This window comes from Vigna umbellata, chromosome 5 (assembly GCF_029865625.1).
Source record: "Vigna umbellata cultivar VRB3 chromosome 5, Vumbellata_1.0, whole genome shotgun sequence".
Lineage (NCBI taxonomy): Eukaryota > Viridiplantae > Streptophyta > Magnoliopsida > Fabales > Fabaceae > Vigna > Vigna umbellata.
This window is the reverse complement of record NC_142169.1, coordinates 61036779-61092908: the sequence shown is the minus strand read 5'-3', so window position 1 is coordinate 61092908 and position 56130 is coordinate 61036779. Positions and strand designations below refer to the sequence as shown.

At 31.9% G+C, this 56130-nt stretch overlaps 3 protein-coding genes across 3 annotated transcripts; 1 reads left to right on the top strand and 2 right to left on the bottom strand.

Moving 5' to 3' along the window:
* Positions 1-276: 276 nt before the first annotated feature.
* LOC124842363 (GDSL esterase/lipase At5g33370-like) lies at positions 277-2711 on the bottom strand. The gene is made up of 5 exons (XM_047318826.2): positions 2391-2711; positions 2112-2239; positions 1721-1963; positions 986-1238; positions 277-726 (listed from the first exon to the last, which is right to left on the bottom strand). Exons 1-5 carry the CDS (start codon positions 2629-2631, stop codon positions 494-496), a joined length of 1098 nt encoding a protein of 365 aa, XP_047174782.1. The 5' UTR covers positions 2632-2711; the 3' UTR covers positions 277-493.
* Positions 2712-7216: 4505 nt separating this feature from the next.
* Positions 7217-13416, bottom strand: LOC124842364 (GDSL esterase/lipase LTL1-like). Its single transcript, XM_047318827.2, has 5 exons — positions 13118-13416; positions 12848-12975; positions 12462-12704; positions 9963-10215; positions 7217-7783 (listed from the first exon to the last, which is right to left on the bottom strand). The coding sequence occupies exons 1-5, from the start codon at positions 13368-13370 to the stop codon at positions 7551-7553; spliced, it is 1110 nt and encodes a 369-aa protein (XP_047174783.1). The 5' UTR covers positions 13371-13416; the 3' UTR covers positions 7217-7550.
* A 9498-nt stretch (positions 13417-22914) lies between these two features.
* On the top strand, positions 22915-54044 carry ILA (putative protein kinase regulator ILITHYIA). The gene is made up of 60 exons (XM_088092182.1): positions 22915-23271; positions 23503-23879; positions 24157-24288; positions 24381-24762; positions 24907-25053; positions 25730-25914; positions 26006-26132; positions 26251-26324; positions 26400-26476; positions 26567-26603; positions 26679-26845; positions 27448-27631; positions 31605-31682; positions 34795-34914; positions 35036-35095; positions 35233-35358; positions 35437-35542; positions 35635-35804; positions 36321-36623; positions 36708-36824; positions 36907-37008; positions 37090-37239; positions 39236-39400; positions 39470-39646; positions 39937-40059; positions 40206-40286; positions 40374-40490; positions 41226-41398; positions 41553-41630; positions 41723-41870; positions 42609-42731; positions 42820-42876; positions 42965-43075; positions 43154-43345; positions 43428-43601; positions 44437-44547; positions 44626-44695; positions 44794-44872; positions 44980-45082; positions 45157-45327; positions 45430-45552; positions 45633-45746; positions 45870-45976; positions 46055-46106; positions 46199-46305; positions 46414-46473; positions 46559-46673; positions 46784-46894; positions 46994-47131; positions 47205-47327; positions 47434-47505; positions 48654-48766; positions 49358-49516; positions 50665-50761; positions 50871-51053; positions 51325-51519; positions 51889-52068; positions 52161-52293; positions 53037-53115; positions 53738-54044. Exons 1-60 carry the CDS (start codon positions 23151-23153, stop codon positions 53778-53780), a joined length of 7899 nt encoding a protein of 2632 aa, XP_087948308.1. The 5' UTR covers positions 22915-23150; the 3' UTR covers positions 53781-54044.
* Positions 54045-56130: the final 2086 nt, after the last annotated feature.

Sequence of the window (56130 nt, the reverse complement as noted above, 5' to 3'; positions counted from 1 at the left end):
TTAATAATGCGGTCTTGTACTCAATAACCGTTTAAACTTCGAAAGTCCATAAAATGTGACCACAAAATTCACAGTCATTTTCAGTTAGCTTATTGTATTTCAAAGCCTTACAAAAACATTCACTTTATCAAATACAAATACAAGGGGACCGATGGAGGAAACAATCAAATTTATTAATTAATAATTTTAATAATAATACTAATAATTCATTTTTTTTCAATCATTTAAAATAAATTCTATTTTATATGTAATCCATAAATAATGCAGAGAAAGGAATGATAGAGAAGAACGTAAATTTATTTGTGGTGAGAGACCAAAATTACTTCCAACAGAATAACAATCGGAGGAAGAAAGGAGCAGAAGATAAAATAAGTATGCAGCAGAAAGCACACTGGCTAGGGAATGATGATAAGAAGATCAAACAAACTTAGGTGGCACACATAGATATAACATCCTTTGACTTTTTCAGACATGGAAATCGAAAAACGATGATTCAGGTCATGGAATCGAGGTCCATGATGGTGGTGAGATTCATCGGGTGCATGTATTCGGTGGTGCCTCTCAGAATCTGTTGGACTATGATTCTGTTTGCTTTCTCTGATGGATGGAACGGATCCCAGAACGCGTAAAGGTCTCTGTTCGGACACAAGTTTGAGGCTGGTGTACACAGTCCAATCCCATTGTATGGCCCTTGCCCACAACAAGCTATCTTCGACGTCACAAATCCTGCAGGCCCAAAAACATTTTAACGGGCTTATTGGGCTTCCATGTCAGATTCAATATAATCTAATCTTCATTTTTTAATTTCCTTTTAAGAAAGTGATAATTTAAAATAAAAAATAATAACAACGAAGACAACTTTTAAAAGCTATGTTAGCATTTAAAGGAACCTAAACAATGTCTTTTCCACATGCTGACACTGGTGTATCTTTTCCAGGAACATGTAATTTAATTTGAAAGTTAAAAGGTGGTGCATGCATGGTACCATAAGCTCGAGGGTTGGAAACGAAATCCATGTGCATGCGATAAGCATTAGCAGCAATAAAAACTTGGGAACCAACTTCTTCGTTCAGTGCGTTCAACATTTCAACCAGCTGGGGATTGAATAATGCAGCAGCTCTCTGAAGTTCCACGTCGCAATCACCCGTTCTGCTTCTCATGGCTAATTCCGCAGGAACACACCCCATCGGTCCAGTACCCGTTACAAGAACTCTTCGAGTACCCAAATCATAAAGCCGCTGCATGTTTTCAACATACATTGTTATCTGTGTTCATTAAATAATCATGTAGGTTACAGAGAAATATCTAATATTTCGTGTCATTGATTGCTTGTGTGGATTGAATTATATGATGCTCGAAAGAGAAAAAACATATTTAGTAAATTAGTATCCCTCTCACCAACCAAAAGATGCCCACATGTCTTTTGTTTAATGCACATTCTTTCACATGGACCGTAAGACTGGTGGTTAACTTACGTACAACAACACTGCAGGAGAACATTTTCGGAAACACGAATGACCCTTATTCTACGGTTCCCAAATTTATGATGTATTTTTGTCGTATGCACGATGATTTCCAGTGCCGTGTTCGTAAAATATAGCCAATATCATTTATTTTTTATATTAGATTTCCATGTTTATGAAGTTCCAAAACAGCAACGCAAAATGATCGATCATATTCAAAGACTGTGAGTGTTGTGTTTGGTGATGCATATACATACCCTGAGAACTTTGCGGTACTCAGAAATGAGATAGCGAACGTAGTCTGGGAGAGAAAATTGGCGAGATCTTGCTGAGTAGGGGACCAAGTAGTAATTGTTGACAAAGTCATTGCCTCCGAGAGTGATGAGAACGAGTGCTCTGTTTACTAGGTTTCTGGCTCCCTCCGGACCAATGTGTGCACTTAACCTTAGCTGATACTCCTGGAATAGCTTGAGTTGCTTGTAGATGTGGATAATGTTCAACTGCCAAAACAACCATGTACCAACCATACTATATATATCAACTTTTGGAATACACAGTCACGTGAATGACTTTATACAAGTCACCCATTTATGCACTCTAAAAACACACCATGTTCCTCAATAATTGACAATTAATGTTGAAGCTTACAAATTGAATTCCCGTATCATTGAGAATGCCAATCCCAGCTGATGCAAAATTGGCACCGTTCAGTAGCTGCTCTCCAACCAGTAAGGGGCTCAAATACGGCAGTGTAGGCTCTAGACCAAGTTCCAAACCTGCATGCAGTTAACAAGAACTCGTATATGAAAAAAGTAACACAATGGTCATGCATGCAAACGATATATGTACATATATAGAAACGTTAAGCACGGATGAACAAGTATATAACACTGTTGATTTGATTTTGTCAGATTAATTGATTCATACTGATAAGGTCAGGGATGTTTAAGCCATTGGAGAAACGTCCAGTGGGTCTGTGTGATGGGAAGTCAATGCCATAGGGTGGAGCGTCTGCTCTGGCAGTGGTTGCCAAGAAATCATTGTTGCCACTGTCCACCAGTGAATCACCAAAAACGAAGAAAGCCCTTGTTGATTGAGCAGAAATAGAACACGGTGCCACAATCAAGCTTATGATAGCACAGAAACCAAGCACCAAAGCATTGGTCATGGCTACAAAACAGGAGTGGAGTAACTTGTTTGTGTAGTGTATGTATGATTCTTAGTTTGCTGAGTCGTGTTTTTCATCAAGCAATTGGAAGAGCTATATATATATATGCAAAGGTTGAGAGGCTGATTTATCTCAGCAAACCACATTCATAAATGTTTTGTTCTACCACCTCTTTAGATTTAAAGCAAACCGCCGAATCAAGAAGAAGCAAGTACATCAAGTAATTGCTCTAGTGAGTGGTTTTAGCAGAAGCCAAACCCTTCCTTCAATTTCAACATCCAAAACCAGCATAAATAATTTCAAGCCGCGTATGTGGACAGAGTTTAAAATATTGGCATTGTTTCCTCCCCAATCACAAGCAAAAACTGAGGTTAAATATTTTCACCTCTGTTTTCTGGGTTGATTAACTACGCAATTTATGTTATATGACATCCCTCGGTGTAAGTTCAACTTCCAAGAAGAAACTATCAAGTACGATGCATGTAATTTATCAAAGTTGGCAGTTAACAAATTAATAGACCAACATGTTGGATCAGTAGAACTACGTTAATCAGCATATAGGAAACTTCATTCTGGAACGGCTCATATGTTACTGTTTCTCTTAAACTCTAGGTCTGCGTTCCAGTAAGTGTCAGTAAAAATAATTTCAAGTAAAAACTTAAAACTTATGTGATTATATTTAGATACTACCCAGTAAATATTGCAGGTAGCAACAGTTATTCCATAAAATCAAATGGATTGAGTCCCAATTTACTCGTAATGCTTAAACTCCTATAGTTGTTTTATGAACTGTGCATGACTTTTAGCTTAGTCATAAGTACTTGATCCAACAGTTAATAGTAAGTAAATCAGGGTGTAAAAGTTTTGATTCATAGAGAAAGCAACCTAAATCAATTCTTTACAACCAATCTTGAATTGTGTTTCAACACAATTCTATGTCATATAATGTGAATCCAGTTTTTAGGATTTTGACCTTTTTCTTGAGAAAAATGAGAAAAAGAGTGGAATGAAACCCTGTCCACTTAATCTCACCCTGTTTGAGAAAATGTATTGGCAGTAAGAGAGAGATGTAACTTTCTTGACTCTTTCATTAGTGGGTGGCTTCTTACGGAGAAAGGGAATAGAAATGTGGAACATTTATTAATGTTAGGATGAGAAAGTAGATAGTTAATACAGGGTAGATCCAAAAGCCAGCTAAGATAAAAAAAAAATTGTTTAAAACAAGAATTGCAAAAAAAACTTATCACCAGTATTTATATTCTTTATAATTCACAAGAACCATGTTAACATTTTTTTTTTAACAATTTTTTTATAATAGATTATCTGTCAACATTTTTTTTAACAATTTTTTATAATAGATTATGCGTTACTATTTCATTGGTTCGTATATTTAAAACAGACCAATTACAAGCTACCACATATGTTGTTGTAAAAAAGTTGTAAAAAAAATGGTTAAAAAGACATTTTCCAATTCACAATGTATAAAAAGTATTGTGATAAGAGTAATTAAGATAACATTTTTTTTTATGATGGTGGTAATTATAACTAGTATATAAAATAGATGCGGTGACATTTTCGTAATAAAGAATAAGATTTTGTATATCAATTCTAGTTATAATTGATATAAAAAGTAGACCGGATGATATTTTTGTAATAAATAATAAAAGTTTCTATACCGTTTTTTAATTATAATTTGTATAAAAAACGGATATTATGACATTTTTGTAATAAATAAGAAAACTTTTTATATAGGTTTATAGCTAATATAGAAAATAGTTTTATATTTTTTATTTTTAAAGGGTTTCAAAATCCTTAATCTTCATTCTCCTATTTTCCCTTTCTTGCTCTTGTCTCCTTCGCCTTTGTCATCTCGCACATTGTGAATCAAATTTGAATAGAAACATTGTCACTCGCATGGAGGTGTTACCTTCTCCGACGAGGGTTGTTGGCGCGTTGCAAATTTGGTGAAGTCATTTTTTGTAATGATTCACAAGGCGATTTAGTTTCGTGTGTGAAAAATACCTTGTTGGTATGAATCTTCTCCTCTTGAATTATTTTCTTTCTCTAGTAATTAATTTGTAATCGTTTTCCACCTCAACTATTTCTGAAGTTCCTTTTGCCTTTTTGATGATAGGTATGAGACTATCCGAACTCAACAACATCTTATCAATTTCAATAACATCTCACCGAGCTTAATGTCGTCTTTGTCGAGCTTAATGTCATTTTTTTCGAGCTCATCAATTCATCCCCTAATCATGATGGACCTCTCACTGCATTGTTATAAAAAGTTTAAGTTATGATAAGGTTGATTTAATCAGAAAATGTGTGAACTATGATTTTGATGAATTTTTTTATATTGGTTGTACCTTTAACTTCTATAAAAGTGATACTTTCTATATCAATTCTGAAACCAATATAACATGTCAATACTTTATTACCTCGACTTATATATTAAAAATGTTTTTTTACACTAGTGATTGAATACTAGAGTTGTGTTATACCAATTTTGTTGTCTAGCTAAGTCGGTATGAAACTAAGACTAATAATCATAAGCTAAAATTAAACAAAAATGATGATTAACAAATAAACTTTAAATCTAATTTAATATTAAGGTGATCTTTGCATTTAGTTATATAGTGTACATCTAACAAACAACAAATCTTTCGATAACAAATGATATAATAGATCCAACAAACAACAAATCTTTTTATAATAAACAACACAATAAGTTAAAATAAACAATAGATTTTACTAAAATAAACTTAAAATTATGATTTAAATACTATGTTAAAAAATAAACTTTAAATTTAATTCAACTTTACATAATTTATTTATAAAATAAGATTTTCACCTACTGTAAATTTATTTTATTTCTAATAGTAAGTGACTTTGAACATAGAATCAAGTATCGACCATGTCGCTTTAGCTGCATTATTGCAGTGCAGTCTAACGACAATCTCGTCAGAAGAACTTAAAGGAAATCATGAGTTGTTTTAAGCACCGCAAACTTAGGAAGACTATGCGAAATGTACGTATATAAAGGACAGAAAGAAGTTGTAACCCGAGAAATAAACAGGTTTTTTTAGTATGGGCAAGATCTCATTCATGAATAATCAATGAAGCTTTTCTGTTAAACTTTATTATCAGTCGTATCTTTGTTGATTTAGAACTAAATCATCAAATGATCAAATGATACTATTTATGTGTGCGCTTTTGAGCTAAACAAAGTATAAAGAAAAAAAGGTGGTGTTTTTCCTAAACAAGGATTGGATTATGGGTGAGGACCAAAAACAAAAACATGTAAACGTGATTCACATAAATAGGCTGGAGTTTTGGTCCCAGCTATCCTCATCCACCACATCAGTTTTAGATTATTTCCTAATCTTAAGAATGTTTTATATTATATGATAAATTACGAATTTTAATTTTACGAATTTTAATCTTAAGAATACAATCGTGGTTCTTGGTGATATTGTGATTTTGGGATTTTAGAATTTTGGTTTAAAATTGGAGGTTTTGATTTAGGAGCTTGTGTCTTGTTTTTTCTCTACAGATTATTAATGTGATTTGGGGGTTAGAGTTTTCGAATTGAAGTTTTATTTTCTAATTTCACGTTTTTGGATTATCTGTAATTGTATTCTACTCTTGCACTTTTGGAGTTTTTGAAATTTGTGATCTTGCGTCTTGGGATTTTGTTTCTGAAATAAAGTTTTGATGGTGAATTGCATTTAACTTAATTGTAATTTCCTTTAACCTTAATCTTAACTTTTCCATGTCAATAACTTTTAACATTTACACGTTAATTGCCCTGAATTTGTCATATAATGAATAACTCGGCAGGTCATTTACTATTGGTTAAGATGGACATTATACCGTTAACTTTTTAACACCGTCAGCTAGAATGATCAATTTGAACTATTTTTACAAAATATTAGACCAATCTGAACAACTCAAAAATAGAAAAACCACTTTAAACACAACTAAAAAAACTAGGAACCAAAATTGGTATTAAGCCTAAAATATTTATATTTCTTAATTTTTGGAAAGAATTTTAAGCCAAACATATTACTACACATCAATTAATATCATATATTAAGATCACGTATCCATGATATATACATGCATATCATCACCTCGATCACCTTTGTGACCCTAGGCCCAATAATTATGTTTTAAATGTATTTTTAAACTTTGAAGTTTAATATACAATAGTAGAATGCTAAAAAGGATTAAGCCACGTGGGCCAGCCTATCATCCCAGGTAAAAAAAATAGATCCAAACAGCATCTTCAACTTCAGCTTGACAGTCAGACTTCAATAAAAAAAAATATTTGAATTTGTATTGCGATACTTTATATTAATACACTCCGACGACTTAATTAAGGTATGATACAGATATGAGAAAGTCTCTGCATAAACTCGCATTTAAACGTGTCCTTCTCCATACAAATTCTCTGTGGACAAACTAATTCAAACGGTTTCCAAAAAAAACTTAAACGGATGACATTTAGAAATCTATCTGTATATATAAAAGGTATCAGGCAATTATTTTTCTGGATGTTTGCAAATAAAGCCTTGCAATGGAATTAAGTTAAAGTTTGCATGGAATAGTTTTGTGAAGTGGTAATACATTACAGATACCTAAGTTTATTACACTATAAGTTTGAAGCCCGTATATGTTTTGGGCTTACCTCTAACCACAAATTATCTCAACCCAAAACCATAAACGGGCAACAAGATACAAACCCTTCTCCTATTTCTCCTCTCAAATCAGGCCTTGCAGAGAGAAAACGTACCAATCCCATGGCATCAAATAATTTGTAACAATACAGCTTAAACAATCAAATATATATATATAAGCACAAAATGTAATGCAGAATGTGTGTGACAATCCTAGGAAGAAGAAGAAGACGATGATAATCAGGTCCTTGAATCCAACTGCATAATGGTACTGAGATTCATTGGGTTCATGTATTTGGAGTCTCCGATCATGAATGTTTCCACGATTAATCTGTTTGCTCTCTCGCTTGGATGGAAGGGATCCCAAAATGCATACACATTCCTGTTTGGACACAGGTTAGACACTGGTGTACACAGTCCAATCCCATTGAAACGTCCTTGCCCACAGCATGCAACTTTTGAGGTGATAAAACCTGCATTTCAACATTCATGCTTTTAAGTTATTATGTCAAAATGAAACAATGATTTTACGTTTTATAATTGCTGTCTGAGTTACTTCTTCGTGGACCGTACTCCTTTAAGTTTTTGCATGGTGCTATGATCAGAAAAATAGCACACTCCTTTAATATTATTGTTATTATTATTAAGTAATTTTATTCGATCAATCACATGTTATCACATAAACATTTTGTTAAAAAGTTGTTAATATCATGGTCCTTTCCTAAAACAAATGGCTGGTTTGCTTTTCTCCAAAGAGTCAGGGGTCAGAGCACTTCAAGAGTCATCTAATTTGGGTCCCAACGAATAACTGCATGGTATGCAGTTTTTGATCCAATGGTTTATGGTTATAAATAAATACCTTTTCATTTCGTATAAGACTTATTTGATTAATGTTTTCATTTAAACTTAAGTATTAACTACTAACGAAAATATTTCTAATATCTATTTTTTTTTCTCTCTCGGGAGCTATATATTTTCTCATTTGTCAATTATTTTATATTTTACTTTTACATTTTTTGAAAGGAAACTTAAATTCGAATTTAAAACTTAAATATTGGGATAAGAATATCTCTAATGTAGAGTCATACATAAAATCATAAAATTATCCTCAATATCTTATAAGATCGCTTTATTGAAATACACTGACATGAAATATTAAATTATAAGAATAAAAAGTTAATCTATCAAATAAAACATTAAGTAGAAGTTGAATGGAAAGGCCTTAAAAGTGGTTTACAGGAATAAAAAAAGTAAACTAAAATATTAAAAAACAATTCTTGCAACCGTGATGGTCTAACACAAAAGACTAGTGTGTCTTTATTATTATTATTATTCTCAATTTTAAAGTTTTAACGAATTTGTTCTAAAACAAGAGACTTCATGTGGGTCTCATCTATTAGCGACCCAGTTGATAATCAATATCGAAATAGCTTCTCACACCCCAGCCACTACTCAGCATCAGCGACATTTTCTAGTTATATATATAAGTAATTTTATAATTGTTTAAAAACAACAATAGTAATGTATTAATATGGTAAATTTTTTTAAGTTTTGAAATATTAGTATAGTCATAATATTAAAATGGATTAAAAGTTATGAGTCCGGTTAATTACGATTCAAGATTGTATTTAAAATTTTTTGGTATGAATTAAAATTTAATTTAGATAATCTAAATTAAATTCGTAATAAGTAAGGTTAGTTGACTAACTCATTTATAAATTTTAAATTATATTAAAAAAAATGAAAATCATAACTTTAAACATATATATATATATATATATATATATATATATATATATATATATATATATGGATAAATGACAAATTATTTGATATTAATATTAGACAGTAATTTGCTGTGTATTTTTTTCTTTTAGATTGCATTTATTTTACATTATTTTGGATTGTACTTTTTTTATTTTAAATTGTATATGAAGTATAACATTGTTTTGATTGTATTTACATTCAATTTTATTTAGATTTTAAATAGAAATTATTTTTTTATTGAAGAAAAAAGAATTAAAATTAAGTGAATTAATCTATTAAACTCAAATTCATAACAAAGATTCAATTTTTTTGAACACGTTAATAAGTGCATTAGGTCACATTGACTTACTGAGGCCTTGTTCACTTGAAGGGATTTGGGAGAGAGTAATTGAAGGGATTTGAGAGGATTTAAAGATAAATTTTTTTGTTGTTTATTTGAGTGAATTTGGAGGTAAATTAGAGTATATTTGGAAGTAAAATTTATGAGAATTAGTGTAGGATTTTATTGACGTGATAGATTAAAAAAAATTACTTCCAAATCCACTCTCATTTACCTCTAAATTCACTCAAATAAACAATAAAAAACTTTATCTTCAAATCCTCTCAATTACTCTCCCACAAATCCATTCAAGTGAACAAGGCCTAAGTGAGCAAATCAGGTCAGTAAATGGTTTTGATAGCACTGTTAAACTAACCATTAGACGTAAAAAGTAAATTTTAGAAAAATGAATAATATTTTTAAAAAGAAAAGAAAATCAGTTTGGCTACTAAATCATACATAAATTAAATCGTAAATGATTTGGTATCGAATTTCTGACTCATATCTAAAATAGCACAAATATATATATAATTGATGAGATAGAAAGAGTAAGTGTTTGTACGTACCGTAGGCCTGTGGGTTACTGATAAAATCCATATTGGATTGGAAGGCATTAGCCGAAATGAAGATAGCCGAACCAATTTCAGAGTTAAGTTGATTCACCAACTGTACGAGTTGCGGGTTGAACAATGCAGAAGCTTGTTGCAGATCTGCTGCACACTCCCCATTTCTGCTATGCTGTGCTAATTCTGCAGGTACGCACCCTAATGGCCCCGTTCCTGTCACCAAAACTCGTCTTGCTCCCAATTCATAAAGCCTCTACATCATGCATCACACAAACACTCTTTATTATGCTAACCATCAATGTTTGAAAGTCTCACATAAATCACAAACGGCGTTACTTAATAAGAGAGAAAAATAATTAACGCCGTTTGTACGGATTTAACGGAAGGGATTTCATTGATGTAAATTTTATTAAGTGAGGACGTAAATGACGCATTTTTTAAAAAATGAACTAATTTAACATTTTCGAGCGAAACTATATGGCCTACTTCAAAAACACTAGGTGCACAGATTCACGAGTTATGACACATTAACTCTACATTTATAGTACGCTACCCCACATGCTTCTTACATCAATGTTTATAAATCGGTAGAATGATTCAATGGTCAATGGCTTCGGTAACCCCTCATACCATATCATAACTCTAACTTATTGTTTCACACAACCCAACATGCATCATCAAATTATTCATTTCATACTATTAAGTTCCCACCAAACAGATGACACAATATAGATCTAAGAAACAATAAATTCTTGATATGATACTTCAAACATAATAAATCTCGATGAGATAAACTCAATTCATGATTTTGATACTAAATCTTATAAAATTAACTTTTAAAATGAAGTTTGTATAATGTGAATTAATCTTTTTTTCTAATTGATATATGAAACTTCTAACACATTAATTACTGAGTAAGGTTTACCAGAAGTTAAGTCTATTATATATATATATATATATATATATATATATATATATATATATATATATATATATATATATATATATATCATTTACTATACTTTGACATTATGCATCTTTGACAGAAGGTGTTGTCCTTGTCCAATTTATGTCTGTATTATTGTTTTTCTGAGACACAATTAATTAACATGTATTGTATTTACCCAAGAGCAACAGACGTTATCATACTAGTACTACAAATGAATGCTAACAGATATCTTTTAGGTGTGATGGTTTTAAAGCATAGTAAACTTTTACACTTTCAAACACTGTATTCTGAAAAAGCATTTTCATTAAAATTTAAATAATATAACTAAAGAGATGTGCTAATTAAGTATTGGAAATGAGAGATTATTGTCACTTTTATCAGAAGATGGGAATCCTTCCTATATATTATTATCATAAAGTAACAATCACTCTCACTGAATTAATGAATAAAAATAAAATAAAACCTGAAAATGTCACTTTCTCAAAAATCAACGATGGCCACGATTTTTTTAAAAAAAAATACTCTATAAACCTTACTTTTTAAATTACTTTATTATCTAAAAAATTAAAACAAAACGCTTCCTTAAGATGAACATATAAATAAATGAAAAATCCTTAAGAAGACGATATAAGAGAGAAAGGAGAGAAAACACATCAAAGTGCTCGCAAATGAAAAGAAAAACTACTACAAAGACTATATAAGGGTTTAACGTTGTTCAAATTCAATTAACATATCTGTAAGAAAATTATGTTCTTGTTATTTTTTATAGCCGTTTATAGTCATAAAAACACAATTGAAAATGAATTATTTTATTTGCAAATACTAAAACTAAGATAATACAATTTTTCTTTATAATTATTAGGAAAAAAACTAAAGAAAAAAATAAAGAAAACACACTCTAACTTGTGCTCTCTTCTTCTGAGAGAAAATTATAAGATTTAAAGCGGGAAAACATTTTGAACAGGTGACATTCATGATGTAATCATAATATAATATAGAATAATGATACTTTGACAACATTTTAACATCATCTACATTACTTCCCAATCAATAATAAATATTCATAAACACTAATATGGACCAATTCCAGAATGACACATAGAAAGTGTTAAAATGTTGTCAAAAAAATGTTGTCAAAGTATTATTATCTTATAATATATAAATGAAAGTGTAAATTTCATTTTTCAAACTAGAGGTTGAAAAAAAAATATTTAGTTTTATGTTTAAAATGTTAAATTGTAGGTGTGGGAATATATATCGAGTGCAAACCTAAAAGGCAACTTCTTGAAGATGGTATATTAAATAGCAAATAGTTGGAAAAATAATAATTATATGAAAAATGAGCATGACTTGTCCCCATCAAAGTATTCCTTGCCTAAAGTGGTGAACTATTGGATCCTAGGTTCATCGAAGTTGTGTATATGATGATAATACGCAAGTCAAACATAACTTTGACAGGTGTTAATCAGTGAGCGAAATTATAAAGGGATAATAGTATAATAATAATATAATATAATACTAAAAGAAGAGCAACAGAAGAGAATATATACCACAAGAATTTTGCGATATTCGGAAATAAGGTAGACGACATAGTCTGGGAGTGCAAATTGACGTGATCTTGCAGAAAATGGCACGAGGAAATAGTTGTTAACAAAATCATTGCCTCCTAATGTTATGAGGACCAGTGCCTGGTTCACAAGTCTTTGAGCCTGTTCTACTCCAATTAGTGCACTCACCCTCTGTTGATACTGTTCAAAGTACTGTAATTGTCTGCTGATTCGGATTATGTTTATCTGCAACAGGAAAGTAAATGTTTGTACACACTTTTATGGATAATAAAAAGGATGATTCATTAATGATTATTAACATATATAGATTCAACGTAGTAAAAAATCGGTTGAAATGAACGAGAGAAAAAGCAAAAATGTTGGCTTACAAACTGGATTCCAGTGTCGTTGAGAATTCCTATTCCAGCAGAAGCAAAATTTGCCCCGACGAGTAGCCTCTCTCCATCCAGCGCAGGATTCAGATACGGCAACGTGGGTTCTGACCCAATTTGCTCACCTGTTTGCATCACACACTTCTCATCATTAGCATATTAATTAAGCAGTAATTAAGAGTTTTAGAACATAACAGAACAAAAAAACATGGAGTTGAAAGCTACTGAAAGAATTAATCAGAACAGCGACATGATTAGGGACCCAACTGATAATGTCCGGGATATTGAGGCCGTTGGAGAATCGACCGGTTGCCCTGTGAGTTGGATAGTCAATGCCATAAGGGTATGCGTCGGCACGAGCAGTGGTGAGTAGGTAGTTATTGTTGCCATTATCAACCAACGAATCTCCAAAAACAAAAAACGCTCGAGCCTCGGCTTGTGGAACAAGAACAACGTTGTTACATGTGATTAACACAAGCAAACATAGAAACATAGAAGAATCAAAAACCCTTTGGTCCATTTGTAATGGTAAATAACAACACTGAACTCGGTATGAAGAAGGTAATAAGTTGAGGGGTAGGTTTATATAGAGGTCAGTGGCTGTGATATTTGATGTGGTGAATTAAATAGCTTCTGCTACCACAAGCGGATGGAGATAACGCTCGTAATAAAGAGAGGCCTATCAATTCTATTTTGAATTCAATTCTATGTACCATAGTTCATGTGCGTTAAATGCATGATAACCGGCTTACAGCTAGACCTGTCTTTTCTACCCTCTTTTTCTTTTTTCATCTTCCTACTTTTCTTACATCAAAATCCTGGAGAATATTTCACATTTATTGCCTTTTACCTAAGTCTTGTGTTTTTTCCAATTATTTCAAAGGGGTGTCAATTAATTTTATTGGTAGTATGAGTATGTTAGAAGAAGAGATGAAAGTCCACTGTTGCCATTATGGATATGTATGAGAAAAAGAAGAGAAATGGTACTTACTAATATCATGTGAGTTAAAAGAAAAATACTTGAATCTACCACACTGAAGCCTCTTCAATATTTGGTCTCTCTTGTTCCCAGTTTCCCCTACCCTGTATGGATGGATCCTGCACATAATAGGGTTTAATAAATAACACTCCATGTGCACCATACTCCTTCTTTCTCACCAACACCTTCAAAAATTCATACAGCTACGACCAGCTTCGCAATTAATGCCTCTGTGCTAAAACCATCAACTTTTTTTACTGCTACTACTGCAAGTATCAGCAATTTCTACAATAAGGTTTAACCAACCTGAACTACACTTTCTTCGTACAAGTATGACCAAACTTATAGAGTTTCCAACAAAACTACACTTTCTTAATTGTTAAAACATGGATTACATCATAGGATAAACTACTTTCAAATATAAATCAATTATTATATTACTTATTTGGACAATTCAGAATAGTTGCTGTTTTTTTTTTTAATTTAACGGTTAAATTTAATTGCTTGTCAGAATCTGTATTAGGAATGTTTTATATTTTAAATTGTTTTTAGAGAAATTGGTCACTTCATTATTATTACTGTTATCAAGGTTTTGGTAATCTGTGTACAAATGCGTATTATCAGTTCTTAAAAATACTGGTTTAAAAGGAATCAAAATTTTGAAAAATAATAAATATTTATATGATTTTCTGTTATAATAAGTCTTGATTTAAATTTGGCGATCTCCACATATTATTTCCAGATTATTATTACTATTATTTTTTGTTAACTTTTTAGTTTTTTCATGACTGACTTTCTTCTTTTCTTTTCATGCTAATACTATATATACAAATATAGGCATGCAATATATTTTTATAGCAAACTAAAACTTAAATTCTAATATGACCCCCTATTTGTATCACATCTATAACCTAGATGGTCATAGTTCCCATTTATATTTCATTAATGACATAAAAGCTATATATCCAGACTATTATTAGTTAGCACTTAATTTACCTTTTCTTATCATAATTCACTCATCATAATATATATTTATTAAAATGATGTGCAATACAAGAAAATATAAATCATTTTTATTATATAACTTGTAGATGGAATTGATGGGTGACGTTTATTTTATTTTTTTATGTATTAGTGTGTAGATTTGTTGTTGTTAATAATGTTACAAAGTTGCAAAGTTACAGTAGGAAAAACATATTTCTTGTCATGTTGAAGATCCTTGTCACTTTATATAATTATATTCAAAGTTTTATATGAAATTATCATACGGAATGGAAAAGTAAAAGAGTATAATAAACTACAAGGAACACTTTAACTCCTAATGAAAAAAAAAATGAAAATGTGAAGAGTTTAATATATATATATATATATATATATATATATATATATATATATATATATATATATATATATATATATATATCTTTTGACTAGTATAATTTTAAAGTCTAAACAAAAATGTATATATCCAAAACAATATAATTACCCATTAAACTGCCAAACCGGTGCCTAACATATTATTATATTTTACCAAAATGAAGCAAACAACTTTGCTGCAATTTAAAAACTAGCAATAAATATTTTACTTTATTATGTAATCAATTAAAAAACATATTATTTTCTAATATAAATGCTAATTAAATACTTAATGGTGCTACGTTTTAATTTTGACAACCTCAAAGTATGCAATTAATTATTGAAATAAATAAAACTTCAATTAAGAATATGTGAATTGTTTGTTTAATATACAAATAAATATTTTATACATAATGGATATGCTAGCGATTTAGCTCATTGATTGGTTTCGAATAATTTACTCTATTATAAAAGTGTCAATAATTTTATGTAATTGTAAATCATAACGTTAATATTTATTCATTGTTATTTTTCTAAAATATGATTTATATTAAATTAAATGACTATGTTAATGAAATATATAAAGTTATATATTGAAAAACTGTCAACTAATTTCTTGAAAAATAATATTTTTTAATATTATTAAAAAACACTAATTGTATTATTTTATTTAGTTAGTTCAACATTTGCATATTAATTAAATGCAAAGTATGAATTAATATAATTATATTTTTGTCAATGCATAGCTCAATTAAGAAAGCGTTTACTATTTTAATGTATTACATATAGTTTTTCTAAAATTCGTATGTATTACTAATGGTAATATTATATAGCTTTTCAAATTAATAAATTAACTTTTATCTATAATTTATTGAGACACTTATAATTTACTTTTATGTATTTTACCTTTAAAATAATTAATTTAGTCTTATTGTAACCTATAATCTAATATTCACACCACAAACAGTCATTTGGTCTTAAATAAACAAAAAAAAAAAGATATATTAAAAAAATTAAGTGTCAGTTATATAACTTTTAAAATATATACAATGTCTAAGGTAAAAATAGTTTATTGAAAATATTAAAAAAAAAATAAAACTATTGCCATCATATGTTACGAATTAAAAAAAAATTATTGTAGTCTCCCTGCTTTTATAAAATGATGAATATATTACATCAATATATTATTACTTAAAATTAATTGAATCATATTCATTTAAAATATATTTTTCTTATATTAATTATATAATTAATAGTTAACATGCATTTAGTCAGTTAAATATTTTAAGTCGTTAATATATTAATTATTTTAAAATGCTTCGCATCAAAAGTGAACTTTTTCTTTTTCATATACATTGTAAATAAATGCATGTAGTTAATGTTTGGCATTTCATGGGACGTGACTAAAATAAATAAGATGGAGGAATATTATGCATTCACGAGGCATGACCGCCATAAGCTAACCTTGCAATTTGAGGAAGTAAATTACAACCATGTCCTTAGTTTTTCTATTTAGAGTTATGTTTGTTCACGTTTTGTACAAAACTCGATTTAAATTATTTTTTAATATTACATTGCTCTTGTTTAAAAGAGAGAAAAATAGCCAAACAATATGTATATTTATTATGCTGAAAGGTTCTTGGATACTTAATACAATATTATATATTAAGGAGATTAATATATACCGGTAATATTATACAAAGTAAAAACATGTTAATATATATATATATATATATATATATATATATATATATATATATATATATATAAAATTCCAATTTTAAATTTGTTGAATGATAATGTTAGAGTCAATTATACATTTTAAATGTTATTTGTTGAAATATGTCATTTTTCATCTTTAGAGGTGTCTCGTATAATCAAAAGAAGAAGAATATTTAAACTTTATTGCCTTATACTTTGACACATAAGTAATGTGAAACTTTAGATATGTTAGAAACATACATTACAAGAAAAATTGCATTTACCGACAAACTTTTATCAATGAATGTCTATTTGTCAGTAATGCTCATTTATCGATAAATTGTGGTAAGTAATTTATCGACAAATATTAGTTGATAATGTTCATTTACAGACGAATATATCCATTAGTAATACTTATTTATCGATAAATTTACCAATAAATTACAACACATAATTTATCTGCGAATATATCTGTCGGTAAACTATACGGGTTATTACCGGCAGGTAAAAGTCGTCGATAATTGCATTACTAAATTTGATTACAAAGTTTTGTTGGTCATTTTTCCCTCTATGAGCGAAGACCTTCTGTGCGGGCCTTCCTACGAGCCTCTTTGCATTCGTGAACCTCCTTACATTTGGGAGCCTTCATGTGTGTCTCCTTGCTATGTTCGCGAGCCTCCTTACTTTATGCACGAAGCAACCTTGTATCACCATCTCCATCCTTATTGCCATCCAACGTGTGGTCATGGGTGTGATTTTTCGTTGACTCTGTTTTGCTTGATTGTCTTTTCCAAGCCATTGATGTGTGTGTGTGTGTGTGTGTGTGTATATATATATATATATATATATATATAACTCCATATTTTCTTACACACTCGACAATTTAAACGAGTTATGCATGTTGATGAGGTGTTTCAACAAACTCATCTTCGAAATGGATCTGACCAATTTGTTTATGAGAGAGGTATTAGAGAACACATGCAAGTAAACTCCTTTACAAACTTCTACTATTTTGTTTCTTTTATTGACAAATTGCATATTCTTTAACATGAAAAATTTTCAACTAAACTCTAATAGGTCATATCGGAGTAAAGGTCATGTCCTGATGCATCAGAAGCAAATACTAATGATAATGACATCATTAGGACACCAAATATTGAATAAGTCAATACTATGTAAAATCGTTTTTTATAAGAGTTCCATTATTTGACAATAGTAGAAATATTTGTTTATTTTTATTATATTAAACATGTGAAAGATTATTGTACTTTTGATGGCAAACCCTTAGTTAATAAGTCAACGAAAAAAGTTATGGCCAAACACATACAATAATAGTGGGTTTCATTTGTGTAAGATGGATCCATGTTCTTTTATTGGACCAATGATCTATGTTCTTGATAGAGTGAGTTTCTTTTTGGGCCTTATATTACGGGACAAGTAGTATAAAATTTTCTTTTAGGCCTTGTACAACGAGTCAAGTAGTTTAGGGTTTTCTTTGGGCCTATGGTAGTAGTGTAGGATTTCAAGCCTATGATTGTGGGCTAAAGGAGGTTCCTTTAGGGTTAACTTATAGTCAACCACACCGAGGCGACACACGCACCATCACCAACAGTCATATTTTTAAAGGAGCAATCGAGCAGCAACCAACCGTTTTCGCTTATGGTCTTTAACCACACTTAAGACTTGGGGTGGGGGGAGCAGAGGGGCATGTACGATATGTATTAGTCTGTACATGTCGACCACAATATTGCGTTAACCGCTAAAGGCATGGAAAAAGCCAACTAGTCATGATTAAAATCAGCTAAACATTTAATTAGTGTAAACAAGTCAATAATAATATTTAAAAGAAATTGAACTGTAATTAGGCCAACCCTGATCAAAAGTTTATTGAGAAAACTTAAATATAGGTCAAAGGTATAATTGTTGGGACATTAATTGTGTTTTTATTATAACATTAATTATTTTAATCAATCGAACCTAAAGTGACTTTTAGCAAGTATTCCCAATAGATTGATGAACAAATTTCCTTAATAAAGAGAGGACAATATTGAAGTGTTGTTTTAAGTCAACATTTGACCCTACACTCGAAAAAAAAGTTCTTGACATTTCCCTAAAAAAAATGTATAACCAAGTTTTCTTTGTGTTTGATTACAAATATACAACAAAAACTAAGTTGGATTTATATAATCTAATAATTAATAGTTTGTTGATTGGACTTTTGACTATGGTTTGCCACCCAATCCCAGTTATTTCCTTTTTTATTTTCAACTTTAAACAATGGTTCTCCATTCAACCATAATTTTTTTTACTTTAAGAACTTGTAACTAGGGTTGGACAAAGAACCATCATTATTTCCATTGATTTTTTACTTCCCCATAATAATAATTGAAAACTTTGTTTTATTTACTAATTGTCACCATATCTTTTTTTTTTTTTACAATGATGACTTTTAACTTGTCATTAATTTGCATTGTTAATAAATCTTTTTAGACTTGTGAAAACCATTTCAATATAGTTAAAGAACACTAAGTACTCAATCTTACTCTAAAGTAATGTAAAACATATAACATATGTCAATAGAAAACATGTACCTACTAATATTTACCACTTAACCACTTATATACACATATATACAAAAAAATAATTATAAAGAAGGTTTAAATCAAAGTTTTTATTTATTTACTAAATGTTACTCCTACACATGTATCAATATTTTTTAGTATAATTATAATAGTTCATCACATAAATATCACATACAAAAATAAGTTAATGAAAACAAAATGATAACATAAGATATATTAAATATGCTTTACCGTATATTCATGTTTGATTCAATTCAATTGGAATTTACTCACAAACCCAACAATGATGAATCAAAGTAAGTTCCTTACGATCCATGTTGCATATTAACACATATTGCATTATGTAAAAACTCTCTCCTTAGTTTTTGACCACCAATATTTTAGCTTATGTGATTTAGATTATTAGTGAAAAATGATATATTTGTTACAATATATTTTTCAATACTTCATAATAACATTAATGATTAATACATCATCCCATATGTATAATTCCAACATAATTCATACTATTTCCATTAATCTAAGTAAACATTGGCCTACAAACATAAGTTGTTTAAACTAAAACTACAAAATAAGCCAAATATAAAAACTATCATTTTGTATTTATAAAACATACACACAATAAGTCAATCAAAGAAACTAAAAGAATGATTTTTTCTTTTTAGTTTTAGCAAAAAGGAGTTTGTTTAAGTGAAAATTTCTAATTTAAGAGTTAATTTACAATGTTATTTTCACTTGAGTGAAATATTTTTTAATATATAACTTATTTTTTTTAGACTGAAAATATTTCGTTTGAATAAAAATATAAGAAAAATTAGTTTCAAAATGAAACCATTTTTTTTCAAAAGCATTGTAATCATACAAATTTTAAATAATTCAAAATAATCAATCAAAATCAGATTGATTAAAACACCATCTTTACCTCATTCAACCATACAAATCTCATCTCAAACATTAAAAATAACTTCAAACAACATATAATTATGCACAAAAACTCAATACAAAATGAACATGTTACTTTTACATTTAAATAATTGGCTTAATAGCTTATTTTGTCCCTAGATTTGCTGAATTTTGCCAATTAGACCATTCCTTTTAAAAGTGTGTCAAATTAGATCTAACTTAGTAAATTTTGCGTCAACGTCGTCTCTTCCGTTAAATACGTACAAACGACGTTAACTTGTTTTTCTCCTTCCTCTGCTCTTCTACAATGCAGGAGACATTTCTTTTTCTTTTGCGAGTGCTATCTTTTCATAATAATAAAGTGAACCTAAATTTTATAAAATTAATATCAACATTAAGTACAACTGAAACATCATTCAAATATTTTCCAATTCAAAATTCCGATTCAGTAAAAGCAGGTGTTTAAGATATCTATGCACCTTATCATAGGTTAATAATACGCTTTTTCTAATTATAACTTTTATCCTTTGTATCTATTGTTTAATATTTTCATGTAAAAATAAAGAATATATTGTATATCAACTAGAATAATTAAAAATATTTTGATAAAAATATAAACATTTAAAAAGAGTACCTTTTATTGTAAGAAAATAATTATAAAATTATATTTTAGTTTTTAATGTTTGCATTATAATTAATATACATAAATTAATTTTAAACTATGTAAAAAAAGCAAGATATAATTTTAAAACGAGCAAATAATAGATAAAGCTACTCAGTCAAGTTTTCTAAAAATAAATTTGTTACCGGCTAAGTACGTGAATGACACTACTAATGAAAAATAAAAATATTTCGTAATAAACTAACTGTAGAAAAACAATTGAGAGGGTAGCTGTTAACTTTTTATATTTTAAATTTATTATGAAATCTATTAAAGTGATAAATGTTTTTATAAATTATTCATTTATTTGTTAACGATGTACATCACATTCATAAATGACAATAAAAACAAGATTAGGTTTAATAATGCAATTAAATATGAAAATAGAAATAATTCAATCCTGTAAGAATGATTAGAAATCAAAATTAAATTTGTGATATTATTTATTAAAATTAATAAACTTAAATATTTCTATATTTAAATAAATTAACTATTTTTTTTTTACTTACGCAGAAAGCACAATTTAGCTAAGTCATAAAATAAATTTCATTATTTTTAGTAATCTTTGAACAATACACCGTGAAAAAGAAAGAATTATGCAACATATATGAGTCTGTTGATTTCTTTTATTAAGGTTAATGAGATTTAGCCAAATAAATAGATATTTATGATCTCTTTTAAAGCCAAAAGGTTTTTATCAAGTTAAAAATTAACTTGACAAAGTGTTAAAACATATATTGTATACCTATGCTTGTGCACTGAAAAAAGTTTTTGATATAAATTAAAAAGTAACTTCATTTTCTATTTTGAAAAGACAAAACTGACAAAAGAAAGAAATGTCTGTTGTGTCATTTGTGCGTATTTAACACATGGAACGACGTTAATGTAAAATTTATTAAATAAAGATTAATTTGACACATTTTAAACAGAAAACTTAATTGAAAAAATTAAGCTAGAGACAAAATAATTATTAAGCCTAAATAATTTAACTTAAGATTTTATTAAAAAAATAAGCACTTTCCTTTAAATTCAATGATATAAGCATTAAAGTTACTTAAAATTCAGGAATTTAAAACAAATTATTTGTAGATAACATAATCTTATAGTATGTGATTAAATAAATTGAGACAACGTATATTTAAAGTTGACTTACTAAAATTATAAAAAAAATCATAAAATAAATAGACGATGGTAGGTGGATTTTGAGTATTGTAAGAATTATAGAGAAATGTTAGAATAAGAGAAATGAAAGATAAAAGGTCGAGAGAAACCAAAAATGAGAAAAGGAGGTGAGTAATTTTGAAAATGAAAATTATTCAAATATATCCTTTACTTTAAAACTTAAAATCCATAATATATAAAAGTATTTTTATTAACTAAAATTTGATACACTATGTATCAACTAAAAACACACTAGAACAAACTCATATATATATATATATATATATATATATATATATATAGTTTTATTTTGTCATATTATAAAATGATAAAAACAACTACCTCTTATAATAAATTAAATTTTTATGATTATTTATTTTTAGTTAATATTGTTTTATTTATTTAACTTTATTTTATGATTATTTTTTAGTTAATACTGTTTTATTTATTTAATTTTATACATAAGTAAGTAAAGTAACAGAGAAGATAGAAGTATGAATATTTAGTTATCTAGTTGGTTGGTACAAAAATGAGTAGAACAAGTATTAATTGTATATCATTCGGTGTTTGCCTGGTATTAGCTGTTTGGAGGGAAGGGACAGTGAAAAGGGCGGGGCTAGAATGTCTTTTTAGTTGTTTTGGGGTTTAAACAGTAAGCCAGGGTGTGAATAATATTACCCATGTTTGTGACCAAAAAATTATAATTGTCAAGATCCAAAAATAAAGAAGAGAGAAGCGAGAGAATAGAAAATAGAAAAAGAAAAAAATTGGCGTTGATTTGTTTTTCCTTTCAACGAAAGTCCGAACCGAACACGACAGGTTCAAGCTATAGCAGTACCCAAAACCCTAGCTAATCTCAGTAGTGAGTAAGTGAAACGCACTGTGTTTGTAGGACTTGAAGCGTGGCTGCATTAAGTTATCCGATTCCAAGCTTACAATTTCTTTCGGATCTTTGCAATGGCGGAATCATTGCAATCTCTCGTTTCCCTCTCGGAATTGGTTTCCACTTCCTCCACTAACCAACGTGTTTGGATATTCCGTCGCGAAATTCCCGCGTTCTTGAGTTCCTACGCCTCAGGTCAGCACCGAAACCATCACGCCAATGCGCCATTTCCATTTCACACTCTCCAAACTCAATTCACCATTTCCATTTCCTCTAAACGGCGATCGTTTTATCGCGAACGCTGCTTTCTTTCTTTCTCTGTTCTTGCTGCTTTCTTTCTTTCTATGTTCTTGCTTAATCAGTCATGAAGGTCTGAATGCGCGATTTGTTTGTTGTTCGACTTAATCAGTTTGGTCTATTTTGCAGAAATGTCAACCGAGCTCGCTTCGCTACTTACCGATATAGTGTTCCGAACGGTTGCGATTTACGATGATCTCAGATCGAGGAAAGCGGTTGATGAAGTGATTGTGAGAGCGTTAGGGGAAGAGGTGTTCATGAAGACCTTCGCAGGAGCTCTAGTTCAGAATATGGAAAAGCAATCCAAGTCTCAATCTCATGTTGGATGCTATAGACTTCTCAGTTGGTCGTGTTTACTTCTGAGCAAGAGCCAGTTCGCCGCGCTTTCCAAGAATGCTTTGTGTAGAGTGGCTGCGGCGCAAGCTTCTTTGCTTAGTCTAGTCTTGCAAAGGTCTTTTCGTGAGGGAAGGGCTTGCAGGAAAAAATTTTTCCATTTGTTTTCCCAGGTTCAGCCCAACTGTCGTTTCTTTTATTTTATTAATAATAATAATAGCAATATCCTCAATTTTATCCTCAATATGTTTTACAACAAGATTGTACGATAATGAGAGAGAGAAGATATAGAAGTGATGAGGGACACTACTGTCAGTGAAAAAAAATATTATTGTATAAATTGATGTACGACTCGCTATAAATAACAACTTATAGAATTTTGACTTCCTCCTTTGCAGTTTCAATGCATATAAGAAATTATATTGTAATTTATATGTTTATGCTTTTCAGTCACTTAATATCTATAAAGTCTACATGGAAGAGCTGAGAAATGGACGAATTCCTTTCAAGGATTGTCCTGAATTATTAATGTTCTTGCTGGAGTTCTCATTTCAATCTCCCTCTTTAGTTGTGGAATTCAAGGTGAGTGGGTGTATGTAATTTTTCTTGTTTATACTTTGCATTGGGTTGATCTTAACCTTATAGGGTCTGATGTAGTTTCTTGCTCCTTACAGCCAACGTTTCTTGATATATATGTTAGTGCGATACTGAGTGCAAAAGAAAAGCCTGGAAAGAGTCTTACTGAGGCATTTCGTGTTCTTTATTTGCAAATGTCACATGAAGATTTTCAAAATATTGTTGTACCATCTTCTGTTAAAATGCTAAAACGCAATCCGGAGATTGTGTTGGAGTCTGTTGGCATTCTTTTGAAGTCTGTTAACCTTGATCTGAGTAAATACGCAGCTGAAATTCTTTCAGTAGTATTAGCACAAGTCCGGCATGCTGATGAAGGGAGGAGGGATGGGGCACTGTCTATAGTCAGGAGTCTGAGCCAAAAATCTAGTAATCCAGATGCATTGGACACAATGTTCAATGCTATCAAAGCTGTTATTAAAGGTATTAAATTGCCTTATGTTGGTATATTTGGCTGGTTATGATGTCAGTTAGACCATTTGGTAATGTGGGGGTTATCTTGATTTTTGGTTGACAATGTAAATGGTGCTTTTGTAATATATTTGACCACAAATTTCATTCGAACAGGCTCAGAAGGAAGGCTTACTTTTCCATACCAGAGAGTAGGGATGGTAAATGCAATACAAGAATTGTCTAATGCACCAGATGGAAAATACCTTATCAGTCTGTCTCGTACAGTATGCGATTTTCTTCTATCATACTACAAGGATGATGGTAAAGTTCTAATATTCCTTTGAATTTTGAATCTGTTTATGTATATTTTTCTTTACTAAGTGGGTGTTATACTTTTTTATTCAATGATAAAATAAAATATTATTAGAGAGGAAAGAGATAAAGTACATATTGAGGAAGGGGATCAGATATCCTCGTAATGAAATATTGGGGATCAGATAAAGTACATATTAGGGAAGGGAATAGAAATGTGAAGTGCTGTTTAATCTCTTTGTTCCTTTTTAAATGCTGATACTTCAGAAAAATATTCCTTCCTATTTATATGATTAACGTTAATTATATCTTCCTACCCAAATTTTAATGAACTTCAGCATTTATCATGGAAGTGTAAATAGAGAACAACTAATTTGTATTTATTATGAATTAGAAATGATAAAAGGGTCAATAGGGAACTTCATAACTTTATGAGGAACTGCAAAGGATATTATTTTTTTGGTTCCTGAACAAAAGCCTTAAAAGTCACTTAAAATAGTAATAGAAGAAGTAATATTTACTTAAAACTGTTTTTTGCAATTTGTTTTTAACAGCTTACTTTATTACTTTAGAAAATTTCTGAGTTCTCTTTTAATTTGGAAGATCTTTTTTACGTGAAAAAATCCCTAGCAAAAGGGTCATATGATTATTTATTGCAGACTCATACTCCACATTTAATTGACAGGAAATGAGGAGGTGAAAATTGTGATTTTGTCAGCCATAGCTTCTTGGGCAGTTAGATCTACAGATGCCATTCAAGAGAGTTTGGTTTCCTTTTTTGTTTCTGGCCTCAAAGAGAAGGAAACGTTAAGAAAATGTTTTCTGCGCAGTCTACATACTATTTCCAAAAATGAAGATGCTATCTTAAAGGTGACCTGTTACTTTGATTTGTTATAATTGCTTCTCAATTTATCTTGTGGATGAACTTGACTCACTCATGTTTCAATTAAGTATATTTCAGATGTTACCGTTGTTTGGTGCTCTTGTCCAACTTGTTAAAACTGGCTATACTAAGGCAGTGCAACGTTTAGATGGCATGTACGCATTGTTACTAGTTGCAAAGATAGCTGCTGTTGACATTAAAGCTGGTTTGTATTAGTAGAAATCTTTATATTTTTAAAGTTGAAGTACTGGTGTTCTGTTTTTTCTTTTTATTTTTATTTTGCCAAAATTTTTCATTTGTTCTGTTGTGTTCTACTTGCCTAGAGGAAACATTGGTAAAAGAAAAGATATGGGCTCTGATATCACAAAATGAATCTTCGGTTGTGCCAATTTCTATGGTGATTACTCAACTAAAAATGGTTTTATAGCATTACACAGGATTTATTCTACATATCTAAAAATTTGCTCTGCAGGCTTCAAAGCTATCAATTGAGGATAGCATGGCATGTGTCGATCTTCTTGAAGTGCTTCTTGTGGAACATTTACAGCGGTAAATTTTATTATAATGCCAAAAGGTTGTCTATAGTTTACGTCTTTATTGTTGTATGCTTTATTGTGTTTTGTTTTCTTCATCCTGCAGTACACTATCCAACTTCTCTGTCAGATTGTTGTTACAGGTAAAACATTTTGCATTTTATCAGATTTCTATATTAGTATTTTAAGTTGACTCATTTATTGTTAACTAAATGCAGTTACTGGTTTTTTTTATATGCCATCCGAGGTGGGATATTCGAAGAATGACATATAATGTTACTAGGAAGATTATCACGTCTGCTCCTAAGTTATCTGAAGATCTATTCTTGGAATTTTCAAAGTACCTTTCTTTGGTTGGAGAAAAACATTTAGCCTTAAAAATAAGGTAAATAGCTTATTGTACACTGATATGCATATTTATCAGTTAAATTAGTCAACTGGACTAAGACGTGCTTATTTCAGAAAGGTATCTCTTCATACGAATAGTTGCATATTTTGCTATTAGATTTGGTCTTACAATAAGCTCTTACAATTTCTCTTATCCAGAAGTCATAAATTATCTGGAAAGTTCCTCTTCAAATTCCCCTTTGGGATGTTTGCTGCTTGTCTAAATTTTTCGTAGTCACACTACTAAATAATGCTGTTTTATAAGATTGGTAACAGTTGTTAGTATCTTTAGTTTTCCTTCTGAAAAAACTGGTGCCTAATGTGGTTGGAGTAATTTTTTCCACAATCTAGTAAATAATGCCTGTGCCTATCTTGTCGGTCTTATTGGCCAAGAGGCTTACAACAATCTATTTTGGAGTTCAATTTTTGTTATTAAGTGTTCTTTTCCAGACCAATTGTCAATTCTGACTAACTATTATAGAAGATACCAAACATGGTCCTAGTGTTGTATAGCATTTCAATCATAGTCTTGTATTTCTGCCCTCGTCAATCTCAATCTTTGCCACTTTTCTTTTAAACTCTTAATATTTGAATTTGCAGTGATACTGATATTTCTTTGGAACCTCAAGTTTCGTCTGTTCCATCTGTTGAGGTGTTGGTTAAGGCTCTGCTTATGATGTCACCAGCAGCTCTGAAACATGCTCCAGATTCCTTTGTCAGAATATTACTTTGCTCACATCATCCATGTGTAGTTGGTAGTGCAAAAAGAGATGTGGTGTGGAAGGTAACTTTTCTTCATTCTTGTGTGTTGTCCTATATAATTTGCACTTAATTATTTAATTTCTAATAAAGACCAACTAGTATAAACTTGGCAGTCTAGAAACCTGGCAACTTGCACATGTGATCAGTTAATAACCTAATTTATCCGACCTGTGCTGCAGTACAATTGAAATTGTATTGATTATGGCAGGATCTATTTGGAAAATTATGACAGGTTCCATGCATGTGGACACTGGTCAATTAGTTTACTTTTTGGCAATTGGTCTATCTCTCTTTCAAATTATTGTTAATCCATTATTACTTGAATTTTAATAATCAAATAAAAGGGAGAAGTGCATGTATATGTATTGTTGTTATAATTATAGAAAAAAGAAGCTGAACCTATATATTAGGAACATTTTTATTTCTTCCCATATCATATCTTTGTCATTAGATAATATGAAATCTCCTTTATTTATTTTATTGATTCCTTTTCTGTTAATATAAATAAAGCACCTGTGTTTTCTAAAATGCACACTGTTTCAACTTAATGTTTATCTTTTTCATAGAGTTTAACATGATATCTTGACCCTCTTTTAAAACTGTGTCGGCTAGATGTTGGGAACATTTCATCTAAATTATATAATAAAGAAATCTATATTATATATGTATTATTAGAAACAGTTTTATTTATTCCTGTATCGTATCTTTTTGTTAGTATTGGATATAAAATCTCCTTTATATATTGTATTGATTCCTTTTTCTCAATATAAATAAAACACTCGTGCTGTCTTAAAAAAACACTTTATTTTAGCTCAATGTTTCCCTTTTTTTCCTAGAGTTCAATGTGATATCTAGAGCTTATTTCAAGATCATGTTGGCCTCATCATGTTGAGAACATTTTTATCTGAATTATATAATTTAGAATATATTGATTATAATTGAATTATTAGAAACACTTTTATTAATTCTCCTATTATGTCGTTGTTATATGAGGATATCAGATAGGGTAGACAGTCGGTTAATATAGTTGAGCACATGTTTTGCTTTGTAAATCTAAAATCATTAGTTGTTCCTTTAAGGTTAATTGCATATTAACATTAATTTTCTCTTTAAAAAATATGATAATTATTAAAGATCAAACATGCTCTCAACTATATTAATTATCAGAGTTCAAATGAAAAAAACAAAATTAAAGTTGTACTAAGATTGTAGTTTTTTTCTTATTGTACTAAAAATGAAATATGTCAATGCCTGTACTGAACCAAATATTTAGTCCTCTATTTATTGTACTAAACCAAGTTTAATAAGCAGTCCATTTAAAATGTTTCTTAAACAATGAAGTTCATCTTTTATAAGCTTATTACAATAAATACAAATAATTATGGGATACTTCATCCCTACTTACGTGTTATGAGATGCTTATAAATCATATTGTAATTGTTCGATATAGAGATTAATCTTCCTTGTGTTGACTATACACATAGGATTTATAATAGAAGAAATATGGACTAAACCTAAAATACAAAGAAAGAATAATAACAAATTAACTAAAGATAAAAGATAAAGATAAGATAAAGATAATATATTTAACACTTCTTCTCAAGCTTGTACATATATGTACCTAGCTTGTTACTAATATAATCAATAAAGACTTAAAATATCAGTTTCTGCATTTGAGTGACACTAAATTGTTAATGATTTGCGAAAAAGACATAGAAGACAAAATACCAACCTAGAAGACTCCCCTAAGCTACAAATCTGAGAGATGTAAATCTCTTATTGCAAATAACTGTTGAGGAATGTGTACTTGAGTGACACCGAATTGTGAATGATTTGTGAAGACGACATAGAAGACGAATTACCAACCTAGAAGACTCTTCCTAAGCTAAATCTGAGAGGTTGCTCCATGTAAATCTCTTATTGTAAATCGTTGTTGAGGAATGCATTGTTGACATCCAGTGGATAAATAGACCATTGTTGAAGAGCCACCACGACTATAAATAAACTAACAAAAATCATCTTTGTCATTGGAGAAAAACCATATGTGGACAGGTCAAAGCACCAGTGATAGAAGAGAGGTCAGAAGAGACAATAATGAAAGAATCCATGGATGAATAGGAGAGAGAAATCCTAAAAATCCAAGATTCTCTAATCATGAAAAAGGAAAGAGAGTGACCTCAATGCTCTGAATAACTCCCTGAAAGGAGAAGGGACGTGCGACCGCGAACGACGGACCTAAAAGAGGAAAAAGAACGACCTTGATGCTCTGAATGACAACTTGAGAGAAGACGGCATATGCCACCACTCATGGCAGAAAAGGGAGTAAATCTACATCTTTGAAAGGTGCTGAGAGCGCGTAGGAGTTCCGATGAAGGTGTCACTGAAGGCACGGTGGTCGCCTAGCTGAGATGACCAAAACTGTGTGGTTACTGGTCAAAACTGAAACTTCGGTGGCGCCTCTAGTAGGTGCCGACAGCGGTGGTGGGTGAAGTGCAGAGCAACAAATTTTTTTTTTTTTTTTTTCTAAAAGAACCTTAAGCTCTAGATACCATGTTAAATATAGTAAAAACTATGTATGAGATTAATCTCCCCTGTATTGAATATACACATAGGATACTCTATTTACAATAGCAAAAATATGAACCAAGTCCAAAATACAAATAAAGAATAATAACAAATTAGCTAAAGATAAAATAAATATAATATATCGTCAAATTTCTTGCACCCCCACAAGGTGAAGCTTAGTAAGTTTAAGTTTGTTATGAGAAAATAGCTCTTACTTCCTCACAAATAAAATAAAGAACATAAAATTTGAGGTAGACTAAAAAGTTTGTTGGAAAAACATCGTAGCAATGTGGGAGTAGTCAATGAGAAAAATATCTTAGCCTACTAGTTGAATGATCTTCAGTGTGCCAATCAAAGCCTTACTGTCACTGCTATTCTTAAAATCTCATTGGGACGCTTCAAAATAATATTATTGGATACTTAATTTTTTTATAGTTGAAACCTAGTTTGATAGCAACTTCTGCGATATAGACAAGGCTAGTGCTTATGGTGAGAAGATGGCTAGATTGGTGCGTTGAGGACATAGATGAGGTCTGTGTCATAAGACATAATTGATGCCAGCACGTCTGGTTCAAATATGGTGCCAATTTTTCTGGGACAAAGACGGAGCTAGTGTATCAGGGACAAAGATGTGGCCCGTTCATTTGGGACAGATGTAGCCATTGCATCTATGACATATATGAGAGCATTACGACAATTGATGAGGCCAATGTGTCTTGCACATAAACGGGAGTTGTAATGTATCTGGGACATAGATTGGGCTAGTGCATCTGGGATTTTGGTAGGGTTAGTTCATTTGAAAGGTGGCTAGTGTAAGGTATGTCGATGAAGTCAGTGGTAGCTAATACAAATATGAACCTGCGTCAATCCAGATTAGCACAATGAAAAAAGTGACAACGCTAGAAAGAAGATATAGTGCTAGAGGTAATTGATTGAACTTCAATTTTTTTGATTTTGGGGACTGAATAGTGAAATAATGACAGAAGAGATTGATGAGTATAATTGCACTTTGATATTGTGTTGAAAGTGAGAGAAATAGATGCAAGAGTTGTTGAAGACTGTGTATGGATTGCACAATGATTTTATTTTATATTAGTTGATAACGATAAATAGAAATAATTATAAGAAATTATTTCTATATATGATATGTCTATAAATCATGAGTCTGGTGCTAGTAAGATATCCCTATAATTATAAAAATCCTAGTTAAATAATATGGAAACAAATGGTAAAAATATAAGAGAAGAATAAAACCTAAGTGATCAGGTTTCATATTATAAATATAATAATATCATCACATTTTTGAAATAGAAAACGTATTTCTCATATTTTTAGCAATACATGTTTCGAGGTATTTATTTACATGTGTGCTTTGATTCTTTTTTTTTTCTTTTGATTGGTTAGCTAACCTGTTTCATTTTATTTTCCAGAGGCTCTGCAAGTGTCTGCAAGCACATGGTTTTGTTGTCATTGATATTATTTCAGCTAACGTGGGGAATTTCTTAAAGGTAATCTACAAATCTTTTGCGTTTTCTTTTGTATTGTTAGAGTAGCTGCTGTGTGATTTATGTATTCATAAGGGATGATTATATTAAATATCTAAATTTTCTTTCCAATATGTTGCATATTATGGCAAAATCAGTGATGTAACTGCTACATTTGGGTGTGTATTTGCATAGGTACCATGACCGAAATTCATTTTGTTGAATCTAGTTTTGGGTCTGATCATGTTATTAAAATCAGATCGGACCAGACCGCACCTATTGATCCAAAATGGTTAAATGGGAAGCTGGACCCATAGTTGGTTTGATCACAAGAATATGCCTGAACCTGGTACTGAATTGTGGTTGAATAGGAAACCAGTGACTTGTAGGTTATCTACATGTCTTCATTTTCTGTGGTTGCTGCACCAACAGCCATACCAACATGTTCTTGAGACCTCCGCACACAGTCTGTAGCATGCCTCCCATTGTCTGCACTCCCATCTATGTGATGGTTGCAGCACTAATTGGGATGTACAAGGAAATTGAAAATTAAAATCTAATTTATGCTTGGGAGAAATGCTCCAACTGATGACCAAATGATGTTTTGAGTGTAGTAAAACTCTAACACTAAGATATCTTCTTGGTAATGTTAGAAATAAATATTGAGTTGAATAGGGGGTGAATTGATCTTTTAAAGATTTTTGCAAATGGATGATTTTTTTTTAATCTAGACATCCTTTAAAGAAAGACACATTTCGGTCACTAGAAATGTCAACATTAATGTTGTTTAATATTCCAAAAGCATGCAATTTGAATTCAATTCAGATATAACTTCTAGGAGGTAAGGAAAGAAGAAAAAATAAAAGAATTTATATTGGTTCTCTCTCACAAGAAAGCTACATTTAGTTGCCTCATCACCCTCATTAGAGTGATCTACAAAATTTAATGTCTTAGTAGAACCCCTTAAGAAAAATAAAATGAAAAAAAACATAAAAAGAACAAGATTTTCGGCCCTACTAGATCTCCTATACCTACTTATGAAACCCTGTACAAAATACTCTCGAAGCCATTGAATCGGTTGCACAAATCCAAAAGTGTTTTTCCCACTTGTAGTGCTTATCACAAGGTTTAGAAAATGTTTTATGACATTTTCAGATTGATTACCCAAATATAGCTCGAGATAGCCCAGTTCCTTGATATGCAACATTGGATCCATTAGCTAAATTATCCTATTAAAGAAGTTTTGGAGAAGAAATGAACGAGAATGAAGAACTTTGATTAAAAATGTGACCTGAGACACCTGACTCTATCAACCATGGATCATGACCTTTCAAAGATTGAGAGATGCATGCTGTTGAAACACTTGCCATTGAAGAAGATTGAGCTTGACTGTTGGATTTTTCAAAGTTAAACCTCATACTTTGGTACTGCTCATAAAAAAACTTGGAATTTGATTTTTATTTTTGTTTAAGTCACAGGGATGCCTAGTTAGGAAAGCCAGCCAATGAGTAACAATTTTCTTGAGTATGACCTATTCTCTTATAGTATGTACGATGAAGACATAAACTTCTACCACCACATGCTAGGTTGCTTCAATCTCCATCTCTTTCATGAGGTGCTACCATTGTTGAAGTTTCAACTACTTCAGCTGAAATTTAGACTTTCATTGAGGTAGGCACGCCAAATAATTTGATGACCAACTAGAATTGTTCGGGATATGAATATAAACTTCTCAAAATCAGGATCATGTATAACTTATGAAGCTTTTTGTTGACACCTTCTAATGAGTCAGCCATGAGGAATCTTCAAAAAGGAAGAGCTTGTCTTGAAAGGTCTGAGTATCTCTAATGCATCGGGCTCAATTGATTGCCACAGAACATATCTGGAAATCAAGCTTTTGGCACTGAGATGGAAAAAGCACTAGCATCCTTTTGCAAATGGTCATGATATCCTCGACCAAGGAACCACAATTGTACTGAAGTGGACCAATATAAATAATTCTTCCAATTGAGTTTTGTGGTTGCAATAGTAGGAGTACCAGAAAATGTAAAAACAGGGCCAGCGGAGGCCATCTCAAAGATAGGGCAGCATAATGGAAACCAAAACAGAGATGCATAGTGGAAAATGTGTGACCAAATATACTTAGCAACTCCAAGTACATTAAAACAAAGAATCAAGATCAAGAATAGGGTCAGTGAATGTCTGGGTCTTTGGAGGTCACATGACATCGGTGGCTGTAGGGGGACGTGTGGTCTTCAGATGTTTGGCCAGACTGGTTGAGACACACCTGATCTGGTACTTGCCAAGAGAAAGGTGGAAGTTGACAATAAAGGATGATGGCTTACGTTGATGAGTATACTGGGTGGGCCATCCATTAGATGACTAAGACCACATGTTTGTCAGAGAAAAAGGACAGTGATGGGCGGACAACTGGCTGAGAGTAGTGCTAGACTGTATTTGACATAAAATTCCCTTGAGAGAAGGCCAACAATTAATGAGTATATTCTCCACTCATATGTATGTATGTATTCATAGATTAGTACAAGTATATCTCAGAGGAAGGCTACAGCCTATGTTCATTATTCTAAAGCTCGCTGCACACAAAAACAGCTTTTGTGGAGCTGTACAGCGATAGAGTATTACCTATTTCAACACAACTCATACAACATTGCTCTGTTAAAACTTTTGTTGTCCTCCTCTCAGTCTCTAATGGGTTTTTCATTCATTGTTCCAAGCTCTATAATAGTTTTTTTTTTTTATTTATTGTAACTGGGTATTATCAACAATAGGAGCTTTGTTCATCCATCTTGAACATGTCTTTAATACAAGTACTTAGTTTTCTTGTGCAATTTGTATAATTTATGTAGTATGATCTAAAACTTGCCACCTATTATTTGAGAAGAAACACCGGTTGGCCAGTGGAATTGGCCGTATGCTTTATATTGTAATCATTTACTTGTGTTAAATTAACTTAAAAGCTGAGAGAAACTTCAATCTGCCCTCTGTAGTTTATTTTTTTGTGTTAGTTCATATCTGTGTATAGATTTCTGCTAGCTGTTTGATGTCATGTACAACGGATCTCCTTGAAAAGGTTAACCATCTTCTACTAACAAAGAAATGATATATTGCTTTTCAGGTCTTACTGGGACCAATGGGCTTGAAGAGTGCTAATCCTTTAGAACAACAGGCAGCAGTATTGTTGCTTTCAAGCTTGATGTCTATAATCCCTGGAGATACATATGTGGAGTTTGAAAAGGTAGACATTATTTTTATATAGTTTAGTTGGATCTGGATTCTGTTGTCTTTCAAGATTGTGATTTTTATTTGTATATTCTAACTCTTATTGCTGATAACTTTACCACACCATGTAATACCAGTACTTGCTAAATATTCCTGAGCGGTTTGCGCATGATACACTTTCTGAGAAAGACATTCAGGTATTTACATGATGCAGTTTATACAGTCTATTGATTGATATTTACATTATCTGTGCTATGTTTTCCTTTTTTGTGATTACTTCTTTCAATTTTATTTACTCTGGACAAATATGTTGTGATATTTTTCTGGGTTTCAGATCTTTCATACACCTGAAGGAACACTTTCAACTGAGCAAGGGGTTTATGTTGCTGAATCTGTTAGTGCAAAAAACACAAAACAAGCAAAGGGCCGCTTCCGGATGTATGATGATGAAGATGAAGTGGTACATTTTAATTTCTTCCTTTTTTGTTGCTCCATTCCTGATATTTAGTTAGTTATACTCTTCTGTTCTTTTAATCAGGATCATACCCGTTCTAACCATTCAGTGAAGAGAGATCTACCTAGTAGAGAAGCTGCTGGTGCAGGGAAAAAGGATACTGGGAAGGCAGCAAAGAAGGCTGGCAGTGGCAAGTGTTGCACTTCTATTGCTCTAAGTTTGTAGCTTTCATATTTGAAATTCACTCGGTCTTGCTTTTTTTTAATGTTCGTATTTTTTTAGACAAAGGAAAGACAGCAAAGGAAGAAGCAAGAGAATTGCTACTTAAGGAGGAGGCTTCTGTACGAGATAGAGTTGATGAAATACAGAAAAATCTGTCTCTGATGCTAAGAACTCTTGGAGATATGGCAATAGCTAATTCAGTTTTTGCTCATAGTAGGCTGCCTTCAATGGTAATGGCACCTGCTACTCTGTTGCAATATATTTGATGGTTTTTTAATTAACTGCAATCACTCTGAATTTAAAATGTTAGGTAAGATGCCCATCTAGGAACATGTATATAGTACTCCTTGCATGATTTGAGAAATCTTCCCTCCTTGACTTAGCTTTCCTCGCTTCTTATGTTTTAAAGTTGTTGGGTTACTCGTTACTGTCACCTTCACATCTCAAATGTGTTACCCTAGGCGAGTGGTGTGTTATGATTTTTTATCATCTAAGAGTATGGACAAAGTATGCCATATAAAACTTGTACAATACTCCCCTTTTGAGCTCATATTTTGCATTGATTTTGACCCACTCCATTTCCAATATTGCGCTCTTCATTTTTAGTAAAATTTAATTGCTCTTTTCCGGAGACTTGTAGTTTCTAATTTATTGTGACTCTGAAGTTTATTAATTAATTTATATTCCTTTATTTTAAATATTATATTATTATATGTGGTTGTGATTCTTGCTCCAAATTTTGTCAGGTCAAGTTTGTTGAACCATTAATGCGATCTCCTATTGTAAGTGACGAGGCTTTTGAAACCATGGTGAAACTAGCTAGATGCACTGCTCCCCCTCTATGTGATTGGGCCCTGGACATTTCAACTGCTTTGCGTTTAATTGTGACTGATGAAGTTCATCTTCTGTTGGATCAAGTTCCGTCGGTTGCTGAAGAGGAAGTCAATGAAAGGGCATTTCGTGGCCTTTTTGAGCGAATTTTAGATGGCCTATCTATTTCTTGTAAATCAGGAGCACTTCCTGTAGATTCTTTTTCTTTTGTATTCCCGGTAAGCAATTATACTTTGAAATGAAATTTAATCAGTGTTTCAAGGCTTCTATGTTCCTAACTCCAGTTTTTTTCTTTTCTTCAGATAATTGAGCGTATTCTTCTTTGCTCAAAGAAAACAAAATTTCATGATGACGTGCTTCGCATATTATATTTACACCTTGATCCACATCTACCTCTTCCTAGGATTCGAATGTTATCGGTAGTTTGCTTGACATTTCATGCTTTGTTTTGTATTTTTCTATATATTTTATTTTGCGTATTGTCTGATCAATATTGTTTAGGTACTTTACCATGTGCTTGGTGTTGTTCCATCCTATCAAGCATCAATAGGACCTGCACTAAATGAGTTGAGCCTTGGTTTGCAACCTGCTGAAGTTGCTGCTGTATGTATGCCTGACTCTGTTTGCATTGTGCAGTTGTCTTTTTACAGTGCTTATGTTATCTCTCCATTTCTAATTTTACAGGCACTTTATGGAGTTTATGCAAAAGATGTTCATGTAAGAATGGCTTGCTTGAATGCTGTAAAATGTATTCCTGCAGTTGCTAATCGATCTCTACCTGAAAGCATTGAGGTTTCAACTAGTATATGGATAGCTCTACATGATCCTGAGAAGGTTTGAAAATTTCCCCGTGGGAACTTATGGCTCAAGTTTGCTCTTTTAATTTTCTCTCTTCCATCGAAAGTAAACTGTGGTCTTTGCCTTTTATTTTAAATCCAATTTCACTTTAGATTATTGTTTTCTTTTAATGTATTGATATTTAATTTCGCCTTTTACCTTTTTATGTGGGTCTCTTGTATATTCTTAGGGCTTAAGGCACTGTCTTGTGCTTCCTTTTGCATTTAGACGATTATAAAATTGAATTAAAAGGGGTTAAATCTGAAAAACTTACATACTATGTTGTGTGTAAATTAGACCCTCTTGAAGGGAAAACAAAATGGTAGAATAATAAATCAACTGTTCAAGTCATCTGATGATTGCTTCCAAACATGAAATTGGGGATTGGTAATACCTGAATGTGAAGGTTTTAGTGAGAAAAGATTGAGTTTTTCACTCAGCTATAAAATATGTGTGTAACAAAAGTCAAACAGATACACTGTGATAGCAAGAGTGCAGACTGTTGCACCTGCCGAAATGACTACAGCATTAAAAGAAAATGGCAGTGACCCATTACAAGACACATAACATAAAATACATATATTTATGTAGCAGTGATGTAGATTAAGTTGGATAGATTTATTACTTCAATCCTTTCTAGTAATTTTTTAGGTTATTTTCTTATAGGTGACTGACTAGATCTTGTGGTTTTGGTTTGGTTTGGGTCTTGTTAGTATCATGAGGCTATAAGTGTAATTGCATCTCAACAATAACGATCATGAAACAGCCCTTGAATTAACGAAATCAGTAATCCAATGTTGAATAGAAGCAGCAGAAGATATATCCTTAGTATAAGTTTCTGGATTCTGGATTCTCAATGGAGTTTAAAGTTACCTATATAATCTATATTTATAGACCCCAGGTGTTTATAACTCGATCTACTCTAAATGGCTGAATTTATATATTTGACTGACTTGGACTGCCTTTAATTTTGTCTGTATTTTAAAATGATCCTTTTAGTTTTTGCCTTCTTTGTTACTGCAGAAAGTCAAGAAGGCAATCCTTGCAATATTTAATTTAAGTTCTCACTCAAGAATGGAGTACTCTCCTAATATTCTTTTTGTATTTTTGTGCCTGTGAAATTCGTGTGCAAAAAATTTGTCAATCGAAATCTGAATTTCAATTTTTAATTTTGGAAAACAATATACAAATTAATATATATGGTGTTGAGTTTTTATACATGGAGTTTATTTTCAACTTTTTTTCTTCAATAAATGTCTTGTTTAATTTATTCCAAAGTTGTGAATAGGGGATGGCAGAATGCCAAAATTCAACCATATAAACATGTACATGACATTGTGGCTTGTGCCACCATAACAGTGGTCCTCCCTTAGCAAATTGCAATGAAGTTGTAAAAGCGCCTCATTGTAGAATTACGTTATGGTAGCACTAGGAAGGCTACTAGTTAACAAGATTGATTTATTCCCTTATAAAATAGAATCAGTAATATTGATGAAGATAGGTCCTCCTATTCCTTCCACATGACATGTTTTTACCATTATTACCAATGGAAATACATTATTTTTTCCTTTGATATTTTTAGAAGCTTTTGACCTGAATTTAAAATACCAGTGCAATTCCTATGAATCTTCCTAGTTAACTTGTTGATATATTTGGTAATTTCTCCTGTGGACTAACTGTCTAACTGTTCTAAATAATTTGGGTTAAATACTTGAACATTAAAATTCTGAACAGGCACTTGGAGAAGGCTTTTTTGTTTCCCGTTTGCAGGTCATGAACTGAAATACTGGCCTATTTTATGCTTTAGTTTTGTTCTGGTTATGAATTATTTTCATTTCAGTACAATAGGGTTTTCATTTTTTTTGTATTGCTACAATAGCTTTGCCCAATATTGCTTAGTAATTTTGTACTGTTTTCTACTTGTGAATTTTTTTTTTGGTTTTTAACTACTTTATTTTGAATGACAGTTAATTTACTTTTTTCAACATTTCAGTCAGTTGCGCAAGTGGCAGAAGACGTATGGGATCATTATGGGTTTGATTTTGGAACTGATTTTTCAGGGCTGTACAAAGCACTCTCTCACATTAATTACAATGTTCGTGTGGCCGCTGCGGAAGCATTGGCTGCTGCCTTGGATGAACATCCGGATTCTATACAAGTATGTTTGATTCATAATTTTCATTTTATTGCTGTTTGTTTTGTCTCATTATTTACTGATAATTTTCAGGAGTCCCTTTCCACTTTATTTTCGTTGTATATTCGTGACATGGGTGCTGGAGATGACAATGTTGATGCTGGTTGGCTTGGTAGGCAAGGAATAGCTTTAGCATTACATTCTGCTGCTGATGTTTTGAGAACAAAAGACTTGCCTGTTGTCATGACATTTCTAATATCAAGGGCTCTGGTAACTTTTACTGGCATTTATGTTTTTAATATCCCTTGTCTGAAAATAAAATGAAACAGTTTAAAATAAAAGTTTTTTTAATTTTTTATACCTCCGAAAGTGGAGAGGTTAAGGTGATGGAATAACAAATAATCTGCTTAAAATTTCAAATAAATGAAAATGTTGTGGCAACCTGATGTACTCCTTTGATGGTAGTGTGTTTTGTATTGTACGTGGTAAATTTTTTGCGAAGAGTATTTATCTGACAGTATCCAGTGATAGTTGACTTTTTGGATTGATTTGCTTTGCAGGCTGATCCAAATGCTGATGTTAGAGGTAGAATGATTAATGCTGGTATATTGATCATTGATAAAAATGGAAAGGATAATGTCTCGTTGTTATTTCCCATCTTTGAGAACTACTTGAACAAAACAGTGAGTTCCTCTTATTATTTTTGGAGATTCACCTCCTGGATACTCATTCTATTGCTCATTCCTTGCACAGTAGATGGCCACTTTAAATATAAATGAGGGGAGTTATATGTGATGCTTGATTAATAAATTCTCCCCTAATTTCTTAGGCTCCAGACGAAGAAAAATATGATTTGGTTCGTGAGGGTGTGGTTATCTTTACTGGGGCTCTGGCAAAGCACTTGGCAAAGGTTAGTATTAAAGCTTGTTCCTCGTTCCCAATTTTACATAGCTAGTTGAATTTAAAATGTGTTCTATTTTCTTTTCTTTTTGAGCAGGACGATCCCAAGGTTCATGCTGTTGTGGACAAGTTGTTGGATGTTTTAAATACTCCTTCAGAAGCAGTTCAACGGGCTGTCTCTGCCTGCTTATCTCCATTAATGCAATCAAAACAAGTACGCAAGAGCATTCTTACATTTAATATCTGATCCTTTCATTTCTGGTCTAGTGGAATATTACTAGAGTGATCTATTGGAAGGAGTTTACTATCTTTCGGCATTAAATAAACACAGGACCAAAAAACCTCTTGCTTGCATATTTATTCTTGATTTCTTACCCCACTTGTTTATTAGAATGATAGTATGGAATATTGACACAAGCAATAGGTTCAGTATGAATCATTTTCAATGATAACCAAATTCTTTTTTCTCAATGATATTCCACAATTGGCTAAATTCCATGATATGCTATTACAAGTTAGCACTCATTTCTTTTGATATGCTACTTTTATGAAGCAAAAGGACTTTGATTAGCATCACTTTTGCTTCTATTGTAACAAAAGATTTCTTTTTTATGTGGAAAAACGCTATATCATTAATTATGATTTTCCTACTGCAGAACTCCATGAAGTCTTTTTCATGCACAGCAAAAATCTTTTAGATCATTTAATAAGTTTGTTTTTTTATTACTAGTATAAACGGAATAGTGTTTTCACTGCTAAAATATTGATTTCTACACACTTGGTTGTTTGGGAGTAATTCATCTAGTTGAAAGTTCAAGGTTTTACTGTCATGTAATTTTGTCTATGCCTCACCAGAACATAATTTCATTAGGTTAATGCTGTCTTACATTTTGATGTTTTCTGCATTTTCTCAAGTGAATTCTTTTGTTATTGATACTACAACCACTAGGAGGATGCAGCTGCTCTTGTTAAGCGGTTGATGGATCAAATGATGAAAAGTGAAAAATATGGAGAACGCCGTGGGGCTGCTTTTGGACTTGCTGGGTTGGTTAAGGGATTTGGCATTTCCTGCTTGAAAAAGTTCAGCATAGTGATTACACTTCAAGAGAGTCTTGCTGAGAGGTTGGAGAGTCTACTGTTACATCTTTGTTTTTAACACACTGCGTATCATATTCAATTTATGGAATTGAAAAAAATCATTGTATGTCACTTTTGACCGTTAAAATGTGACAATGGAGTTTACCATTATTTTTATGTTAATTTATTTAAACTGTAGGAGCTCTGCGAAATCTCGTGAAGGAGCCTTACTTGGATTTGAGTGCCTTTGTGAAACACTGGGCAGAATATTTGAACCGTAAGCTGCTGAATATCTCTTCACTGATTTGTTTTTTTTTTTTTAATTTATATTTATTGCCATTTTTATTGTTTCTCAATAATTCTGTTCAGGTACGTGATTCAAATGTTACCATTACTTTTGGTTTCGTTCTCTGATCAAGTTGTTGCGGTTCGGGAAGCGGCTGAATGTGCTGCTCGTGCAATGATGTCTCAACTTAGTGCTCAAGGAGTGAAGCTTGTCCTTCCATCTCTTTTGAAGGTGATAAACATTGATTAGCATTATGATTTTGGAGGCATATTTTGATGTCTTGTGATGCTTTGATGTTATACTCCCGTAATGCTCCTGTTTAGATTAAAAATCTTGACTTGATGTAATTGATTGATATTAACTATGTGAAATGTTTGTCTTCCTCTTCCCCTTTTGATTTTAAACAATATATCAACAAGAATGCTTTGTCGTAACGAAACTGTTGGTTTTGCCTGTGAATTAAGGAACATTCTGTTGTAATCTTTTATTAGTGGAGTGAGGGATTAGATGACTGCAACCGCCACATACTTACTGGAAATTGTTCTGACTCGTCTATGACTTGTAAATTTCTTCTATTATGGATTTCTCTTTTGTTTTATTACTATTACCGGTGCATGATATTATGATGGGGCTATGGGTTTTTCCTTTTTAGTACTGGTCTCTCATTTCATAAATGCTGCTTTCCCAAAGTTTTCTTACCAAGTTCCATGCTTCTAAGGTTGTGAATACACTGAATTTTTTTCTCGGTTTCTCTAGTTTTAGTTTCTGAATAGGCTTTAATGCCTGTTGCATCTTATAATCTGAAGAGTAAATTAGTGACATTTTTCCAAAATTTTATTATCCAACTTTTCTTAATGTGGTTTGAGTTTGCAATTTGAACGAGAATTTTTGTTTGCTTCCTACCTACTTATAGACATTTATTGTGCTTCTACATCAATGAAATTTTGCACAGCTAATCTATTTTCTCAGGGTCTTGAAGATAAAGCTTGGAGGACAAAACAAAGTAGTGTACAACTTCTTGGTGCTATGGCTTACTGTGCTCCTCAACAGTTGTCTCAGTGTCTCCCTAAGATTGTTCCCAAATTGACTGAGGTATGACATAAAGGAAACACTACATTTTGAGTTCTAAATTCCTTTTAAGCTATAGATTGTGTTCATCAACCCATCTTGCTGTTTGAAGGTTTTGACTGATACACATCCTAAAGTCCAGTCAGCTGGGCAAATGGCCCTTCAACAGGTTTGTTGAGTTATGAGCTATATTATATCCACTTGATTCCTGTTGCTGTGATTTTTGTTATTAATTTTCATGTTTTCTATTTGTTCAGGTTGGGAGTGTCATAAAGAATCCAGAAATATCTGCTCTTGTCCCTACTCTACTTAAGGGGCTCAGTGATCCAAATGAGCATACAAAATATTCCCTTGATATTCTTCTCCAAGTAAGATTTATGAAATTTACCTTGTTCAATTTTTTCAGTTTTATGCTTAGTTACCTAAATTTTATTGTTTGGTTGCAGACAACCTTTGTTAATTCAATTGATGCGCCTTCACTTGCATTATTAGTACCAATAGTACATCGAGGGTTGAGGGAACGTAGTGCTGACACCAAAAAGAGGGCAGCCCAAATAGTTGGAAACATGTGTTCCTTGGTTACAGAACCGAAGGATATGATTCCATATATAGGATTGCTACTTCCTGAAGTAAAAAAGGTACTTTTTGCATATTGTTGCTCTTACTTTTGTTACATTGGTCTTGGTTTCTTATCATTTTGTGCCTATATTACAAGAGCAGGTGCTTGTGGATCCTATACCTGAAGTTCGGTCAGTTGCTGCTAGAGCCATTGGATCCCTGATAGGAGGAATGGGTGAAGAAAATTTCCCTGATCTTGTCCCGTGGTTGTTTGATACATTAAAGTCTGATAATAGTAATGTTGAACGCTCTGGAGCAGCACAAGGGCTGAGCGAGGTCAAATTTTTTCTTTTAATACATTTTACGTTTTAAGGCCTTTGGAATTTCATTAAGATTCACGTTTTTTCTAATCTAGTATGGCAGAGTTGAAAAACATGAACTTTGTTAGAGTGGCGGACAAATCTTGTGAAAAGGGACAGAGTACAATTTTGAATAAATAAATATGTAGAAGGGTAATAAAAAACAAAAGGATTATTTATTTTGAAAAGAAGTTACTAGTTGGGTAGTAAATTTTTAGAGACTTTTTATTATATAAATATTGGTGTTTTTTCATTGAACCCTGTACATTTTGATTAGTAAAATTGTTATAGAAGATTTGTGGAGTTATATGACCTGGGTATTTAGAGCAGAACTGGAAAGTGACAAGAATCAGGCAATGACATATTGGTTATAACGTAGTGAGAATAGTACTTCTTTTCTCTGTAATTGTTCGCTTTTGAAGTGTTAGTTTCAAGTTATCTGTCTTGCTTGTCTGTTAGATGTTTGTTTCTGTTAGATCTGATTTTTAAACATGCATGCATAGTATAAATACTGCCTCATTAAACCCCATTCAGGTGTGATAAATTCATTATTATTTTTCAGTTGTGATAAATAATATCTTTTCATTTCACTGATCTGAACTTGTTATCAGAGCTCTTTGATTCGCGGTAGTTAGATCTGTTCTTTGCATATGTATACATTGTATAAATACTGCCACTTTAAACGATATTCAAGTGTGATTATTATTTTTACCAATCAATAAGTTATACCTTTTCATTTCTCTAAATTCAAAATGGTATTTATTTAGGAGATCACTGATACTGTATTGTTATTTTGACTTGTACATTTACAGGTCTTAGCTGCTCTTGGTATCGAGTACTTTGAGCTTGTACTTCCTGACATTATTCGAAATTGCTCCCATCCGAAGGCACCTGTACGAGATGGATACTTGACTCTGTTCAAGGTAAAATAGGTCACATTTAGAAAATTAGAAGTTTATTTATTGAGTTCATTTAATCATTTTTGCAAAATGTTCCTGTAGTACATGCCACGGTCGTTAGGAGTCCAGTTTCAAAACTATCTGCCCCAGGTGCTTCCTGCTATTCTAGATGGTAAGAAATTATCTTTTGTTGGCTAATTTATGTGTTATCATTTCTATTTTTTGGATTGTTCTCTAAATTAGCTGTTTATTTTTTTTAATGTTTTATAGGTCTGGCTGATGAAAATGAATCTGTACGAGATGCTGCACTGGGGGCTGGCCATGTTCTCGTCGAGCATTACGCAACAACGTATGTTCTATTTGCAATATTGTTGCTTTTATGTGTTCATGGTCCCTTTCCTTAGTTTTATTTCAATTCTCAGCTCAATAATTTCTAATAATAATTTTTTCCTACAGTTCTCTACCCCTTCTCCTTCCTGCTGTTGAGGATGGCATTTTTAATGACAGTTGGCGAATTCGACAGAGCTCAGTCGAGCTGTTGGGTGATCTATTATTCAAAGTATGTGTTAGTCATCCTAGAGCAACTCTTTGACGGAGTTTGATTTGACCTTTTGGTGAACTTATTCATTTCAGGTTGCTGGAACTTCTGGTAAAGCTTTACTTGAGGGTGGCAGTGATGATGAAGGTTCTAGTACAGAGGCACATGGTCGTGCCATCATTGAAGTTCTAGGGCGTGATAAGCGTAATGAAGTACTTGCTGCATTGTATATGGTCCGAGCTGATGTCAGTTTGTCAGTGCGTCAGGTAACAACTTCTATGTTTGCTCTCTTTTGTCAATATAGTTTGTTATTGTTATGCAGATAAGTTCAACAAACAAGGAGGAAAATGTTTCTTTTCACTTTTTAGGCTGCTTTACACGTGTGGAAAACTATTGTGGCAAACACCCCCAAGACTCTGAGGGAAATTATGCCAGTTCTGATGGACACTTTGATTACGTCCCTTGCATCACCATCATCTGAAAGGCGGCAGGTCTGAGCTTGACACTTGTATCTGTCAATCTATTTTCTATTGTAGCTTATAGAAATTACATATTCATATTGCTAACGCAGGTTGCTGGACGATCACTGGGTGAACTTGTCAGGAAGCTTGGTGAACGAGTACTTCCCTTGATAATTCCGATCTTATCCCAGGGCCTGGGCGACCCTGACAGCAGCAGAAGACAGGTTAGAATAGTTTGTCATTGGGATCTTTTTTTCCTCCTAATGAACAAGGTTTTCAATTGGTTCTCTTAGATTCAATAGCTCAACTTGTTATTTGATACCATTGTGGATTTTATTGGTTGAAAGGGTGTGTGTGTTGGTCTGAGTGAAGTGATGGCAAGTGCTGGTAAGAGTCAGTTATTGACTTTCATGAACGAACTCATCCCAACTATTCGGACTGCACTCTGTGATAGGTTCGTGCATTTGAATTCTGATCTGTCTGCATAAATTTTAGACTGCATTATCTGATATTTAGATGGATATGTTAACAGTGTGCCTGAGGTTCGTGAATCAGCTGGTTTAGCATTCAGCACCTTATATAAGGTTGCACTTTTTACTTGTACTTTTTTGTTTTTCTCAGTGGTGGTTGAGATTAAATTATTTCCAATACCTTATCTCTCAAATTTGGTTCGTAGAGTGCTGGAATGCTAGCTATTGACGAGATTGTTCCAACACTTTTACATGCATTGGAGGATGATGAAACTTCTGATACCGCACTTGATGGTCTTAAGCAAATTTTAAGGTAAAATGTGCATTAGCATTAAGGTCTTGTTTAGAAGTTATTATTAATTTCTGTTGATTTCTTGTTTATTTTAAGCTAAACTTTTTGCATTTATCCTTCTTTTTGCAGTGTCCGAACGAGTGCGGTATTGCCACATATTTTACCAAAACTGGTTCATCCTCCATTGTCGTATGTTTCTTTCTGTTTTGATCCAGTCACCTAGATTATATGACACTTGTATTTTTAACTGAGAACTTTCTTGGTACCTGTGCAGTGCCTTCAATGCACATGCTTTAGGAGCTTTAGCAGAGGTTGCTGGTCCTGGCCTTAACTTTCATCTTGGTACTGTGCTTCCACCTTTGCTATCTGCAATGGGTGACGATAACAAGGTAGACCATAGTCAGATCGTTTGGAGAAAATACTGTTTTAGAATTCAAACTTCATGTTTGCTAAGGACTGATTTGGATAAATTTATCCTTTGTTCTGGTTGATGTTCTAGGAGGTGCAAACATTGTCTAAGGAAGCTGCTGAAACAGTGGTCTTAGTTATTGATGAGGAAGGTATTGAGCCACTGATATCAGAGCTGGTCAAAGGTATTAATGACAGTCAGGTAATATTCTTGTGGTAATTGATATAATTTAATGCCCATCGTCTCTCTCCTACATGCCCCTCCTTAAAATTTTGTTCCCTCTTTGATAATTGTCTACAGGCTGTTGTAAGAAGATCTAGTTCATATCTGATAGGATATTTCTTCAAAAATAGCAAGTTATATCTGGTTGATGAAGCTCCAAACATGATATCTACCTTAATCATCTTGCTAAGTGATCCTGATTCTTCTACTGTTGCAGTAAGTGTTGGAGTTCTTGATACTATACACAGATTCTCTATATAGTATGTCTTTATAAATTTCTCTTTGTTAGGTTGCTTGGGAAGCTTTGTCAAGGGTCATTATTTCAGTACCCAAGGAGGTTCTTCCTTCTTATATAAAACTTGTCCGAGATGCTGTGTCAACATCCCGAGACAAGGAACGGAGGAAGAAGAAGGTGAATCTATGACTATGGAATTTATTCCTATCTGAGACTTTCAGATATTGTTTTTGGTTCCTAATGACTAATTTGTGAATGCGTTTTGTGCATAATTGTTCTACAGGGAGGACCAATTCTCATACCTGGATTTTGTCTTCCTAAAGCACTTCAGCCTATATTGCCAATTTTTCTCCAAGTATTCTTCTTTTTATTCAAATGCAATTTCTTAATTTTGTATAATCAGTACTTGCTTTGTGGTTCAGTTGCATACTTACCATTTTCACATTTTTTTTCGGATAGTTAAGTGTAGGTATCAGGTTGTTTTTAAAACCTTTTTATCCTGTCTGATACATATAGGACTTTTTATGGTTGATTGCTTTCTTTTAAAGTAATGAAAGGCCAATGTTCTTTTTTGAGCTATGGAATGTTGTGACTCTATCATATCGACCATTTTCTATGCTATTGCTGTCATGTAAGTTTATCCTCTTATGTGGTCTTGCTGTTCCACTATCTCATTGTTCAGTCTTCCTTCTTTAATCCCTCCAGCTGAGTGAAAAGTAGATCTCTTCTTACCCTTCTGTGTGAGACTTTTTTCTGCATTATTTTTCTATTGGCTCTAATATCATCTATGTACATTTTTAAATAATACTACAAATTTGCTGATTGCTTTGACTTGAGAATAATGAAAAAGATTTGGAATGAATTTCCCTCTTTTAGGATCTCATATTTATAACAACTTTAGATACCTAAGATACAATGTATGAGAGAGAAGAGAATCTGAAAAGATATATCTAGGAACTAGGTGCAGCACAAATCACACATCAACTTTACAATAAGTTATATTTATTCTAACATTTTGGTTATGTAAAGAATTAAAATATTGTGGTATAGCAATGCTTGCTCATTGATGTAACATCGTGAGGTGAGTGTATCTTCTACCCAAGGCTGTCTCCTACTTGATTTTCCTTTCTTGGGGACAAACTCAATGTAACAGAGATCCTTTGTTTTCTCAGCCCACTTGATTTGGTGGGGGAGGGGGGATTGAGTTCATCTTCTGTTAGACAATGTTACTGGTTTTTTATTTTGTTTCTGTTTGAGGCAAATATTATAGTTTGTTTTCTTTGTGGTTATTATAACTGATTTAATTATATAGTTTTAACTGACTTGTCCTGTTACTGAGCTCTGTATATATAGTTTCCTGTAAGCAGAGTTTCAATATCTTTTTTGTGTCTTTGATCTTTACATAATAAAATCAATATATCCGAGCTTTGTATGGTGAGTTAGATATAAAGTTTGGAGATTCAATTGTGAATTCATTTTCCAAGTTATACCTTTGGTATACAGGGTCTGATAAGCGGGTCTGCTGAATTGAGGGAGCAGGCTGCTCTGGGACTTGGCGAATTGATAGAAGTTACCAGTGAACAATCACTCAAGGAGTTTGTCATCCCAATAACAGGGTATTTAATAAAAAATTGTATGGATTGTTTTTATAAATGTTCATATTTTAGTATGAGCAGCTGTATGTATGAATCAAGTAAAATGGCGTCATCTTATAATTTAGTATTTAGTGAATGTTCTGGTCTCTTATTTGAATACACTAACTGAACCAATTCATTGGTTAGTGCCTTAATGTTTCCCTCTTTATAATTTTTATATCCATGTCCTGACTCAAAATTGTTTTGATCGACTTTTTCCCTTTTAAGAAAATTTCAATAAGTTCAGCTAGTCTCATTTGTTAAATATATACAATTATTATGTCTTTCCCTTGCAACTGGAGTTATTGATTTGATTCTTGAGTCCTTGACTGGGTGTTAAAGCTAATTTGACAAATAGGTTATTTAGGGCCGTTTTGACCAGTAAGTTTATTTAGAGCTTGATCTTACTCCTCTCATGGTTTTATTTGTACATATTTTCTTCTTAAGACTTTAGGTGAGGTTTGCATTTGATTGTCCATGGGTCATACCCAACTGAATGCTATATTTTATCATTTATTATTTTGGGGACCTATATTTTATATATCTTGACTTTGCCAATCTTGTTTGGCGTAGGCCTCTTATCCGAATTATAGGTGATCGATTCCCATGGCAAGTGAAGAGTGCCATCTTGTCTACTCTAACATCGATGATAAAAAAGGGAGGAATCTCCCTGAAGCCTTTTCTTCCTCAGCTGCAAACAACATTTGTCAAGTGTCTACAGGATTCTACAAGGTTTGTTTGAGATATTAATATATTATAGAATCATCCCTCCCCTCCCAAATTTAATGTGTTCACCCCCTCAGTTAGCACCTTTTGTATGTTTGATGTTGTGATTTGAAAATGTGTTAATCACCTTTCAGCATCACATAATATATTAATATCTCAAATCATTCAATTAAGTGTTTGCAGGATTTGTCACATGACTTGCTAACTGACATCTAAGTACTTTTTTGGGGAAATATCAAATGGGTGGAACGTAGAAAAAATTTAGTAACTAAACTTCGACCTTCAGTTATGCCATAATTAAAGAGGAGAACCTGACGCAAAGGAATTACTAAGTTTTTTAATGCCTAATTTATGTTCTCTTTTATTAACATAGTTTGCTATGAAAGAAGATGAAGATACATAATGAGATATTCAAAATCCTCATGAGAAGAAATGTTGCAGTAAAAATGAAAAGGAAAAAAATGGACAACAGATACTTATTTTGACTGTTCTTAAAGCAGGGAAAGATTGGCCAGCATACATGTGCCCAAAGCTCATTCTTAGTTGACTATCCATCCTCAAAGGGTGAATACAACAGTTTTTGTGTATTGGTGGTGAGTTGATGGTATTGTGCAAAACTCTATAATGCAAGGCTGTTGCCTGCTCCATCTTTCCTTGAATGAATACTACCATCTAATTTTTCACTTCTTAAAAGACGAGGTTTGGCACACTGGACCATTTTTTTTTTACAAACTCAAACATAAAAAGAGAGAAAAGTCCTCCATAGATTTCCCCTTACCGCTGAGGCTCCACACTCTTTTCTCTATGCTGTAACCTTGAATTACACTCCGTGGGAAACATTTTTATTAAGATGAACGACTGCCCTTCGAATCTGAGTTACTTTTCTAATTACCTTTTACTAAAATGTTCATCTTTGGGAGTAGTCTCTTAACATAATCTCATCTTTCTTTTATTATGCGTGCTTATTAATATGCATGTGACTGTGGCCTTGAATGCCACTCCCTTGGTAACATCTATCTTGAACTGAACCAATGCCCTTCCAACCTGTTACTTTTCTACTTAACTTGGAATGAAATGTTGATATTTGGGATTCTCCTAACATAATTTCATCTATATTTTATTATTCGTGTTTATTAACATGCATGTGACTGCAGAACTGTTCGATCTAGTGCTGCATTGGCACTTGGGAAGCTTAGCGGACTCAGTACCAGGGTTGACCCTTTAGTTAGTGATTTGCTGTCCAGTTTGCAGGTGATTTTATTTCTGCTATTCTTACTTAATCTGATGGAATACTTGATAATATGTTAGTATTGCTGATGTCACTTATTTAATACAAAACTGTGGCAATTTGATTATTTAGGGATCTGATGGCGGTGTACGGGAAGCTATTCTTACTGCATTAAAGGGTGTCTTGAAGCATGCTGGGAAAAATGTCAGCTTGGCTGTTAGAACTCGTTTTTACAATGTTCTCAAGGATTTAATTCATCATGATGATGATCAAGTTCGGATATTTGCTTCTAGCATATTGGGAATCTTGGCACAGGTGTGTAGACTATTGATTGGATTTGTATTCACTGATGTGTTTGTATTTCTCTGTAATCTTCATTACATATTTGATTGACTATAATATGTTACTCTTCTATTTTGTTCAGATTGAAAGAAAAAAGTAAATTAAATTGTCATTTTTCTATCGCTAAATTATGTTATTATTACTTTTGCTGTCATTTCTGAGATTTAACTGAGTGATTAATTCTATTTCATCGTTTGATTTTGTTTTTTTGTGTTTTCTAATTATTATGTTACTATAACTCCAGTACCTTGAAGATGTTCAGCTGACAGAGTTGATTCAAGAACTGTCAACTCTAGCTAATTCACCTAGCTGGCCAGCCAGGCATGGTTCCGTCCTTACAATATCTTCCTTGTTTCGTTACAATCCCTCAACAATCTGTTCGTCTTCCTTGTTCCCAACTATTGTTGATTGCCTTAGAGACACCCTAAAGGATGAGAAGGTATGGTAATCCTGAATTGGTTTTAATTGCCTAAGTTTCTGAACTATGCAGTTTTAATTCTGTATTTGGCATCATTGGGTTCCATTTTATATTATCAAATGTAGCAGTAGATTTTAAGATGTGATAGTTATAGTGATGTACAGGTTCTGTGACAGACTTGTTGAAGGCATCTTAGTTTTCAGCATATTATTTTTGGTTATTTGAAGGAGGAACTTCATGCTTTGAGAAAACCCTCTTTACTCAAGTTTTGGCCTAAAATCAAGATTATTTTTATATTTTTTTCAGAAGTAAATGTGTTTAAATCTCTAGTCCAACAAGTTTCTTGTTATGTGGCTATTGTTTAATTTTATTCAATTTTCTGTAAAATAGTTCCCTCTTCGAGAAACTTCAACCAAGGCATTGGGAAGGCTGCTTCTGTATAGAGCTCAGATAGATCCTTCTGATACAGTGCTTTACAAAGATGTTCTTTCACTGCTAATTTTATCCACCCGTGATGACTCCAGTGAAGTTAGGAGAAGGGCATTGTCTGCCATAAAAGCTGTTGCTAAGGTATGTGTATGAAATCTTGCCCTCACACAGTATCCACCTGTAGAATAGTATGTTTGGAAATTTAGATTTGGTGTATTCCTGAATCTTTTCAGGCAAATCCATCGGCCATTTTGTCACAAGGCACCATAGTTGGTCCTGCACTAGCGGAGTGTTTGAAAGATGCGAATACCCCAGTTAGACTTGCTGCAGAACGATGTGCGCTGCATGCCTTCCAACTAGCAAAGGGTACTTTCACTTGTAATTGTGTTATATGCCCTTTATCTTGTATTATATATTTGACTATTGAATGAATATGGTAAAGGATGTTCCACGAGTAGTCGTGAAACCATAATGATTTTTTGAAATTTTTTTGTCTGGCTGGCGGTTCTTGCAGCATGTAGTTATTCTTTCAAGTTGCATTATTATTCTTATGAATGAAATCAATTGTTGGGTTTTTTTTATTACCTGATTTGTTTTTAAACCCGTGACTTTTGTTTAAGTATAAGTCAGTGTTTAATGATTGTTACTTAGTATGAAGTGCATCCAGTGTCCATCATTCAAAATGATAGAAAAAGGAAATTTACTGTAAAGCCTAGGATTTGGTGGATGAAATGGAGCAGTGCGCTGAGTGTTTTCCTGTTACAACTGAAGCTTAAGGCAAAGTTTTACAGTACATCATAAGATTTGTGTTGTATATAATTTGAGTGTTATATTCTAACAAGCCAACAAGTTATGATTATCAATGAATGCATGAGAAGAAGTTGGATTATGTATCTGGAATATCTGTAGAAGTCTCGATTAGGAGAAGAAAGGGTTTGTTGGGGTGAACATCTTTTTTAAAATTAACTTATATATGTATTAAAAAATTCCTTTTAGAGAAATTAATAGGTAAGAACATCTATAAATTAGTTTTATTCACAAGCAGACCCTTGATCATGTAATGGAATGGAGATACACTTCTAACTCTTTTATGGATTTGGGTTTTCCAGGTTCAGAAAATGTTCAAGCAGCTCAGAAGTATATTACTGGTTTGGATGCTAGACGTCTATCCAAGTTTCCCGAATATAGGTATGTATATAATCAAATGTGCATTTCTCTTCGAGGATCATTTCAATCTAATGCAAGTTACTTAATCCTGTATATTTGTGGGAAAAACGATGATGAACCTGACATGCAACAAGTGACTTCTTGTTAATAGGCAAATATTATCTTAAGAAGGAATTTCCAAATGAATTATTGGTATAAAAAGAGATAGTTTTTAATACTTCTGAAAGTGGATCTTGCGTTTTGTACTCAGGACCATGTTTCTTATAAGGACCGCATATGTACACGTTTTATCGTTTGTTTTTCTACGGAAAAAAAATTGTCTTGTGAAATGGTTTTATTTTAAATTTATCTCGAGTAAGGGGATGATGAAATTATAGGTTAATTTTGAAATTTCATTTCCACAATTTGAATACGCAAAACTACTTCTCTTTATTAGTTAGATAATCTGTTGATTTTTTATAAATCACTGTATAAAGTATATATACTTTTAACCTGATTATTTAGGTTCTGTTATCATAAACTGTTAATTCCGAATAATTTTTTTTATACATTTGACTTTTGTTCTCTAACACCTGAGTTTAAGTCAAGAATCCACGCACAATTATGTTGTTGATAATTTTCTCTCGTATTTACTGCCGTGCAGCGATGACAGTGATGATAGCGACGAGGATACCTCGAGTAGCTAAATAGTTTCTCTTTCATCAAGTGCTGTGTTTCTCCTTTCTTCATGGTCTAAGTACAGAATTCTCCTTGATAACCGATTTTTCCCGTAGCACTGTGATATAGTCAAAAATATATATAGAAATATGCAATTTGAGGCTTTTTACCCAATTTTTTGCGCCAGGGTATTTGATTATATCAACGACTTTGTAAATTAGACGAGTCTAATTATTTGTAACTATATTTGTATTTCTAATCAATTTTGGCGGTAATATATTTTTTACCTACAATGTTTGTATTCCCTTTTTTTCTTCGTTCCTATTTATTCCTTACAACTGTTATTATGCAGAATCACTTTATTTACCAAGTAAATGAACTACTAATGTTCAGGTGCCGATTATGTTCTTTTTATTATCATTCGTTTATATGAATATTAGTCGCGAGTTTGTTAGTGGGTTTGGTTTGCCAGTAGAAGCTTTAGCTTGTGATCAATCTATTTACTGTATGACAAAGATATTGGTCAAAGGTTATTGGCATGTGGTTGAATATCTAATACCCGTATCTCACTTGAGTTCATTTACAACACAATAGAGTTGACTTTATAAATGAGTGGTGATATGACTTTGCTAATAGAATGTTCATTTTATAGTATATGATCCCTATATTCAATGTAGTCTACATAAGGGAAACAGAAACTGTTTATTGTAATATTGAAAGACTCTAAACATGTTTAAGTTGCCGGCTGAAGTATTACAATGTAAAATCTGAAATATGTATTACACTGTAATTAAACATTTTTGGAAATGCTTTATGAATTTCTTAATTTTGAATTAAAGCAATACGATTTTTTATGGTTTTTTTTTTAATAAGGTTGTTATTTGACTGTACAATTAAGAAGTTATTCTGTTCTTTTAATACCTGTATTGTCTAGAAGACTACATTTGATTTTTCAAAACATACAATGTGTAATAGTACTAAAACTCAAATTATTTCTAATTTTTTATTATTCAATTACATTTTTTAATTACACATGATTTGAATAGAATTTGAGAAATTCATGATTGTTATAAGTTTAGAAATTTATTTAGAGATAGAAATCAAATAGAAATTAATTTCTAAAACTCAAAAATTTAGAAATCCTTGATTGTTATAAAAAATATTATTTTTTTTGAAAAAAAAGAAAAGAAATGCAAGAAGAAATCATGGAGGATAAAAACTTTGATTAAAACACAATCAAAACATTTTGCATGAGTGGGAGGTTTCTGTTTGCGTTAAAGGTTTCTGCTTTATTACAAACTAAATACATATGTAATTACATGACATCGGTATTATTATCACTAGGATTAATAACATATGAGATATTTTATTTGTTTTGAATATTTGAGTTTCATTGATTTTTTTCACTTACAAAAAAATATAGAGTTAAAGGAAAAATATGTATTTAAATTGTTTTTTATTTTAATAATTAAATAATAAAAAATTACTAGATATACCAAAATACACTTATACACGTAATATTGTTTCTAATACAAGTTTTTTTAGTAAAAGAACGTTATTTACCAAAATTCATCAAGGAATAAATTATACAACATTGTTAACATAAGTATTTTTGCTACAGGAAAAAAGGTTTTGAATAACCAAAACCAATATCGATTATGCTTTGAGTAATCAATAGGATAAGAGAGGTTTACAATTTTTAGATATTCACATAACTTTTATCACTTTAGTCTTTTAGACATAGCACGATCCAAAAAATTAAGATAAACCATAATCTAATAAATGTTCAAAGAAGATTCAGAAATCTAGTAATGATGAGAATTTTGATATTTTATCATTAATTTAATGGATAGCTCATTTTTTTTACCTTTCTAAAATAAAATAAAATAAAATATGTTGATCTAAAGAAAAGACGTGGTCGTTGACATTTTAAAACTACATTTTTGCAGTTTAAACTCGTGTAAACGATATCATTCCATAATCATGTCCCTTCATCGAATCACTTTTTGTTTCATTGATAAAGCAGAAGTTGATTATTAGTCACCAAATTTCAATTTAATCTATTTTTTATTTTTATTTTTATTTTTTGTAGAGGTACATTTTTCCTTTCATTCTTATTTTGTTAATCTTTTCATAAAATAAGTTGTATTTGAATGAGTTGATAATATGTTTTTTCTTAAACGTCCATAAAATAACTGGCAACAAATTTCTCTCTCGTTTTCCTTCTTATTTGGGAATATAAAAATTTAGCAAGATATAGCTAAGTAAAAAAAAAATAATGGTCTTGAAATGAAATATTAAACTCTAACTAGGCTTCAAATCCTATAAAAAAAATATTAATATTGGTGCAATATGATATAGACAGCACTGACAACTACG

Coding starts and splice junctions, on each gene's coding strand:
- LOC124842363 (XM_047318826.2), bottom strand. CDS start 2,631: ATGACCAATGCTTTGGTGCTTGGTTTCTGTGCTATCATAAGCTTGATT. Junction 1,239..1,720: donor AGTACCGCAAAGTTCTCAGG/GTATGTATATGC, acceptor GAAAACATGCAG/CGGCTTTATGATTTGGGTAC. Junction 727..985: donor TTCCAACCCTCGAGCTTATG/GTACCATGCATG, acceptor TTGGGCCTGCAG/GATTTGTGACGTCGAAGATA.
- LOC124842364 (XM_047318827.2), bottom strand. CDS start 13,370: ATGGACCAAAGGGTTTTTGATTCTTCTATGTTTCTATGTTTGCTTGTG. Junction 12,976..13,117: donor CAATATCCCGGACATTATCA/GTTGGGTCCCTA, acceptor TGATGCAAACAG/GTGAGCAAATTGGGTCAGAA. Junction 10,216..12,461: donor AATATCGCAAAATTCTTGTG/GTATATATTCTC, acceptor TGCATGATGTAG/AGGCTTTATGAATTGGGAGC.
- ILA (XM_088092182.1), top strand. CDS start 23,151: ATGGCGGAATCATTGCAATCTCTCGTTTCCCTCTCGGAATTGGTTTCC. Junction 45,553..45,632: donor CATCATCTGAAAGGCGGCAG/GTCTGAGCTTGA, acceptor TTGCTAACGCAG/GTTGCTGGACGATCACTGGG. Junction 47,328..47,433: donor AGGAACGGAGGAAGAAGAAG/GTGAATCTATGA, acceptor ATTGTTCTACAG/GGAGGACCAATTCTCATACC.